This window comes from Tachysurus vachellii, chromosome 14 (assembly GCF_030014155.1).
Source record: "Tachysurus vachellii isolate PV-2020 chromosome 14, HZAU_Pvac_v1, whole genome shotgun sequence".
NCBI lineage: Eukaryota > Metazoa > Chordata > Actinopteri > Siluriformes > Bagridae > Tachysurus > Tachysurus vachellii.
This window is the reverse complement of record NC_083473.1, coordinates 9458702-9530790: the sequence shown is the minus strand read 5'-3', so window position 1 is coordinate 9530790 and position 72089 is coordinate 9458702. Positions and strand designations below refer to the sequence as shown.

The 72089-nt window shown below is 37.8% G+C and overlaps 4 protein-coding genes across 4 annotated transcripts; all 4 read right to left on the bottom strand.

The window, feature by feature from the left end:
* Window positions 1-16935: 16935 nt before the first annotated feature.
* On the bottom strand, window positions 16936-35115 carry pcdh2ac (protocadherin 2 alpha c). Its single transcript, XM_060887532.1, has 4 exons — window positions 32031-35115; window positions 29752-29810; window positions 27546-27631; window positions 16936-19920 (listed from the first exon to the last, which is right to left on the bottom strand). Exons 1-4 carry the CDS (start codon window positions 34617-34619, stop codon window positions 19616-19618), a joined length of 3039 nt encoding a protein of 1012 aa, XP_060743515.1. The 5' UTR covers window positions 34620-35115; the 3' UTR covers window positions 16936-19615.
* A 7094-nt stretch (window positions 35116-42209) lies between these two features.
* LOC132857400 (protocadherin Fat 3-like) lies at window positions 42210-65484 on the bottom strand. Its single transcript, XM_060887357.1, has 3 exons — window positions 63039-65484; window positions 60013-62333; window positions 42210-42280 (listed from the first exon to the last, which is right to left on the bottom strand). Exons 1-3 carry the CDS (start codon window positions 65482-65484, stop codon window positions 42269-42271), a joined length of 4779 nt encoding a protein of 1592 aa, XP_060743340.1. The 3' UTR covers window positions 42210-42268.
* Window positions 53264-55687, bottom strand: LOC132857302 (protocadherin alpha-3-like). The gene has a single exon (XM_060887276.1). It carries the CDS (start codon window positions 55685-55687, stop codon window positions 53264-53266), a length of 2424 nt encoding a protein of 807 aa, XP_060743259.1.
* Window positions 55873-58975, bottom strand: LOC132857301 (protocadherin alpha-2-like). Its single transcript, XM_060887275.1, has 2 exons — window positions 56452-58975; window positions 55873-55888 (listed from the first exon to the last, which is right to left on the bottom strand). Exons 1-2 carry the CDS (start codon window positions 58869-58871, stop codon window positions 55873-55875), a joined length of 2436 nt encoding a protein of 811 aa, XP_060743258.1. The 5' UTR covers window positions 58872-58975.
* Window positions 65485-72089: the final 6605 nt, after the last annotated feature.

Genomic DNA, 72089 nt, shown 5'->3' with positions numbered 1-72089 from the left:
AAACAATATGATAAAGCTCAAACAGATCACTTGGTTCATTTTGTATACAAAAGTAATTTATTTGAATTAGCATTGAACTGATGCTCCAATTTCAGAAAAATCATAATCTCAAAATTAGCTAATCATAGTTGATTAGCTAATGCATTTGTTAAAGCAATGAAAACACTAAAATGTACAAGACAGTAGGTAGTCTACTGAACTATGTTGTCAAAGTATTGCTCAGGGACTAATTAAATTAGCTAGTGGTTTGCCTTTCCCTTCTCGATTTAAGTAGTTACACAGCTGACATAAGTGGCAAACATATAATTTCCTATACTTATTTACATATCATGATATGCTAGGCAACTTGAATTCTGCTTTCTGACGAGTTCTCTACCAAAATCACAATTACGCTTTGGCTTACAACAACACTCTGGCTTTCTTTCTATCATTGTCTAGTATACAAAATAAAACTAAAAGATAGGAAAGTATTAGTAGTTGATTTTGTTTAAATTTATGCAAGCCTATGAAGTTCAATCATCACCTGACTTACCACATTACACAACTTGATGATGAAGGAAAAACAAGGGGACTGCAAGGAACAGGACGTTACAAAAACATATGAGATGATTCCGGTAAATAAGATGACATAATGAAAAGGTGATATGAAAACCGGTCTGTGAGGGGGGGGACCGATAAGGAGGCGCGTGGAAACGTATATATAGAGGAGAATTTTTGGGGCCAAATGTGTATGCGTAAAAAATCCTGTAACTCTGCAGGTCCGTCCGGAGGGTTTTTGTTTTTTGCATGCCGATGCTCTTCATGAAGATGCTTTTTCTTTTTGGGTTTTTTGGGATTTCTTTTGTTACTTTCAAATTGGCAATTTCTCTTAGAGAATTGTTGGCTGAGTGACCACAATAAAAGAAGTTTGCTCATTCTCATCCAGGTCTGAGGAGTTTTCCCATTGTTTTAATTCGTATTAATGTTAGTGTTATTAGTAAATTAAGTTTTAGTAACAATTATATAGTATAAAAGCATTATAAAGTATATCAGTATAATTCACCCTGATATGTGCCGACTTGGAGACGGGCTCTAAGTTCCGACACCACGATAATCTCAGTTGAACATGACACCAAAGCTGCTCTCTCCAACAACAGCACAAGTTTTCTTGACAACAAAGCTTAGTCTAGATTGGATGGACTCTCCTTATGCATTCATGTTTTTTTTTCCTATGACACCCCTTGTAAATGATGAAAAAAGTTCATTATTTAACTTAATGTTTTCTTTCTCCATTTTGATTTTTATGAGCCATAGCAGACAGTGATCTCACATTCTGGAAAAAAACCGATTTGACTGTGGCAACTATCATTGTCAGGAAATTGTTACTGGCAGCTAAAAAAGTGTTTAAAGTTGTGGCCTGCATCACTGGTTAGTTTTTGTCTGTGTGTGTGCAGGTGAGAAAGAAAAGACAGGAAAAAAAAGTACTGCAGACTGTTTTTTTGGTTGTAGCTACAATGACCTACATAGGCCATAACACATACATAAAAGCACACACAAATTCTGAAAGCACGTGCAAAAACAAGAGATGGAATGCCAGAATCAGACAAAAATAATCACTTTTTTCAAATGTAATTAATTTGTACAGTTGCATCTCAATAAACTAGAATGTTGTGGAAAAGATCATTTATTTCAATAATTCAACTCAAATAGTGAAACTCACGTATTATATAAATTCACTACACACAGACTGAAGTAATCTTTGGTACTTTTAATTTTGATAATTTTGACTCACATTTAACAAAAACCAAAAACCATTGGTGACATGGCAATCAGCTAATCAACTCAAAACACCTGCAAAGGTTTCCTGAGCCAACAAAATGGTCTCTCAATTTGGTTGACTAGGCTACACAATCATGGGGAAGTGTCAGGACTCTGCCCGGATTTTGACCATGTGCCTTTTTGTTTATGTTCTGTGTTCACGTGTCTGCCCCTCCCTTGTCTTTTCCTCCCCGCCTCTGCACACCTGTCCCTCATGTCTGATTAATTATTTGTACTATTTAGTTGAACCGCCTTGCCGTGAGCAGTGCGGAATCCTCTGTTGTCTTTATGGCTGGTTTTGTCCTGAGTCTGTGTTTCTGTTTTGTTTTATTTAATAAATCCCGGTTTTTGTTAAGCTGTCCTGCATTTGGGTCCGTTTTTACCCCTGCGCTCGTGACAGGAAGACTGCTAATCTGACAGTTGTCCAGTTGTCATTGACACCCTTCACAAGGAGGGTAAGCCACAGACATTCATTGCCAAAGAAGCTGGCTGTTCACAGAGTGCTGTATCCAAGCAAGTTAACAAAGTTGACTGGAAGGAAAAAGTGTGGAAGAAAAAGATGCACAACAAACCTTGAAAGGCTTGTCAAACAAAATCAAAAATAATTTGGGTGAACTTCACAAGGAATGGACTGAGGCTGGGGTCAAGGCATCAAGAGCCACCATACACAAACGTGTCAAGGAATTTGGCTACAGTTGCCGTATTCCTCTTTTTAAGCCACTCCTGAACCACAGACGATGTCAGTGGTGTCTTAGCTGGGCTAAGGAGAAGAAGGACTAGACTGGTCCAAAGAAATCTTTTCAGATGAAAGCTTTGTATTTCATTTGGAATTCAAGGTCCTAGAGTCTAGAGGAAGGGTGGAGAAGCTTAAAGCCCAAGTTGCTTGAAGTACAGTGTTAAGTTTCTACAGTTTGTGATGATTTGGGGTGCAATGTCATCTGCTAGTGCTGGTCCACTGTGTTTTTTGAAAACCAAAGTCACTGCAACCGTTTAGTAAGAAATTTTAGAGCACTTTATGCTTTCTTCTGCTGACCAGCTATTTAAAGATGCTGATTTAATTTTCCAGCAGGATTTGGCACCTGCCCACACTGCCAAAAGCAAAAGTTGGTTTAAATGACCACAGTGTTGGTGTGCTTGACTGGCCAGCAAACTCACCAGTCCTGAACCTCATAGAGAATCTATGGGGTATTGTCAAGAGGAAAATGAGAAACAAGAGACCAAAAAATTCAGATGAGCTGAAGGCCACTGTCAAAGAAACCTGGGCTTCCATACCACGTCAGCAGTGCCACAGACTGATCACCTTCACGCCACGCTGAATTGAGGCAGTAATTAAAGCAAAAGGAGACCCTACCAAGTATTGATTACATATACAGTAAATTAACATACTTTCCAGAAGGCCAACAATTCACTAAAAATGTATTTTTTATTGGTCTTATGAAGTATTCTAATTTTTTGAGATAGTGGTTAATTGGTGAGTTTTTGTTAAATGTGAGCCAAAATCACAATGAAAAGAACCAAAGACTTAAACTACTTCAGTCTGTGTCCTGAATTTATATAATCCAGAAATTTCACTATTTGAGCTGAATTACTGAAATAAATGTACTTTTCCAAGTCATTTTATTTTATTGAGATACACCTGTATATAGTATATTGTTTAAGTATAGAAACATCAAAAACCTTAATTAAAGGTACCAGAGTTCATAATCAACTTTATCCTTTATCAGGATGTGTCACGGGCCTCCGGTTTTTTAAGGGTGTTGAAACACCATACTGTTGCAGCAAAGTTAGGTAAAAGTTTTTTAAGATGCATTCTTAAAAAATTTCAAAGTGATCACTTCCAGTGTCAGTCCACAAGGTCTTTTAGAACCTAGAAGAAAGATTCCTGTTTTACCTGGAGATGGTTCCACAGCACCTGACAATGAGTCACCTCATCAACAATAAGTCTCATTTCTGCGCTGTGGTTAAAACAGGTTCAATTCTGCACCGATTTTCCGAGTTCTCAGCAGCATATAGGGTGGAGTAAAAATCCAGTCAGTCTGCGCATCTCCACTAGCTCAGAAGCAATATGTCTGTTTCTGTCTCTTGGACTGTCTATCTGATTTCTTGTGCAGTTTTAGGCTCCATCCAGGTCTCTTTTTCAAGAGCACATTCACTTATGATGAGTTTATGAACAGGAAGTGGCAAAGGGACAATACTTCTGTTAAGAAACCTGTTTCTTGTGTTGTAAGATATGTAAAAACAGTGCCAACATACAGCAGAATTCAAAACAGCATTAAATTTTATCCAAGTGTATATTGCCATGAGAAGGAAAGAGAGCAAAGAAAGGAAATACAGATGTAAGGAACCATATTTAGTTTGTTTTCCCTCTCATTAGCCTTTCATTATGAGACAAGCTGCTTTGTCTAATTGCTGTTATATGTTTCTTTAATATTGTTTCTGTTGAGAGAGCTCTTTATAATTATACACATTTCATGCTCTTATCACCTTAACAAACTTATCAGGGTCTGGGAAAAAAATCCATTTACTTCTATACTGTACCTGCTTTTCTTTTTGGTTTATCAAATAAATTAGTTAAATTCCTCAGCAATATAGATGTCTTTTTGATCTACTCCTATTTCACTAATGTCTGACCCTTGATACTCATCTCATGCTGTCATCAGTAAGCTGGGACGACCCATCACGGTCATCAGCCAGGCCTTCCTCTGAATCTCCGGCCTGCACTGCATCAGTGGACACATATGCAACCTCAGCATTACTCTGAGTCTCAATCTTTTCAATAGAATCAGTCAGTCACTACGTCTAAGCTGCTCATCATTCACACTTCTTGCACCATTCTCACTCACCACATTCTGCTCATTCTGCCATTCTGCTATTCAAAATGCATGAGATTCTCAGTACTCGTGTACACCATGCAAGAGTTATCTTGGTGAAAGACACGGAAAGATACTTCTTAATGTGTGTTCTGGTGAGTTTAAAAACATGTAGACTTGGCATGTGAAAGAATCACATTAACTCTTTAGTAATGGCGTCTGGGTTTTAATTACAAATTTTAATTTAATGACTTAAATTTAATTTAAGACTGTAATGGCGGCTGAGGCGGACAGCAAGGTAACAGTAACATGGGCTCCTCTTACCCATATTCTGTCCACAATCAACTCAATAACCAGTGATTCATTATTTAGGAAAACAACAACCATTTTATTCATGCATGGCAGTTTGTTCTCAAACCCCACTTGCTCTCCTACAGCCACGAGCAGTTCATGCACATGTAACAGGTATACAAAGTATACGGCTAAATAATGTTATAATTCACACAAAATTGTTCTCTTGTACATTTTATGATACCTGATCTGATCTAAAGGTGCACTTCTCCTTTAAGTGTTGTGTGGTCACAGTATGACCTAATTTCCTGTCCTAACTCCTCCTCTTCCCTTTTGAAATGTGATTTAATGGAAGAGGTAGGTTTATTTTGTCATCCTGTTAATTTTATGTAATCCTTATTTTAATTATATCTTTTATATTGGTATTTTCACCCAAATTTATGTGTAAAGTACTATTTTATCTATCCTTGGCATTATTTTCACCATTTTACATTCTTTGAGGTATATTTCTGTCTTTTATGTGAGACCAGCACATGGTAATGGAGGTGCATCATTTGTTTTATAGAGTGTTATAAGGGCCACTCAATCTGAGGCTGCTTATTTGTCTCTGTTAAACAGGTATGTTTTCTGTATTTTATTTTATGTTCATTTTCTTATGCTTCTTCCCTTTTGAAATGTGATTTAATGGAAGAGAGTGTTATAAGGGCCACTCAATCTGAGGCTGCTTATTTGTCTCTGTTAAACAGACAGTAAAAAAGGATCCAGTGAATCGGTTGCCTGCTGTCCCGTGTCTGTCTTTGCATCACACAACGTAACACAACGCAGACCAAGTTTTAATACCCGGTGTCGCTGGCCGCACATCACGCCGGGCATAAGCGAGCCACACGGGTTACACGTGGTGCCGTGAACCTTTGGGTTTCGCATGATCGGCTGTTCACCGATCGCCCGAGTTGCTGCTTCAACAGACGACGGGTGTGCTGTTCTGAATCGCTGGAGTGTTTCACTGGATGCGGAGGCCACAGCTCGTTTCATCTCGTCACCTGTGTTCAACCAGTTCACTGTATCTGCTGCTCACATCAAGTAGGACGGCTTTAATCGAACGGTTGCTTTTTGTGAGTGGGTTTTGTGATTGTCACAAGTTTTTTTTCTCTTCGTGAGATGTCACACTGAACCGCTTGAAAGGGCCTTGTTATATGCATTTCTGTAAAGTGTGTATACAGTATATATATATATTTTTTTTCTGCATACAGTGTTGTGTTTTTAGTGCATTTAATTCCGTTTTTTTGCATATCTCTTGGTGTTTACTATTCAGGTTGTCATGTTTGAGGACACTGTTAGTCAGGATAACTTTAGCCCTGTGCGACACCCTAACACAATGTTTCCAGTGGCAAGGGGTAGTGGGGCTGTGTTTAGTCGCCCTGAAAAATTGTCTGAAACTCCACCTCGCTGTTTTGGGAGGGGAAGGGCATTCTTTAATGCAGGTATTGACCAGGTACATGCATCTGATTCAGCCATTGGTGCCTCAGTGGGTCCCACTGCCTGTTCCACACCTTTTGCACGCTCAAACGCTGATCATGTTTTTACTCCAGAGTCCTTAAGTGGTTTTATTTCTGATTTAGCTCAGAAAATTGGTGAGAGCATTTCGGCCAGTCTCACTTTAACACAACAACCCAGCCAAATGCAGTCTAAGTCAAATGTACAGCATTCAGATGACTCCGTTGATACATCAAAATTGAAAGTGATTGTCCAACATGATGTGACACCACCACCATTCTTTAGAGGTGATCGTAGTGATTCATTTACTGTGCACGAATGGGAGGACATGATGTACAGTTATTTGAACAGTAAGAAATGCACTGATGAAACTGCTTCTGATCTCATTTTGAGCAGATTGGCCGGAAATGCAAGGGACGTGGTCAAAGTGTCCTTACGTAGCTTCCCAGGGCAGACTGCTGCAGTGCTCCCCGCCACAGTGTTTGATATACTGAAGCGTAATTTCAGCGAGTTGACTTACTCGAACATGCCTATGGCTGACTTTTACAACACGCTCCCTAAGGTGGACGAGAGTCCAATGGACTACTGGATACGGCTGAATAAGGCGATCGATGTGGCTGATGAGTGTTTGCGTAGACGCAACAAGTGTGTTGAGGATCCTGCAGCTGAAGCTGTTATGATGTTTGTCTCTCACTGTCCAGATCCTGGCCTTGCTTTGTCTTTTCAGTTCAAACCTGCTGAACAGTGGAGTGCTGCCGAGGTTCAAGAGCGGCTAGATTGTCACCGCAGGAACCTGAAAAGAAATTCTGCTAGAACCCAACGTTATTCACCTGTGGTCGCCTGCCATCAGGACACTGTGACTCTCCGTGACGATCCTGAATCGGGTTCTCCCAAACAGCTTGAACCCTCCTCTGGTCAGTCACCATGTCTGAATGGTCAGCTCAACCCTAATGCTGTCCCTTTTACACCTAACCATAGTATGCAACAGTTAGTCGGCATGATGGATAAAGTTCTGTCTCTCTGCACTGCCTCACTGTCCTCGTCCAATCCTGGATGTCACGTCACAACATCAGACCCCAGGCCTAGTGTGAGCCCGACATGTAAAGTATGTCGATCTAAAGAGCACACTACACATACTCATTGCATGCGGCAGAGGCTTTGCCGTAACTGCTTCAAGCCTGGACACTTTAAGAGTGATTGTCCAAAGACGACTAGCTTCGAGCCGCGTTCTTCTGCTGCTCAGTTAAACTAAATAGCCCATGTGTGGGAGGGGGTAGCATGGGTGGTGATGTTCTTCCCCTAAAAGATGAGTCAGACCCACATGAGATTTTTGTAAATAGTTGCAAGTTGCAGCCGCCTGATAAAACGGTGCTGTATGTGGGATCTCAGAGGATCGATGGAGCTAGTGAACTGTTTTATGCTCCTGTGACTGTCAGCGACCAGTCTGTACTGAATGGTTTGCTAGATTCCGGCAGTATGGCCTGCACCCTGAGTACAGAGAGTGAATCCAAGTTGCGTGCCGAAGGAGTTCTTTCGCAACCTTCAGTAGTTCCTGGTAACGTGGTCCTGGTGGGCTGTGGTGGTCTTACTATTCAGCCTAAGTGCACTTATGACCTGGAAATCGAAGTCTATGGATTCAAGTTTATCGTTCCTACTTTAGTGGTGCCTGGACAGAAAGATGAGTTCATTATCGGCAGTAACGTTATCAAATGCGTGCTTAAGAAGATGAAAGCCGAAAAGAAGTACTGGGAAGTAATTTCATGTGAAAACAGCAATCCTGAGTCTGAAGAGTTCCTTGAGCTTTTGAGCTGTATTTCTCGTTGGTCTGGTCCTCGCCAGCCTGTTAAGCTCGGCACGGTGAAGCTCTGTCAAGCTGTTACTTTACTTCCCAGATGTGAACACCTGGTCTGGGGAAAACTTCCTGCTAACGTTAATGTTTCCCCAGGGAGCACAGTTATCGTTGAACCCACTACTTCACGTTCAGCGCCCCGTCATGTTCTTGTGGGACGCATGGTGAGCCCTATGTGGGGTGATCGATGGGTGCCGATGAAGATTTTGAACCCCACACAGTCTCCAATAACTCTCCGTCGCAATGCTAAGCTGGCTGATGTGTCTCCTTGTTTGGCGGTAGAGGATGTTGCTGTCACACAAAATCTGTGCAGATCTCATGATGTTCCTGAGACAGCTTTCCCCAAGCCCATGCCGTCTGTCGATCCTATTGGGTTATTGCATGAGTACGGCTTGGATGACATTAATATCAATGCGTGTGAAGTCTCCGACTTATGGAAGGAGAAGTTGGCAAGTGTTATCGTGTCTTATCGTGACGTTTTCTCCAGAGACAGACTTGATTGTGGAGAGGCGAAGGACTTTGTACACAGGATACATTTATGTGATGAACGTCCGTTCCGTCTGCCCTACCGCCGAATCCCTCCTGCCCACTACCATAAGTTGCGAGTAGTTCTTTCTGAAATGGAAGAAAAAGGCATTATCAGCAAGTCAGTTAGCGAGTACGCTTCTCCTTTGGTAATGGTTTAAAGAAGGATGGATCGTTAAGAGTATGCACTGATTTTCGCTGGCTTAATGCAAAGACTATAAAGGACGCTCATCCTTTGCCCCATCAGGCGGATTGCCTGGCTGCTCTTGGTGGCAATCTTCTGTTCAGCTCCGTGGATTTAACATCGGGATTCTATAACGTCCCACTCCATGTATCTGATCGGCATTACACAGCATTCACAACGCCCATGGGCTTATATGAATATAACCGTCTCCCACAGGGCCTGTGTAACAGTCCAGCATCCTTTATGCGCATGATGCTCAGCGTATTTGGAGATCTTAACTTTTCCAGCCTCCTTTGCTATCTTGACGATTTGCTGGTTTTCGCCCGTTCTGAGGAGGAGGCATTGAAACGCTTAGAAGTGGTGTTTGCACGGTTGAGAGCTAGTAATTTGAAGTTGGCTCCAAAAAAGTGTCACTTCCTCAGGCGTTCCATCAGGTTTTTGGGCCATGTGATCAGCAGTTCAGGAGTTTCAGTGGATGAAGACAAGGTTGCAGTCATTGCTGCCTTTCAGAAGAAAGACTTAATGAAAGAGGATGGCAGCACACCTTCGCCAAAGAGAATTAGATCCTTTCTGGGCATGGTTCTTTACTACCAAAGCTTCATCCCTGGCTGCTCACAAATTGCAAAGCCATTGTTCAAGTTGACCGCTGGTCAAAGAGGTTTGGTGAGAGGCACGAGTCGTCGTAATAATAATGGCACTTTCCGGGAATTGACCCCTCAAGACTGGACTCCTGACTGTAATGTTGCCTTCGAGGAGTTAAAGAGAGCCCTTGTCGAGAGTGTGGTGTTGGCCCACCCTGACTTTGAGCGTCCCTTCATCCTCTGCACTGACGCATCGTTGAATGGCCTTGGCGCAGTGCTCTCTCAAGTTACTGCTGGCGAGGATAAAGCACGTCCGATAGCGTTCGCCAGCAAGTCTTTGAACCACAGCCAAGCCAATTACCCTGCACACAGGCTGGAGTTTTTGGCCTTGAAATGGTCCGTATGTGACAAGTTCAGCCATTGGCTTAAAGGCCATGAGTTCACCGTGTGGACCGATAATAACCCGCTCACGTACATCATGACAAAACCTAAACTGGATGCGTGTGAGCAGCGCTGGGTTTCAAAACTTGCCCCGTACAACTTTAAGATCAAGTACATCCCTGGAAGGTTAAATATTGTGGCGGATGCGCTCAGTCGTGACCCGTTTGTCAAGCCAGTGAGTCAGCGAATTCTGACCGAGCCTTACTCCGAGCTGCTGAAACATGTACACAGTGTGGAAGATGATTCTGTACAGAGAGCATTCCATCTCACGTGCCAGCCACAAACACTTGGCACTGAACGTGATCACACTGCTGAAATGGATGTTTCTATGACTGCTGAGGATGTGTCGTCCGTCTTGTCGTCTTGTGGTGATTGGGATTTAGGTGCAGTGTCCAGAGCAACATCCCTAGCTGATCACATGAGCTCTTTAATTCCTGACTGTCAAGATATCACCCATGCTTTTTCATTGTCTGAATTGCAGAGTCAGCAGCACAATGACGCAGTTATTTCACGGGTGTCCTCCTATGTCAGCAGGAAGCGCAGACCTTCCAGGCGCGAGCGTGTGAATGAGGATCTGCGTGTATTGAGGGTTTTAAAGCAGTGGGACAAACTCTTTTTGCTCAATGGCATTCTGTACAGAGCCATCAAAGATCCACTCACTAAGCACAAGAGAATTCAGTTTGTCCTGCCTGAATCCCTGAAACAGGAAGCTCTTTCTGGTGTTCATGATTTGGCCGGTCACCAGGGCCAGCCACGTACACTGTCTTTAGCCCGCCAGAGGTTTTATTGGCCTGGGATGGAAAGTGATGTGCGTGATTACGTCAAGACTTGTACCCGTTGTGTCCTGAGTAAAACTCCAGAACCAGCTGCAAGAGCACCCTTGGAGAGCATCAAGACTACTGCCCCATTGGAGCTAGTTTGTATTGATTTCTGGGCCGCCGAGGATAGGCACAATAAATCTGTGGATGTCTTGGTAATCACGGATCATTTCACCAAGCTAGCTCACGCTTTTCCATGCCAGAACCAATCGGCTAAGAGTATCGCAAAGAAACTCTGGGATGGCTTCTTCTGTGTTTATGGCTTCCCCCAGCGTATTCATTCGGACCAGGGAGCAAATTTTGAGAGCGAGCTGATAGCAGAGCTCCTTGATCTTGCTGGTGTCGACAAGTCACGAACGTCCCCGTACCACCCAATGGGGAACGGTGGGACTGAGAGGTTCAATAGAACGTTAGGTAACATGTTAAGATCGCTTCCACCCAGATCTAAACAAAAGTGGCCACAGTTAGTGCAAACTATGACATTCGTGTATAACTGTACTGCGCATGAAACAACTGGATTTGCCCCTTTTTACCTGATGTTTGGAAGGGTGCCGAGATTACCTGTTGACCTCATGTTTCTAAGTGTGCTGCATGATGAGTCAATCTGTGATTACAATGACTATGTTAAATCTCTCGTCAGTGATCTACAGTCTGCTATGGTGCTGGCTCAAAAGAATTCTGCTGCTGAACAGAAACACCAGTCTGACCAATACAACAAGAGAGTCAAGGGATTACCTCTGTCAATTGGTGATCAAGTTCTTATCGCCAACAAAGGCTGTCGAGGTAAACGGAAGCTTGCCGATAAATGGGAACCCACCGTGTACTCCATTGTTGCTTCCAAACCTTCCCTGCACATTTATAAGATCCGTGACAGATCTGGTCATGAGAAAGTGGTTCATCGGAATCTCTTGTTGCCAGTTAACTTTCTTCCTTTGCCCACAACAGAGTTTGAGTTTTCTGTTGATGAATGTGATGGTGCTGGTCCTTGTTCCTCACCTTCTCAATCTATATGTGATGCAGCTGAGTCAACAATACCTGTCACTGGTGGTTTGTCACATGCAGAGTCTCTGCCATCTGTCATTTCTCACATTGCTGTGTGTGATGATTGTACAGCTTCTTGGGTCTCATCTCATTCTTTTCAAGATGTTTCTGAAGCAGAAGCTGATTTATCTGTTGTTGACCCTGACACTGTAGCTAGTGCTTTTTCGCCTACTGTACCTGTTTCTGCAGATTTGTCCGATCCTGTGGTTGACAATAACCCTGACAATCGTTACGTTACCAGGCTTGGTAGAGTAATTAAGCCTGTTCGTAGGCTGATTGAGTCAATGGTTCAACTCGAGACCTTACTTGGTGTGGAGTCCATATCTCCTGTTATTCATGTTTGAATCTGTGTATTGCATTACTTTCTGATACTACTGAGTGTAATGTATTGTTTTTTTTCCTCATGTGTGTTCTGTTTAAGCAAATGGTCTGAGTTTTTCGAAGTGTAAAAGGCACTTTGGTATGCCTACAACATGTGTAGTGGTTTGGCCGACTTCTTTCATATTTGTATCCCTTAGTTGGGTAACTTTTCATGTTGATAGTCTTCACTGTTTTTTTTCTGGAGTGTAGACCATGTCATTCTCAGGCCCTGTGCTCTTGTTTTTGTTGTCCTCTGTGGAATTTTGTGTAAATTCTGGGGGGTGAGTGTAACAGGTATACAAAGTATACGGCTAAATAATGTTATAATTCACACAAAATTGTTCTCTTGTACATTTTATGATACCTGATCTGATCTAAAGGTGCACTTCTCCTTTAAGTGTTGTGTGGTCACAGTATGACCTAATTTCCTGTCCTAACTCCTCCTCTTCCCTTTTGAAATGTGATTTAATGGAAGAGGTAGGTTTATTTTGTCATCCTGTTAATTTTATGTAATCCTTATTTTAATTATATCTTTTATATTGGTATTTTCACCCAAATTTATGTACTAAGTACTATTTTATCTATCCTTGGCATTATTTTCACCATTTTACATTCTTTGAGGTATATTTCTGTCTTTTATGTGAGACCAGCACATGGTAATGGAGGTGCATCATTTGTTTTATAGAGTGTTATAAGGGCCACTCAATCTGAGGCTGCTTATTTGTCTCTGTTAAACAGGTATGTTTTCTGTATTTTATTTTATGTTCATTTTCTTATGCTTCTTCCCTTTTGAAATGTGATTTAATGGAATAGAGTGTTATAAGGGCCACTCAATCTGAGGCTGCTTATTTGTCTCTGTTAAACAGACAGTAAAAAAGGATCCAGTGAATCGGTTGCCTGCTGTCCCGTGTCTGTCTTTGCATCACACAACGTAACACAACGCAGACCAAGTTTTAATACCCGGTGTCGCTGGCCGCACATCACGCCGGGCATAAGCGAGCCACACGGGTTACACACAATAACAGCAGGCTCCGGCACACACCTGACCTGCACACATTAAGGAGGGAGAGGGTTGGCCTTCCCTGCATACAGTAGGAGCAGTCACCATGCTCCCAGCATCTACACCAAGCTACACTACACTCTATTTGGTATATATGCAGTCCGACACGTATACAAGTTTAGAAATTAGTTTTTAAATACGTTAGAGTGACTGTGGGTTTTATTACAAATGCTAAGTCACGTTTTGCTATTATTGGAAGATTTGGGCACATACAGTAAATGCACTTCCACAATTAAATTTCACTAGTCCAAATGGTTAGGAGGAGTCAAGTAGAACCACAATTTCAGTATTTGGTTAGTCTTATATATGTATCACATTTCAGTTGTTTGCTGTTGTGCACGATAATTTATAATACCTCATGTAACTGCTGCTCTGCACTGTTCATTCTAGTATTTCTGCACACGTAATAATGATTGAACATACAGTATTTACACTGTTCTGCACTGTTTTTGTGTATTATCTTTTGTGCATTGTCTTGTAATTTTTTGTTTGCACAGTCTTTTTTCTTGTCTGTCTTGTTGTCTTGTCTTGCACTGCTTGCACCAGGTTGCACAGATGCACTTTATGTGGCTAGGACTACTTACTAAGTCCTTAGCTCTGTCTTTGTTTTATGTAGCACCTGGTCCTAGAGAAATGTTGTCTCATTTCACTGTGTACCGCAACAGCTATATATGATTGAAATGACAATAAAAGATTCTTGACTTGACTAATTGAGTCTGTCTGGATAAAATCTCTAACCTGGGGTTTCATACTCAAGTTGTGGCACCTGGTATATTGTGGTATGGCTATTGATCCTGATTTATGGCAGCCATTAATTTAGCTGTCAGTGTGTCTCGGCTAGCTCAGTGGGAATCATGTGCTGAGTCACTGGAGCTGAAAAGCAGGATAGCTCTGTTTGCCCTTCAGCAAGAATTACCAAATATGCTGCACTCATGGAGATTCTTCAGGACCATTTCATATAAGCAAAGCTTCAAATGTCATGTCCTGTTCTGTATATTTTATATTATAAATGTTTAGTGGGAACAAGAATATTTACATTTAATATAAAATTAACATTTTTAGAAATTAATGAATTATTTAACTTCAAAGTTTTAGTTTGAAGTACAGTACAACTTAAATGAATACAAATGTGCAAGATGTTTTCAATTTACTTGGATATAGTTATTTTATGCCAATTGTAAGGAGGGCAGAGGTGTGGTTTCTAAGATTCATATTTTTTTCTTTTAATGTGGACCACTCACTCACCCACTCATTTTCTACCGCTTATCCGAACTACCTCGGATACCTCGCTATCTCAGGCGTCATCGGGCATCAAGGCAGGATACACCCTGGATGGAGTGCCAACCCATCGCAGGGCACACACACACTCATTCACTCACGCAATCACACACTACGGACAATTTTCCAGAGATGCCAATGAAACTACCATGCATATCTTCGGACCTGGGGAGGAAACCAGAGTACCCGGAGGAAACCCCCGAGGCAGTGGGAGAACAAACTCCACACACACAAGGCGGAGGCGGGAATCGAACCCCCAACCCTGGAGGTGTGAGGCGAACGTGCTAACCACTAAGCCTTCATGTGGACCAAATGTACATAATTTCCTTTGGATTATAGAGCTAGGGTTTGCTTCATTTTATTATTTTAGTGTGTATAAGATTAAAAAGAGAAAGAGAGAAAGAACTTTAGTAAGCTTGATGTATTTGTCAGATATTATAGAATAGCTTGCCTCCCATTCCTCCCACTTTCACTTCCACTCCTGTTGAGCAGATCAAGGAGACTGTTGCTATAGAGATCTGCTCTAGCCCTGTAGTAACCATAGAAACTGTCTCCTAGACTGTCTCCTAGATTCTCTCTCTCTCTCTCTCTCACTCTCTCTCTCTCTCTCTCTCTCTCTCTCTCTCTCACACACACACAAACAATCAAGGTGTTTTTTTTAGATTTTTTTTTAACAAGAATTAGCATATGAATCCTTTAATCATCTTCTCTTTCTTACACATGATCATAAACCCATGGATGTTGAAACAAATAACCCAGAAACAAAGACAGTTGCACAAGGACACAGTGGCACATATACCTTTATTAAGATAAAAAGGGTGGGAGCAACATCAGAGATACATTCACCATGCTGCTGCAATAATCTGCTCCAACTGTATGTATCTAATTATAAAATAGATATTGTTTGGAGCTTACAGATCCATTAAGTTTATGCCATATTCAATCATCAGAGGCAGCAGTCTGTCAGTTTGGCACTGAGTGTCAGCTTCTGTGTTTGTGTTAGAACAAACTAGAAAATGAAAAATGTTTCTTTAATATACTGAAAAGAATATTTATTTAACCCTTGCAAACTATTTAGATAATTGCCACTAAAACACAAAACACGGGAGCATAAAAACACCATACTTATCCTATACAGGTTTACAGGGAGGGCACAATCACATCGCAATCACCCATTCACACACTACAGACAATTTAGATATGCCAATCAACTTACAATGCATGTCTTTGGACAGGGGTAGGAAACCGGAGTACCTGAAGGAAAGCCCAGAAACATACATGCAGGGTGGAGGCAGGAGTCAAAACCCCACCCCAGAGGTGTGAGGAAATCTTGCTACCCACTAAGCCACATTTATATTATATAAATATAAAATATTATATTGCATTGTATTGTATGTTTTTTATCATCAGAGTGGATCCTGACTCTATCTCAGGAACACTGAGCATGAGGATAGGAATACACGTTATATTTGCAGGGTGCCATTCATACAAAAAAATTGAATGATTTATCTTTTGGCATGTTTTTGGGAGGAAACCGGAAAAGCCAGAAAAACTTGCACAGACACAGGGCATATTATAAGTTTTATTTAAAATACAGTATTTTCACTAAGAATTTTTTACACTTTAATACTAGTGGTTATTGCTATCAATGGTTTATGAACATTATTGCAAGTAATTTATAGTAATAGTTAGCTATCAGTCTTTGCTGCATTAAAGTTCAACCACTGATAAATCTGCAAAACTGCATATTGAGAATTGAAATTATTCAAGGAAAATTTAACGGAAAATCGTTTATTGTGTTTTTAAGTGATTTTGGTTACTTGATAAATAAAGAAATCTGTTCAGGCATCAGCATGACAATTATGACAAGTGTGATGAGCAAAAGCCTTTTTAGTTTAAGTTTCAGGTAATGGTGTTCAGGGGGAAAAGGTTAAATTAACATATATTTTTTTTTTTTACTTGTAATGTCTTTAAATGTAATTTTTAAATGAGGGATGTAATGTGTGATATCTGGTGGAAATTATTATTTTCACTTTGAGTTTTGCAGTGAGTTAAAGGTATCATATTTACCATATTTGCCAAATGCCAAAATTGTAAAATATATTTTAATTTTGATTTAAATTTGAAAATGTTATTTAAATAAAATTGTAAATTTGTATTTGTTTATTAAATTCCTCACTTGGGGAGTACCAGTTTTAGGATTATATGGTGACCACTGATAGTTTATTCAGCAAAAAGGATACACAATATACAAACAATAAACCCCTATATGAAAATCTATGGTTATTAAAGTAAAGTAGAAGATAAATACATCTTGAATACAATAATTTTGCACAATGATCTGTAAGAATTCTAATAAAACCGTATATCTGTTTTGTCACAGAAAGAAATAAGGTGTTGATCATGTTTCACATTATTAAGAAAGCAAACTTTATTTGTTTTTGGTGATTCATTAAACAAAACACTGTACCACCTTGTTCATCAAAATGAAATAGAAAAGAGAAAGAGAGAAATGGATTTTACTACTTCACTGTCACAGTTTGATGAGCAGGTGTACAAAAGATACAACAGATGAGCCCTGCCCATTTGGACAGTGCTTTACCACCTACTGACCACTACCAGACACTGAGAAATAATGATCGTATGATGGCTCACTAGGTACAAGCATACACTACATATACTGTATTTTACATCATTTTTTTTCAAGCTTTTTATCCTTCAAAGGGAAAGGTGAAGGAAAAGAGATAGTGTTGTCATACATAGTAATTTAGTTACAATAATAAAGTGTTAGATCAGTATGTCAAAGCCATACACAAATGTGTTTTTTTTTTCGCATTTAGTTTCCAAAAGCAAACTCAAAAAACAGCAAATTGAGCAGGAGCTTTAGGGCATCACACTATAAAGCAGTTACAAATAAGTAGAAGGCTTAGTAACATGGTAGATGTACACTCTGAGTGGGTGAGGAAAATATCATTATGCAAAGGCTTGGCAGAGACAGTACAATATGCAAATCTCTTGTGAATGTAATGGAATACAAATAAGAAACAAAAATAGCAAAATTATAGCAATCTATATGTATATTCATATATATCTATCTAGTAAGAGATTCCTTTCTTGTTAGGTCATGCAGCAGTCACAGCTGAGCCACTGTGACATTGGTTTAAGTCATGAGGTTGTACAGTGTAAACAGACAGGGGGAGAGATCCAATGAAGCAAAAGCATGAAGCTTTCAGTGCAAAGATTAGAATATGGGGTGGAGTCAGTTGATTTTTAGACTTTGTACTGCAGTAATTCAGTAACCTTCTCAGTTCAATTTCCTATGTAGAGCAACAGGAAAAAATGAATTTCAAATAGGTAAAACTGCCACTTCACATCATGTCATGCTCTGCTGAAACTCCACCCCCTGACCATTCTTTGACTCTCCCTTCTGTTTCCTCCAGTCTACCCTCGACAAATACAAGCAGTGAAATACAAGGACCGGCATCCATTATACTGTTCACTGGTGACACACTTACACACTGAGAGGAGTGATGTTCAGTGTACTGGTTGAAGTACAATGACTGGAGCTGTCCTATTCAACATTCAAAACAGAACAGAGCATAAAGCAAGGTAGAAAGAGTCAGAGAGAGCAAAAGATGAGCTGTACAAATGCAATACAGATCAATTAAAGCTTATAAAATCAGATCTTAAAAAACAGTTTTGTTTGCTAAAACAACACTCAAGAGTAAGCCTAATTTGTTATCTAAGTCAGCTGAACATTTTTTAGCCTTCCAACCAGAAAGGCAAAGGTATTTTGTATAGGACAAATCCATACACCACATCCTCATGTTAGATGAGAAAGCAGGCACAAAAATAGATTAAAGATCAGAGTTTAAGGTTTAATAAAAAAACAGGCTCAAGGGCAGCGATACCAAACATTCAAAGCATACACTTCAGGTCGCTGAAAATTTTCAGGGTGATGGTTGCATGTTGTGTACATTAGCACTAACACTGTTTTTTTTGTTTTTTTTTACATGTATTGTACAACTATATCAGCTACCCATCTTAGCAACACCACACACATTATTATTTTAGTCTTTAATCATTCTTTGTTGTTTATGTAGCTTAGTTACCACTACATGCACCAAATCTCTTCTGCTTTTTTGCCAGACATTAGTTCCTCCATTTTTGCCCTGTGCTTAAATACATACTAAAATTTACTGAGGCAAAGCTGCATCTTTGAAAAAACAAACATAGGCACAACAAAAGTGAAGCTATCATTAGTGGAGTGTTAACTTTTGACCCTGTACAAGCATGTGCATGAGTGTTACATTTTTAGATTCTCAGATAATGCGCTTATAATGACTGGGAGAGAGTGCTGGTAATCATAATGTGCTTGCTTTATACCATTCACCGCTGTTTTATCTTTCTTATTTATTTTGCTGCTGGGTGTCAGGTGGTATATCCACATATTCCTTATTGATTTGAGATACTTCTCCATAGTGTATACACAAACATAAAGCAGAGCAAGCAGAAGCATTAGTTTAGCACTGTTTCTTCATAGTAAACCAGTTTTTCTTTACAACATGGCACACAACTTCTCTGTTGGCACCATATTTACACCAGCATGCAATCCACTTCCAGTATCAAAGCTTATCCTTTTCTGTTCCTAACTTGTTCATCTTTTTTTCCTTTTTTTATATTTTTGATACGTATCTTGATAATCAGAAGTGGTGCACTGCTTGTAACCTTTTTAAGTCTGATTTTGTCTTCCTTTCTGAGAACAGAAAACTGAAACCACAATCATAAATAAGACAGAGGTGTCAACAGTAATCTTGTTATATCTCACGGTTGTCTTTTGAGAAAATTGGGTGGTCAGGCACTGTGAGCATGGAGGAAAACTAATCAATAATTTGATCAAAGTGAATTGAGTTATGTACAGCCAATTTTGACAGCAATTTTGAAAGTTGACTCAGCAAAGAATATTTGTTTTAGTACATAAATTAAGAAAATAAACATAGTCGTCACCTATCACCTTATTAATCAGTTCCATCATGAGCCCTGTTGAGATCTCTGTCTTATATATATATGTGTATAATATCTATTTCTAGTCATCATCATCTTTCCCTTTTTCCTTCTTGTCTTTCTTCTCTTTTTCCTTCTTCTTCTTTTTCTTCTTCTTGGCCTCCTCTTTCTTGCCAAAAGTGATGAAGTCACTCTTATCATCACCATCCTGCCCCTGTCTGATGGAGATGATGGCAGGAGAGCCAGGAATGATGAAAGCTTCAGGTGGAACTTCACCTGGCTTCAGATGCTGAGGGGGCATGCCAGGGCCTGGACCATACCGAAAATGCCAGCTGTTACTGTCCACACCAGCGCCTACAGGAGGAGACACCTCACCACCCTCATTATCTACCACAGACAGACAGAAAAATATTATGTTAATTTAATAGACATTTCAGTTTAGAAAAGGATTTAAATAAATGTAAAACAAAGGTTCACTGTCATGTCATAAATACCACTGCATTGTGTACACATTTCAAAGAATGTCTTGTATAACAACAAGCACTGATAAGTACACAGTATTCAACAGCCAAGGCACAGAATGGACCAGGATCCAGCCGCACAGGATTACATGTCAGGTCCAACCCATTACAGCATTGAAATAGAAAGGTCAGAGAAGAAAGGCTGATATTTTAACAGAGGTAAACACACACTGACAGGAAGGCAAAGAGTAACACACACGTGGATACATACACAACATCAATCAGAACTAAGTTTACCGAGTAACCTCTTATAATGTGGCTATAGAAAGGGAAGGACCCACGTGTTTAAGTGTCACTGTGTAGCTTAGAACATTGGCATAAGAGGAAGAAGCAGTAGTCTGTTTGCGCACAGACAAAAGGGAAGGAGGCAAATTCTGATCCAGCACAGGCTGTCTGTGGGTTAACATGAGTCACCATGGTGGTCTGCAATTTGTGTGTATGTGTGTGTGCATGTGCACTATAAATTACTGCTATCTCAGTAGACTGCTAGAGGAAAATGTCACCTTAGAGAAGCCACTAGAACAGAATGCTATTAGTGCAATGTAACTAATGCACTAATTGCAATAGACTAGTTAATAGTATGGTTATTAAACAAAATGTTATCTACAAATAGCTAATAATAACCAACTTACCTGTTGGTTAATTTTAGTAATCTAACTTTTCACAAGTTAGCTAGCATGAACAAGTGTATGTGAACTAGCCAACATTAACATTATGCTAAATGCTGGTTAGTAAAAAATAACCTGTCAAATTTTTTGTATATATTTTTTTTATGTTTATGTAAATGTAAGCTTATATGTCACTGTTTAGCTACATATTACCAACTAGTCCACACCAACAAAAATAATGTAAAATGCTTCTTAGCCTTGATATTTTCCACCCACTCTAAAACTGTCTTTCTGACCAAAACACATCTTTTCCCCATTGCTCTTCAAAATACTAAAAGCATGAATTATGGTATATGGCACAAAAACATAGCTTTTTAAAAACACTGACATATCTGCAATGTGGTCACCAATGTCATGGGTGAGAATACAGCTAGATATGACTATGGACATAGTATTATATCATAGTATATTCCTAGGGTGGAGTACAAAAATTACTCATTTGTCACATCCTTGTGTCTATATTGTCATTGTCTGAGCCTGATTTCATTTTGTTGTACAGTATAATCCTTCAGTCGCATACATGCTTTCAAAGAACTGCCCTATTCTACCACTAGCGACACATACCAGTCAAGATTAATCAACACAACTGTGGCCTACTTTTTAAAACTTCCTTTTTCATACACCCAACGGAGCTCAATCTCTTCCTTTCTCTATTCCTATTTTAGGCTTATCATGTATTACTAGTAGTGTTAAAGACTGCGTGCAGTGGTGTGTGAATGACCATGTCTGCAAGCAGGAGTTGTTCTTTTTTATGTTTCCTTATAGCGTTTCTTTCCAGAATGTGCTTACTACAGCAGAATGAACAGCACTGATGGAGAATACCTCTCAAGTTCTACTGCAGCATATTAATCTTTCTTTTCCCATCAAGAAAAAAAGGCAAATTAATATATGTTGATTGATAAATGTTGACAAATTGATTGGCATATATTTGCACTTTACTGAAAGGAAAATTCACCCCAAATGGAACAGGGGCTTTTCTCTTTTTTTCCCCTTTCTTGATTATTGTAATAGAGTATGGTTGTTGTAATTTATTTAAATAACACTCTGCTCTGTATCATTTAATCCCAGAAAGAATGTGTGTATACTCTTGTTTAAACCACAAAGAGAGCGAGAGAGAGAGAGAGAGAGTGAGAGAGAAAGAGAGAGAGAGAGAGAGAGAGAGAGAGAGAGAGAGAGAGAGAGAGAGAGAGAGAGAGAGAGAATTCATTTCTAATTATTTTTTATTTTATATGACTGTCTGACAATGTATCTCTCCTCTTTACTTGCATTGAGGTTAAGGGACATGTGGTCCACTCTGCCAGAATAGCAACCATCATCATTGCTTGCCTTTGCTATGAATATGAGAGAAGAAAAACAATTTATGCCCCGAATATTTGACCTTGTATTTAATGTAGCATGTGGAGACACTGAGTATGTCCTCAGATTATTGACATAGGTTTAATAAGCAATATAACTGCTATAAAAATTATTACAGCGTGGCTGGTCTGCCTAATAAAAAACATAATGCGGATCAAACCAAATAATCTCTCACACACTTGCACATACACAAACTGGGTCTCTGTAGTCATTTATCTTTAGGTATTATGTATTCATTTCTGTTTATTTCTCTGTGCACAGATAAAAATCAATTGCTAGAGAGATCTAGTATCTGCTCTAAAATCCTTGGTCTAACAATCTGTCTCTGATATCACTCTCAGGTATCATACATTGGTATATTTATGGATTGGTTTTATTTCATGCTTTCTTGTTTTCTTTGTAGTTGAAGGGCAGAAGGATGAGAAGGACATAAAGGGTGAAATGTATTCCTTCTATGCTCACTCTACATTTCTGAAGATGTGAAATTTTGCACAAACTAGCCATAAGCTTTTAGGCCACATTCATAAGAAAAACAAAACAAAACAAACAAACAAGCAAACACTATATTTTGAAAATATTGTGTACTTTTGGTGGAGTTTTTCATCATCAATAATTTGACATGAAAGCTAGTAGGTTAATGATCTGTATTGTGCAAAAAGTGCACAATACAGTTTAAACAAAATATAAACACATACACATATGTGTATATGTGTGTTATGTTTTGCTATGTATAATGCCCTATTAATTACAGCTATTGTAGATAATGCTCTGTGTGTGTGAATGTCTTTTGAGAAGATATGCCACACCTAGGTCTGGCTTCAGCAATCCTGATAAAGCACAGCAGATGGTACAGACAGGCTTTGTGTAAATGCAGCCAAGAAACCCACTGTGTGTGGCCTTACCATAGGTGAAATATTTGTGATTAAAAAGACTGATTATTTTTATTAAGAACATCAATTCTAAAATTAATAAATAATTATGAATAATTAACATCATACAGTGAAAGGACAAACCTATACAGTTAGAAGTGGAGAACAAATATGTTTTGCATAGTGTTCATAAACTGATGCTCATATAATTCTGATGGATTCTAGTGTAGACTCTTGCTCCAATGTTCTAAAGCACTAGAGATTTACCTTATGTGTTTGCCCATATGTCGGCATATGGCATAATGTGTGAGTTCTGAGTCATAGGGCAGTGCAGGTTGGCACACCTACAGAGCTTTAAATTGCCAGAATGGAAAAGGTCAGAATCATCCACCTCTCTAGCTCTTCCCTTTCTCTCTTTGCTTGCTCACATTCCATCAGCTTTTCTCCTTACCTGTTTTTGCAAGTACTACATTTTTGGTCTTGTTAACTAAGGAATATATCATTCATTAATCTTAAATTTGCTAATCATTTTATTCATGGCAAAAATGTTTGTGGACAGTTGACTATCACAACCATATGAGGGCCTTTCCCAGAGTGTTGGAATGTTTTGTATGCTGTACTTTAATATTTTCCTTGATTGCATTTAATGAGACTAGCCCAAACCTGTTCCAGTATGACAATGTCCCTGTGAAAAAAGTGAGGTCAGTAAAGATATGGCTTGCAAAGGCTGGAGTGAAAAAGGCTGAGTGGCCCACATTGAATCCTCAATCTCACTGAACATCTTTGGGATAAATTGTAATGCTGACAGCCTGCCAAGCCTCCTTGCCCAACATTAGTTCCTAGCCTCACTAATGCACTTGTGGCTGAATGGGCAAAAGCCCAGAACCACACTCCAGAATCTAGTGGAAAGCCTTCCCAATAGAGAGGATGCTGTTACAAGAGCAAAGGGAGGACATATGGGTGTGACTGGTCAAGTGTCCTTACTTTTGGTCATATAGTGTAAATATCCATACACGCATAATATATTGCATTGCTTCTATTTCCTCTTTTGTAAGCAACCTCAGACAAGAGTGAAGTGAATAAATGTTAAATTAAATGTTGTACTTTAAAAGGAACACCTGTACACCTGCTCATTTTTGCAGTTATCCAATCAGTCAATCATGTGGCTGCAGCATAATGCACACAATCCGTGTAGATACAAGTCAAGAGATCACATGAAATGTAAGTTTGTGATTTTAGCCATGGTGTGGTATTGGTTCCAGATTACAGAAACTCTAATCTACTGGGATTTTTACACACAATAGTCACTAGCATTTAAATAGAATTGTCAGAAAGAAAAAAAAACATCCTGCATGGAAAGGGTCTGCAGGCTGAAACACCTTGTTGATGAGAAAGATAAAAAAAAGAAGAATTACAGGAAGTCTATTGTAGCTCAAATAGCCACACTTTACATCGGACATTAAACAGCAAAATACTATAGCAAATTACACTCCTATTAGACAAGAAGAATAATTTGAGACTATCATAGGCACAGACTAACCCAATCTGGACAGTTCAAGACAGGAAAAAGATCAGGTAATGTTTTTTCCTAATCTTCAATTGTACAGCTTGCGTGAGGCTGTGCCCATGATAGCCTCAGATACTTGTTCTTGGTCAACAGGGGTGGAACCCAGTGAGCTCTTCTGCTGCTGTAGTCAATATAAATCAAGTGTCAAAGTTTTGACTTACTATATCCTTCCTGGTAACTGCAACCAAACTAGCCAGTTCCCTCCAATACTCACCCCCAGAACTGTCACTCACTCATTGTTTCTGTCACACTATTCTATATAAACTCAAGAGAAAGTTAAAATCCCAGTAGATCAGCACTTAAGAAACACTTGAATAAGCCCATCTGATACCAACAAAAAGCCATGATCAAAGTCACAAGATCAAACTTTTTCTTCATTCTAATGCTTGATGTAAACATAAATGAGGCTCTTGACCTGTATCTGAATGTTTTTTTTTTTTGATTATATACATAATTGGCTGATTAGGTAACTGCATGAATGAGAGGATGAATAGGTGTTCCAAATAAAATCGATAATGAGTGAATACCGTAAGTCTTTCTTTTATTTACTATAATTTAAGTTTTATTTAAATCATAATTTTGAACATGATGATCCTTTGTCATGCCAACTTTAACATATTCATCTGTCCTGTATTTCACATAACACCTACCTGGCCTTTGTTTAGGTGACAACAACAACACCACACTTCTCCCTCCCTCCCTCCCTCCCTCCCTCCCTCTACCACTTCTCTCTCTCTCTCTCTCTCTCTCTCTCTCTCTCTCTCTCTCTCTCTCTGTGCTCTAACTGAGGGAATGAATGGTTGCTGTGGAAACTGCCACTTCTAGTGGCTAAGGCAAAGACACTGATAGAGAATAATGCTTTAAGCCCTCGATATGTCTTACTCCACCCTCTCTCTCTCATTCTCCCTAGTAACAGCAGCCATTGCAGACCCCTTCTTGGTACCTCTCTCAGTGCCCCTATATTTTTCTCAAAACATGCTACACATGAAGTCCCAGGGAAAAAGCAGTGCAATTCTCTTATTGTAATTATATCAATCTGGATGAAGGAAGCTCTCTTCTTATATTTCAACAATAAATACACACATATAACAAGAAGTGTTTTTTCCACATCCATCTATTCATTTCTGTACTGTTTATCCAACATAGGGTCACTGGGAGTCTGGGGCTTATCCTAGGGGACTCGAGGCACAAGAAGTGGTACAAGCTGGTAACAAAATTAAAGTAAACAAGTAAAGAATCATAATTACACCACTCTTATACCATAGTCAATTTAAGGATGCCAATCAGCCTACAATGCAAGGCTTTGGACTGTGTGAGAAAAACTGGAGAGCCCAGAGTAAACCTTCAAAACAGTAAGGTGGTAGGGATCAAGGCAAATATTCTCAACACTAAGCCACTCTGCACCTGTTTTTTTTTTTACTTTAAACATAACCCTTGCTGACTTACTTCTTCTCTGTGGCAAATAACTCAGCTGACACTGTTATTTGTCTGATGAATTGCTCAACCTACAGTATCTAAATCCCTTTAACATTTTCTCTTCTATAAGAACTGTACTGTAGCTTAAATTGGGCTGTAACTTATAAACTTGAAAGTTAATTAATGGTCATGCCAGAGAGAGAGAGAGAGAGAGAGAGAGAGAGAGAGAGAGAGAGAGAGAGAGAGAGAGAGAGAGATCACAGCTACTTCTTTCAAACACTCTTTGCTCTATGTCATCAGCACTGACTTAATTAGAACAAACTGATCTTTCATAAACCAAGTAATTACACTGTCCTCCTCTCCCTTTCCCACTTGGTCTGCCTATCTTTTAGGCCCCTCATCTCATTTTCTCCTCCATCTCCATCCTTTCAAACTATATTATATTTCATATTTTAGTGTCATTTTGTTTTCTGTTTCTCTCTCTTGTTCTCTATCTCTGTTAACCAATCTAGACGTCTCTTCTCTTCTCTCTCTGATAAATCACATAATTTCATCTTGCACATTCCAAACTGACCCTATGACAATTATAACCTTCGGAGCTTTTAAGAATTAGAGAAGATGACTTTGAAGGAAAGAAGATGCATGTATTAAGAAGATGCATTTGTGTTAAAGGTCCTGTAGCTTTAGCACCGATTTCATTCTCTCATGATAGGAGTTGGTGTGTTTAATTTGTTCAGCAATGTCTTTGTGACTGACTGTGATTAATAATCAAAGTGTGTGTGTTAAACAGGCCTGTGTTGAGCACTGTAAACATGTCTGTCTTAATTACATTTCCACACTAAGCCCTTGTCAGTCTTTTGTTGTGTTAATTCTTCAATTTGTTTTTCCTTTCACAGAGATAACCATCACCACTTGCATCAAGTCCTGTCATAACATGTCTTAAACATGCATTATTTTATATTTGATCAGAGCTAGAGTAATTAGAGTAACTAGTACCTTTATGTATTTAGATATTTCTTTCTAGTTGTCTCTTTCTCTGTCTTTAATGAACATTAGGGAGGATAGAATCTAATACCTTAATTGTGTCATACTAGTCTGTCATACTGTGCTTTAATTAAGGTGTTTGCCATAAACATTTTACTTTATGATGCCATTAATCGCTTCAGATTCTAATGTAATTTAATAAAAGCACAATAAACCAATTTCTGTAATTATTTTTTCAGTAAATAGCTGTTTTTCTGTGTTCTATATTCTAAGTACAGTTACATTACACTCTAGGGTATTCATTTCAGTTTTCTAAATAACTGTCATTTAGGATGCATCATCATCATGCTAGCTCCTGGCCTTAGAGTTATTTTCAGCTTCAAATTAGAGCCATTTCAGTAATTCAGAAACAACTGCAGGGAAATATGAGAGAAACTTATTTGGGGGTATTTTATGGGAAAGGAAGATGTGGGAGCAATAAAAGTCAGTGCAGAATAGACAATAAAAGATATACTGAAAGTAACAATATCTAAAAATATAATATTATTATTAAATATAAGTATGACAGCACACACTATTCACCTTCTGGTGAACTGGTATAAAGCAGAATTTTGACAGGATGGTGTCTTACCAGGAGCACTGGAGACAGTAGGCCAGTTCTGGACCAGAACGCCCTGAGCCCCCTGCATCACAGATGACTCCTCCATATGGACTGAGCTGAAAATGTAAACAGACACAGACACACAAAGACACACACAAAAAATATGAAATGCTGCATCAATCTCTCTGAGTTTGCATTCACAGTGATGTAAAAGCGCCAAACAGAGCTTTATTTCAGTCAGAGGAATGATGACAACCCAGATGGCAACCCAATGAAATTCTAGCTGAAACGCCTGTTTATCCTGTATTGCAAACCTGTCTTCCTCTGCCAAGCTAAATTTCAGGAAAAACCCTTTTGATAAGTTTGTCAAGCAGGTGTGATTATCTTAGTTGAGATTTGTTTCCCTAAAATCAAGGGCTCAAGGAAAAATCTAAATGCGTCCCAATAATGTGCATTTTGCTAATTTAAATATAGACAAACATAAATCACCTGGACCTTGCTCATATTCCAGACATTTCCAAACAAACATGAGCTATTTAACTGGATAAGAATGAAATTCTAAGAAAAGATAAATCTGCAAACCCACCTCCTTGCTTTGTTAACAATTTGGAGCTTGTCAGGATTTTTTTTTTATTGTGGCATCATGTTGGATCAACCATATTATATACAGTAATATAAGAAAAAATGTCAAGAAACAACAAAAGGTGCAAATGAGGAGATATACTGTACATAAAAAAGAGTGAGAAATGAGTAACTGATTGCAGAATGCAAACTAGATGGCCTCCATTTTAGTGTGCTGTCTCTTTTTCTATATTTCTGAAAAATATGTGTTACGCAGCTATGGATGCAAAATAACACCCCCTCATCTCACACTTTCTCCCTATCTCCCTTTCAAACATCTGTATCATAATCAACATTGTTTTTAAACTAATTTTACCATATGCTTGTGCATTCAGACTGTATGGCTTCATTTTAAAATCTTCTGTTTTTTAGTTTGTCTAAGTAGAAGCCATTTTAATCTCTAAACAAGAGTCACTGAGGTGGACTTCATTCATTATTAATGAGGAGGAATGGAAAACATGGTTCTTCTTTTTAAGGCTTACTACTCTTTCTCACTTTATACTCTCCTTTGCACCTTCTATTTTTCTGTCATTCCCTTGGATGATATACTTGAATCTGTGTATAAAAATATCTTTCAATTTCATTTTTGTAAGGACACAGACAAATCCTCTCACACTGACCAAATGCTAACATAATAAATCCTCCCAAATCCGACTAAATGCTCTATAAGTGATAAGGATGAATATGGGAAATATATAATTAACCCAGAGTGCATTGTAGAAATAAGCATGATATATTAAGATTTTTGTTCAGTCTATGAAATGTGGACAGTAATAATCAAGCTGACTTGGTCATGACAAACTTCTCTTGTTCGTCTTCCAATAAACATGACGTCGTTATGTTGGAGTCTGTTCTTCATATACTAATGCCAAATAATATACCAGACATGGGACATACACATATATATTCACCCAATATGCATCACAGCCAAAAATGTATTCATACCATCATATTAAACACCAGTTGAGAACCATGCTCTTATAGAATTGCACACACAATAGACCCAGTTCATATAGAGTACTAGTAGCTGTGTGAGTGCCTTCCGGTGTTTTGTCTCCAGTGACCTTTACAGTCATTGCAATGGCGACAGTACTGATGGCTTCTATCACTTAAAAGAAACAGACCTGCAGTATAGACTAGGTTTTCTAGCTGTACTTGGCTCATCATATTACTGTTCAGTTCTGTTCAGTGAACATGCAATCCCAGAATGCTTTGTGGTCATTAAGATAAATGCATCTTAACAACCCTGTGCTTATTGGAGTGACCTTCATTCAGATTGAGAGATCCACTATATCATACTGAACAGTGACTTGTAGATAATCTGATAGACTGCTTTTTCATTGGTACATTAGAATGGACTATTTTGAGGAGAACTGCCTTCCATCATTTATTTACCCACCGTTTCATCTTCATTTAGTAGAATACAATGAATACAATGAATTCCCCTTATCAGGGCTCTACAGATTAGAAACATATAGCTACACGTATGTAATTTGACACTAGAGTTATCCAGAGTTACTATGGCTAGTGCAACTGAGATCCAAAGGTGTCTAAAAGTGTCTAAATGTTTGTTAATCAGCTTTGTGTAAAAGAAAAAATGTTGTAATAGTTCTACCTTTGCATTCCTGCTCTGAGAGAAGCTGAATATCTCCAGTCTGCATTGGGACCCTTGGGCTGCGAAGAAGAAAAAGAAGAAGAAGAAGAAGAAGAAGAAGAACTATGGTTAGATACTGGGCAACAAATGCTAAATTAAACAACAGAGATTATAAATTGTATTTTGCTGTGTTATCTTCATTCTTCTTTCTTGTCCTGCAGAGGATATGGTTAGCAAATACACACCTATACACACATAAACATGTTGAGGTTAAATTTTTGTGAAAGAAAAATAAGAGGCAGTTCATTTCATAAAGGCTGAGTTTGCATAGAAAGAAAAAACATGCCAACAATAAAAACCTAGAATGAGGTATGTTTTGAAACACCTCAAAATCAGCAGGAGGTAAGAATCAGGAAATGAGAATTGAATCTATGATTCCATAGTAGTCCAGACTGTGTCTCTAACACACATGAATAGAGAAATCCAATCAATGTCACAGAAAAGGTCTGATGCATGTCCATCATAACAAAGATCTTTCAGCCTGTTACATCAGTGCAGCTCAAATTCTCTGTATATGTGATGTTTGCTTTTGTGTTTTTGTGTTTCATAAAACACATTTTGCAATACCAACCATTATTAAACAATTTTCTTTCAAAACCAACACTGCAAAACAATGCCTGAAGCAGCAGAATAATGTGCTCATTTAAGTCTGTTGAAAGTGTACCCTTAGAAAATGGATGATGATATAACACTCATCCACAGTAAACATGCTCTGTCTCAGAAAAGAAATGCTGCCTTTATATTTTTTTATAGGAAATTTGCTATTAGAGCTCAGAAGTTCAGTTTGAGATTTAAGATTTCACAACAGCTTGTCACATGTACATAATCAGAGGGTATATGTTATACAATGAAATCAATAATCATCTCTTTATTCTTTATTCTTTATCTTGTGTATGTATATCTTAGTATGAGTAATATGAAGAGAAAGAGGTAAAAACAGAATCTTATAGTCAGTCTGATCTTTCTTGCCCTCAGTCTCTTGTTCACATTCTCTACACTGCTAATGCTCTCTCTCTCTGCCAAGTGGACACACCTCGCCTGGAAACAGTGCTCATACCCCTGCACTAACCAATCACATCATTTCCCCCCTGCTATTTCCAAAGCAAAAGATCCAATCAGCTGGTAGCACCATGGAACCACACATCATCAGCACTTAATTACACAGAGAGAACAAACATGACTGGCATTTAATGAAAGAGACAGGCATCAACCAACAATTACTTCTTCCTACCAACTACCACTTTCTTGTTATGGCTTCCTATACAGGCAGATACCAATTCAATAAATATAACAGATGCAACAGGACACTTAAAATTATATTTACCCTTCAATTATTGACTGTGTTAATGTGAACTCAACACTACCTTTATGCCAGAACATCCTGATAGGGAAAGTTCTATGAAGCATCTGTAGGAGTGTTTGAGGTAAGAAGTAAGAAGGACCAAATCACTAACAGTGACCATGAACTCTAATGCAGCATTGTGCAGACATAAATATTGGTGTTACAGAGAATGGAGGAATAAAATACCTCAGTATACCAAGTATTTTATCATAGATTTGATCATCATGTATTTAATAATGATAAGCTAATGCTAATCATCAACAATCAATCAACCCATTTGTAACTTAATAAAGATGACAGCCAATAAAGTTTAAGGACTAATCATAGTCACAGCCATTCAGTCACACATTTTCTTTAAGAAGGACCGGAACAGTGGCTGCAACATTGCTACTTGAAGTGTTGAGAGTGAGAACAGCGAATCTGGGGTGTTGCTTGCATTTCTCACCTCTAAATATAACACACCCTGCTGTACTGCTACTGAAGACTGCACTGCAGTGCAAACAGAGAGAGCAAGAGAGAACGAGAGCGAGTAAGGGAGGGTGGAAATGAAAGCAAGCACAAGCATGAGAAGGTTAAGAGGGCTTTTTTTTCTGGAATACTGAGTACAAATGATGTTTAAGGATTGTTGAAAACCTTTAAAGAATAATTAAACATACAAGCTCATTCAGACAAATGCACAAATAGTTTCAGAACATTCATCAACAACCACATCACATATGTATGAATATGTAATACACATGATATGTTATAATTTCATTTGAAATTTTTAATACTTGTATTAATTTTGCTGTAATTTCAGCCCACATGGCATGAGGGACAATGACATCATCAGCTCAATTCCACACACCACTGACAGTGAAATCAATGCCTCTCAGAAAAATGTGGATGTAGCACACACCTGTATGGCGGTGGCATCTGGCATACTAAGCCTGCGTACAAACTGCCCGCTCTGACTGGTAAAGAATCTCTCTGCCCCGGAGCCCCAGGTTCCACTCACAGGTCGTCCCATGTTATAAAACATGAATGTGTCACTTCCTGAAGTGGCAGTTAGGCAGGTCTTGTAGCAGTAGGTTTTGGTCAGAGATCCATTTCCACGAACCTCTATATAGTGTGGCTCTACTTTAAGGTCCCTTCGTAGAGCCACAGCTTGTTGCTGCTGGTTTCCTCCTCCACCGCCACCTGGTGCTCCACCACTGCCACCACCACTCCCGCCACCATTGCTTCCACCCTCTTTAGGTGTCTTCTTTTTGGATCCACCACAGCAAGGTGAGCAGGAGCATGCATCAGGTTGGCTGCAGTAGGCATGGCAACGCACAATGGCAAGGACAAAAACAGTGACCAAAAAGACAAAAGTGGTGGCAGTGAGGGCAACAATGAGGTATAACGTAACACTGGAGAAAATAAGAGTTCCATGGGGTCTAATGATGCGTTTAGGATCAGAAGCCACTTTTGGAGGAAGCTCCATGATAGCAACATTAATGGTTGCAGAGGCAGAGCGTGGTGGCTGTCCATGATCTTTCACATGCACTGTGAGGCTGAAGACTGTAGAATTGTCCTCTATAACACGACGAGTTGTTCGGATCTCACCTGTGTGCTCATGCACCTTGAACAGGTCAAGTTCAGGGGGATGTTCAAGTGTGTAGAGTAGCCAAGCATTCTGCCCTGCATCCCCATCCCATGCCAACACGCGAGTCACCAGCATACCTGCCTCAGCATTACGAAGGATAGTTTCAGCCATGTGAGAAACATTTGCTGCTGGGTGGACAAACCATGGTGTGTGGTCATTGGAGTCCATAACATAAACATAAACTGTTGCTACTCGGCTCAGTGGTGGCACACCATTGTCCTGAGCTTTTACCTGGAAATGAAACTCCCGCAGCTTCTCAAAGTCAAAAGAGCGCAAGGCATAGACCTCACCTGTGGCAGGTTTGACTGACACATATGACCCCACAGAGATCCCATGGTTGTTGTCATTGAGGACTGTGTATGTGATACGTGCATTCTCATTGGCATCAGGATCTGTGGCCTTTACCTCACACAAAGGAGCACTTGGAGCATTATTCTCTGTAACATAAACAGTGTATGATGTCTGCTCAAAACGAGGTGGGTTGTCATTAACGTCTGCCACATCTACACGAACAGTCATTGAAGAGGAGAGTGGTGGGGTTCCACCATCAACTGCTGTTATTGTAACATTGTATGATGGTATTGTCTCTCTATCCAGGAAGGCAGCTGTGACTATGGTGTAGTGGTTCCGAAATGATTTTATTTTAAATGGGAGGTCAGGAGGTATAATGTCTAGGGTGACATGTTTGTTTTGTCCAGAATCACGGTCATTAACACTAATCAGCGCCACCCCAGTGTCTGCTCGAGCATCCTCCCTTACTGGACTGGATAGAGTAGAGAGTACAATCTCAGGTGGGTTATCATTTACATCCAGCACCTCCACAACTACTTTGCAGTGCACAGCGACTGCCCCATGCCCTCTATCCATAGCCTGAATGTACATTTCATAACTGTTGGTCTCCTCATAGTCCACGTTACTCCTGACGCGAATCTCTCCAGTGTCTGAATCCATGCTAAACATCTGCCGAACCCTTTCAGGTGTGTATGAACTAAAGGAATAAAAAACTTCTCCATTTGTGCCTTCATCCCGGTCTGTAGCATTCAGTTTAATCACCAGAGCACCATGGGGTGAATTCTCCCGCAATTTTACTTTGTACACCGAGCTATCAAACTTTGGCACGTTGTCATTGGTGTCCAAAACGCGCACGTTGATTTTCGCTGTGCCAGAGCGTGGGGGAGAGCCTCCGTCAGAAGCAGTTAGAAGTAATTGATGAGATGGCACCATCTCCCTGTCAAACGGTTTTTTCAAAATGAGTTCTATGTGCTTTCCACTGGCAGGTGGTTTGTTTGATTCCAGTGCAAGGTGTTCGTTTGGAGAGAGGCGGTAATGGCGTACAGAATTTGAAGCGTCGTCAGCGTCCTGGGCGCCTTCGATAGGAAACTTTGCGCCTGGCTGTGCCGCCTCCGAGATCTCCAATTGATACTCGTCTCTGGGGAAAAGCGGCGCATTGTCATTTGCATCCAAAATTTCGACCTCCACGTTGTGCGTCTCGGATGGATTTTCTAATACCACTTCGAGGCTAAGAAGGCAGCTGCCGCTATACTCACACAGAGTCTCGCGGTCGATCCTGTCACTGACGGAAAGCTTACCGGTTTTGTGGTTAATGTTGAAGTAGCGCCGCGCGTTGTCCGAGTTTATTTTGATCCGGCGAGCCGCGAGCTTTCCAAGGTCCAATCCCAAATCTCGAACGAGATCTCCAACGACAGACCCGGACTCCAGCTCCTCGGGAATGCTATAGCGAATTTGTGCATTTGTAAGGCCACTCAGTACAAAAACGACGACGAAATAAAAACAAAGACGTATGCTATCATTTATGCTTCTGCATTGCCCCGCAACAGCCATCTCCAGCTGGCACAGCATCTGCAGACGGATTAAAAACTGTTTTCCGCCTTTCGAGCTCGGCGTGTGCTTGCTTCTGCAACGGCATCAAAAATCAGGGAGAGCCGTCGTTCTACCTTGACTATGTGCAGGAGGACCAGAATCTCCTCTCCGCTTCCACTTTAAACGGATATTTTCTTTCTCCGTCCATGGTCCCTTCTTTGTCCTCACCCTGTATTTTTCCCCAATATTCAGCGAAGCTGGTTATTGTTTCTTCTCAGTTGGCCGCAGCCTCTCCCCTCTCTTTCTTTCTCTCTCCTCCCTTGCGCTCGCTGCACTCTACAGGCGGGGGAGGGGGAGCTGCGCCCTCTCCATCAAACACACAGACAAAAAATAAAAAATAATAAAAAAAATAACAGCGACAAATCGCTTAAAGCCAAAGTGCGCCCCATAAATTCCTATTTGCGAAACAAATGAGAAAATAATCTATTTGTATCGACGTTTGTTAAAATATTTGCATTTTATATTGCCTTCATAAAAACCCATCGCCACCATCGATGAATTCAATCACACAGAGAGTGCCGCCGCCCTTTTTCCATTGTGTGTCCTCTGTGCATGTAGCTGAGACGCTTGGCTGTATCTCGCCTACACTGATTTTTCTTTCTTTTTTTTTTAAAAAAAAAAAAACAGTAAACCAGTTCAATAAGACAGCTTTTTAGAAATTCTGCAACAATATTAATATCTTTTTTACACCATTGCACAGTGTATCTCTCATTTCCCTTTTAATTTAAATTTCTGATTGCTTTTTCAATACTGTCAATTACAGACTGACAGCTCAAATAACAAAACATTATGATCACAGCATCTCTGAAAGCATGCAGTATTCCATTCACTCTCCTTCCTTATTCCAGCAGTAAAAAGAGACAGTGTCCTCATTAACCCTTTTATGTTCATAACTGCTCTGTCTATGTTGCGCTGCAAACCAGGTCACCAGCAAGATGCTCCATTTGCCTTCATTGCTTTGAATGTCAGAACAGACTACTAAGAATCACCTAGCCATCCTGCAACTCTTCAAAATAATTTGTTTGGGAATTCATATATATATATATATATATATATATATATATATATGTATATATTTTTATATTACAGATCAAAAACATTTCAAAATGTTATTTGGATTCATTTTATCCTCGTCATGGTTTTATCTGTAACACTGGGTGCAAATTCCGGGATGGGACATCAGTAGTTTATTATGTTTTAAAATAAATATGGAAAAGTGTAATAAGACTATGAAACAGGGCACAGTTCTATTTGTTATCAAATAGAAAATGTAAACATAGTTTATTCCATTTTGATGGAGATTTTTAAGTTATTGAATAATATGAAGTACAAAATGAGATTTTCACATTATATGGTACATTTATATCTATCTGCACAATGAAACAGCCAAATGTGTCATGGAATGTCATAGCACCAGGCAGTATTCATGTACTCTGTCTAGTAATAAACCTATGAAAGTTTATTAAACTTTAATAATATATGGCCAGGGTGAATCAACCTATATCTATCTACCGGTATCTATCTATCTATCTATCTATCTATCTATCTATCTATCTATCTATCTATCTATCTATCTATCTGTCTATCTGTCTATCTGTCTGCCTGTCTGTCTGTCTGTCCCTGTTTGGTTGGTCCTTTTTTGTAGGATGGTCAAAATTAAGCCTCTTTTTAAGTACTTTTCTCCCTCAGTTCTCAGAGTATCATTGTAACCATGACAATCCCAAACTCAATTTGCTGCACTAATTCAGACAGAAAACTATATTATTTATACTGGAGCTGCATTTCAGTGCTGTAGCCCAGGTGAGGAGTAGTTTGTTTGGTTAGTCTCTACATAATAACATCACACATACTCGCTTTGTCACAACAGTACAGGATTATGGGTAAATCAGATTTTATGTCTATAATGAAAATAATGATAATGATATGCCTGCTTATTATACTAAACAGTAGATTTGTAACTGATTTGTATTTTAGTAAAACAGCAAAGAAATGGAAGAAATGGCATCCATTCAAAGCCACATCGCAGCTGACATTTAGCAGATTGTCCCAGCAGGACCTGTCATTTGTTTACACCAATTTGAGATGGAAAATGAAAAAGACACACCTGTAATCTCATCAATTACACACATCACAGGATTTTTGAGCACCTAGCCTTTAAGTGTTGTTTCTGGATCTATCCCCTCAAGAGTACACATGCATACACATACACACAGACAAACACTGTATTGTGGTACTAAGGATTTTATATTGAAGATAAACATTGCTTTCTTTCAGTACCTTTTAGAATAAACCTTTTTCACTAAGTAGACAGAAAGAATCTGTTTTTAGAAAAAAATTAAATATATTCAAACTTTCCATTCTTTGAAAATATTATTTGATTCCTTTTTGCAGATAGGTTATATATACAAAGCTAATGATTTAATTACAGACTACTATCTAATGTACATACTTACACATCTCTTTTGAGTATAATAGTTATTTTTGGTAAATTCAAGTTAGTTTATAAAAGGTACCTTGGCACACACATCCACCTAGCCTGAGCTAGACAGAAGCTGCAATGTGGACCAGTGAGAAGTGACATTTGTTATGCTTTGTGAATCTCCAGGATTCAGGGCATCACAATTCCCATTATTCCATGAGGGAGAAACTCCCATTTTGTGGAGAAAATGAGAACACTGAAACAGCCAGCAAACCATTGCCTAAAGTGGAAGACATTAAATGATGTGCGCTTGCACACACCACATACTTCTCTACATTGAAAGCAAGCCAAATGAGGAATGATTAGAGTGAGGACTTTGCAGCAAATCCTTATTCTGCAAAGTCAAACAAATGGTGTCATAGTTGTACAATATGAGGTCAAATATTTAATATTATCAAAAATACCTGATGAATACTAATGAGCAGATCCAACATTGGCCTGTCACCTTTCTTAACCTCATGCACTTTTTAGAAGTCCTGGATCTTAACAGAAACTTTTTTTCTAACCAAACACCATCCTTACACAGGAACAGCTGAAAACACCAATAGCTCAAAACGGTTGCCCTTGAAGGATAGATAGATGGATGGAGGTTAGTGCCTAGATTTAAGTGCAGCAGCTTGTTATGAATTACTGATCTCGTCATTTATAATGCATACCTTTGAAATATTAACAGTCCTCATTACTGCACTTTAATTGGCTCTCTTTAAAAAGTCATTCATTACGGTGAAGGTCTGTAAGTTAGCCCACATTGTGTCTATGTGAGTTTTTTGTGTGTCTGTTCACTAGACTGTAAAAGACTGAACTTCCCATTATCATATTGCTGCTGGCTATAAGAGATGACCTCAACACATTTAGCACACCATTCACATCCATAGACTGAGGGCAGTGACATCACCACAAATCTACTACACAACCAGTGTAAAAATTGTTAAATGAAATGGAGACAATAAACTGAAAAATTTACTTGTATTTGTTTATAAAATAATTGTTCTACATTGTTTTTGTTCTATTCATCTGTCCATCTGTCTGTCCATCTGTTCATTCATTCCTCTCCATTACTCCATGAGCCTTTTGCATTATCCTCTATACCTTTTTTTTATTATTTAATATTCTCCTGATTTTGCAATCCTGGTACTTGCTAAGTCCTTGCTCATGTAGTACAAAACAGTACCCACAGAGGGCTGAGTACAAACATCTTACTATCAGCAAAGCAACTGAAGCCACCAGGACAAATTAACTGGTTTTACTACCTGAAAACTCAGTAGCATTTGTGCTCAGTCAGCTGATGGAGAACTAAATGCAAGGTGGTCATAGTCAGCCCTCTGTGGGTACAGAATGGAACTACAGCAAAAAGTATAGTGCAAGAGAATACACACAACCCCAAGCACAAAACAAAGAGAAGGGTAAGAAGGTGTAAAATATAAGAAGGATCCAGGTGTAGGAAACACTCCTTATCCATGTTTTAACTGATACTGTCCAGTTGTCTGCTCATTTCAGATTTCCATCCTGTCTGAATGTTTTGCTCATTTACAATACCTTATGTAACTGCTGATATTATATTAAGTGTTCATTCCAGTATTTCTGCACATGTACTATAGAATATACAATTTTTACACTGGTCTTGAATGGTTAGTGAAAAGATCAGCCTTGAGAAACCAAACTAAAAAAAGTTGTTTTTTTTTTTAAATTCCCCTTAATAATCCCAATGTTTTGTATAATGCCTAAAAAGAGTGTCTGAAATACAAACAGGGTGTTTATAAGATGAAAAGACACCCTCATGTTGTTATATTTACACTGCAAAATTAAAAATAATGTGGACAAAAATCTGTCCATTCGTACAACTTCACAAACTTTATACTGTCTGGGGTCAAAGAAGTGCAAGAAAAACAGTGAAAGATTCACAGTACCCTGAATGGGATAGTAGTCCTTTGCCGGACAGCACACATGAACACACACCTGTACACAACCTAGAGATAATTTACAGTGGCCAATCTACCGTCTGGCATGCTTAGGGAGGTTAAAGGAAACATGAGTACCTGAAGAAATCCCCCACATACATGCAAAGAACATGCAAAACTCCACACTGACAGTAACAGCTCAAGAAATGTTGGGCACCAACAATCACCACACAGTGACAAGCATCCAACCATAATACACTAGGATTTTTTCTTAATTTAAAAGTTATATTTTTTGTTTACCTCACTGTCCTAGGACTTAATAACAATTAATTGAAATATTGCATTAATAAATGTACTTACATTTACTTAATAATTTACATTTGTTATTTAATAATATGTATTAAAATTAATATGGAAATAATTGTAAAATAAAAGCTTTAATATTTTAAATGGTTAAGTGCTTGTTTGACTAAAAGTTATTACACAATGACAATGCACAGTAATAAACTGAGATCAGGTGTATAAATCACATAAAGGTGTAGAAGAGAAAGTAAAAAGGAGTGAAAATATGTTTTTTAATACTGGACTTTAAATGAGGTCTATAGGAACAAAGTTATCAGAAAGATCGGGGATCCTTCAGCCCTGTTACACATGCAATGCAAGACCCCTACATTGTTTGTTGTTTCTGTGTCACAGTCACAAAACCAAAGAAACAATGCAGTAACTTCTAGCAGCTGCCAGGCCCTTAGTAAACCTCTCTCTTTTTCCATCCTGCTCTTCTTTAAGAATTAAGATTAAGAACTTGTCATTTTAATCAGAATCCAATTTGCCACAATACTCATTCTTTCAAATTTCAACAGTGCATTCATTTTGTGACTTTATTTCCTTGTCTGCCTTACCATAACATTTGTATTTCATTATTTTCCTTCTATCTATTCTCTGTTAAACTTTTCCCATGTGTGAACAAGCAGACTCATGCCTGAATATGTTCTGTTTGCTCTGTCTTCTCATATTTTCCTCAAAACTTAGTGTCTATATTTTGTTATCATTATTCTGTCTCCTTGCCCATCCCTCTCCACCCCACTTATTTCTCTCTCTCTCTCTCTCTCTCTCTCTCTCTCTCTCTCTCTCTCTCTCTCTCTCTCTCTCTCTCGCTCTCTCAGAGGGCGTAGGCAAAATGCGGCACTCTAGCTTGCTGGTAGGAAACAGAGCCAAGTTGCCATGACAACCTCAAGGTGACAGAATCTTAAGTGATATAAATATACAGTAAGAACATTGTGTTTCTTTGTTTCAACTTAATTAAAAATTTTAACAATTTGTTTTCACTTTATTCTCACTGAACATGCTAATTTCTCATATATATTTCTCTCACATATATGATTTGGTCACTAGTACATCTAGTACTTCTTTCCATACCTTTTTGTGTTTGTCCATGGAACAGGCCATCCGACTGTAGGTTTCATGCATACTTTTTCTGCATAACTAAAATACTTACTGTACACACTGTAGTTTTTGTGAAATTACTATTTTAACATTACCAGTATAGACAAGCTGGAAAGAAACAGGATGGGGACTAACAAAAAAATTTCATTGTACGTAGTACCATAGTAACAGAAGTAAACAATGCATGGATTATAATACATTAAATGTGTCCTCTAACTGTTAGGAATAGAAGGCAGTGTTTAGGTGTGGTTGAAAAATGATGATGTCAGAGCTATGAGCTCAGCTTGCTTGCCAAGAACCCCTGCTGTTGCAGAGCTGTAAGGAAAATGACTGGCCCTTCCCCCAGCCTCGCTTTCTCCCTTTATCTACCTTACTCCATCTTTCACCCCATCTCATTTTCTTATTTATGTGTCTCTCCCTGTATTGTGTCTCTTTCAACATCTTTTGCTTCATATCCTCCCTTCTACCACCTCCCATATATATATATATATATATATATTATGTACATATATATATGTAACAAATAAAGCCATGTGTTTACTGACACAACAACAATAATCAACAATGCAAGATGGCCATTGACAATTAAAGAAATTTGCTGCTGCACAATAAATCCTATAAGCTCTGTTGACACATGAAACTCTCCAGCTGTGCCTTTACTGAAAGGGACAGTAACCTGTGAAAAGATATGCATGATTTAAGCTGTGCAACATAGATGTGAGCTACATAAATAAACCCTGCAGTGTGCACAATGAACACAGGGCAAAATACGGTCATGAAAGGTGGTCAGGCTGGCAGTTTAAATGTTTGCAAAATATAAAATATTTTGCTTAGTATTTAATTAACTAAATCAATTATATTAAACATCATCAAGACATATTCTGCATATATATCTCCACCAGTTTAAGATTTATGGTAGGCTTTCTATATTCATTGTTATATCCATAAAACATGTACTCAAACAAAGACTCAGAAAGCTCTCTCTCTTTCTATTTGTGTGAAGCCTCAGTCTCACAGCAAACTGATTGACACAGCAAATGTAAGTCTGACTTAAAAGGTTTTTTTGATTTTTCAGTGCAAACAACAATTTTGAAATACACGCAGTATAAGACATCATAATTTTATCAAGGGGAAGAATGGCTAATAAAGACAGAAAATGCATAAGGGGGATGGGGCTAACAATAAGGGCTAGAGAGAGATACAGAGAAAGAGAGAGAGCGCGAGAGAGAGAGAGAGGGGGGAAGACAGTGGGAGGTGGAGATAAAAGGACAAAAAAGGCAATGTCAGAAAATGGAAGTGAAAGGTTCAAGGAAAATAATAAATACAAACAATATAAATTCTGCTATATCATTGTATATTATTTCTACAAAACATCCCACAGATTATCCAAGAAAAAGTGCAAGAATAAAAGGCTGGAATCAAGTTAGATAAATGTTCAGAGCACCAAAACTGGAGAGCAATGGATACCACAATTTTCAGAACCATGGACAGCAAAAACAACTAACAGTAACGCTGTTAGTAGCCACAGAAACTTAAACTGAGAAAAAGGACATTTGTATTATGAAGTATTTAGTGATTGTAAATAAACACACTACAAAGAATGTACATTCACTATACAAAGAAAAATATGTGAAAAGTTGTTTAGAATGTTTCTCTGTCAGCGAGGGTCCCATGAATAAGCCTGATTGAAAGGTAAAAACATAAAACAATCCAAAATACTCAAATAACCATTTTGGACAAGAATCTTACCTTTTCATTATGAGGAAGTGTTTGTGTTCTGTTAAATGTATCCCCATCATTTATACTTATCAGTTCAGCATCTGCAGGTGGAAATGTAGCAGGGAATACCACTACATCACTTTTCAGTGTATCAGAACTAAAACACACATCATACTGCTGAGTAGATTTGGAGTAAGACCAGCTTCCATCAGGATGTGTGGTGATCACTGGTGCACTGTATCTGCTGAAACTGACATCTGTCCTACAACATTTTACAGCTATTAAACTGAATAAACTCAGTAAAAATATCGCTGAAACTGACACAATGCCAATCAGCAAATACATGTTTAAATCTGAGAAACTGTCCTCCTTTATCACTGCATGTTTGAACTGAGTCTTTATGTCACCTGTGCTCTCAATAACCACAACATCAACAGACACGGTGGCAGACAGTGAGGGCTCTCCGTTATCAGAAACCAAAATGACCAGTGGGTGAGTTTTCAGGTCATTGTCACTCATTCTCCTCTTAGTCCTGATCTCTCCGCTACTGGTTCCAATCCAGAAGAGGTTGTTTCCTTTGGGTTCAGAGATGTGATAAGAAAGCAGTGCATTATATCCAGAATCCAAGTCTACAGCTCTGATCTTGGCCACAAAGTAGCCTGCTTCAGCAGAATAGGGAACATTCTCTGTGTGAACAGAGCCATGCTCAGAAAAGGGAGCGAGAATACTTGGACTGTTGTCATTCTCATCCAGAATAAAAATGTTCACAGTCACGTTACTGCTCAGTGGAGGAACACCAGAGTCTATTGCCTGAACTTTAAACTGAAATGTTTTTGTCTCCTCATAGTTAAAAGACTTCAAAATGTGTATCTCCCCATTATCTCCATTTATAGTGACAGCAGAAAATATATGTGATAAATTTTGTGAGTCTAATATTGCATAAGTTATTTTAGAATTCTCATTTAAATCTGGATCATTAGCTGAGAGAGTGTGAATTATCTGCCCTTTTGGGCCATTTTCTGTTACATAAACATTGACTACTTGATCCGTAAAGTGTGGCGCATTGTCATTTACATCTGACACTTGAATTGTAAAAACTCGAGTACTAGAGAGAGATGGGCTTCCGTCGTCTATCGCTATAATAGCGACATTATACTCAGCTTTAAATTCTCTGTCTATAGGCCCGTCTACCACAAGAGAATAATAATTCTTGTAAGAAGACTGCAGTTTAAACGGAACTTCGCCAACTAAACTTCCATGCGCATTACCATTCTTCCCGGAATCTTTATCAGATATTGCTATTAAAGCAACGGCTGTGCCTCTTTTGGCATTTTCCGTGACAACATTTATCTGGGATGTCAGCGAGATTTCCGGAGCATTATCGTTTATATCTACAACCTGAATTAATACTTTACAATGTGCTGATCGAGGAGTCAGTCCCTTGTCCTTAGCCTGTGCGTGGATTTCATACGCATTTTGTGTCTCAAAATCGACCGTGCCCCGTACTGTAATCTCTCCCGAAACGGAGTCAATGCTGAAAATGCCACCGTTATTTTCGTCACTATCCTGGTTAACCAAAGAATAAACTATTTGGCCATTTACTCCCTCGTCTGCATCTGTCGCGTTCAGATTAATCACAGCTATTCCAATTGGAGTATTTTCTACAACGCGAATCTTATAAAGAGTTTTGTTGAATACCGGGGCGTTGTCGTTAACATCTTGCACATTCACCACTATCTGCAATGTTCCCGTTTTGGGAGGTTTTCCTCCATCAACCGCAGTCAGAATGAGAAGAATTATATGCTGTTTCTCACGATCTAAAGCTTTCTGTAATACTAATTCAGCAGACACACTCTGTTCTCCACTAGTTTGTACATCCAGAGAAAAATGCTCACTTTGGCTCAGCTTGTAGTTCTTTATCGAGTTACTACCCACATCAGGGTCTAAAGCTCTCGGCAGCTGAAATCTGTCTCCAACAACAGCAAGCTCGGATATATTAAAATGCTTTGATTTAACACGAAACAATGGTGCATTGTCATTCACGTCCAATACGTTCACCTCGATGCGAAACAAATTCAACGGATTGTTAACAACAGCTTCCAAAAGCACGGAACATTGTAGGGAAGCAGAGCAAAGCGCCTCTCTGTCCAGTCTCTCGTTGACGAACAATGCCCCAGTTTTCAGATTAATCTCAAAATACTTCTTCCCAGACGTGGAAACGATGTGAAACATGCGAGATTCCAATTCTTCAATGTTTAGGCCTAGATCCTTTGCTAAATTTCCAACAAACGTCCCCGTATTCACCTCCTCGGATACCGAATAAGCAATCTGAGCAACAGCGAGGTCCGCGATTGTTATTAAAATCACAACAATAAGAATGAAGGAGAGGTCCGTCCTGTTATCCATATTGTGAGATCCAGTGACTAAAAACATATGATTGAAATGTTACTCAGACAAAATCCTTTAGCATTGCCCATGTGAAAGATCTCCTGGTACGTGGTACGATCCATTTTCATGTCTGAGGAACAAAGCGGATGAGCAGTGCATCACTTAAAGCCGAGGAGGCGCCAAAACCGATAGTGCGGCGATTCAAAGCGACAACAAGAGGTGTTATCAAAATGTTTTAGTAAAAACAAAAACAACAACCCTACATTAGTATCCCTTTCCCTTTTTAATGTTTTTTTCCTCAGTAAAAAAATACTATATATATTTCTTCTGTTTTATATAAAACAGAAGAAATAATTACGCGCAAAAAGCTAACGTATTCCGATAGCAACAAAGACGCAACAAAGACGATTTTAGAAGCCAACATGAAAAAAAAACTTATAATCTTAACTGCCTTTGAAAACAAACAAAAAAAAAATACAAATATTAAGAATAATATTATTGATGTTGACTGTTAAGAAACATTGTTGTTCAGTTGTAAATATACATTAAATATATTGATACAAAGCCAAAACCCATATACTATTAGATATTATCTTAGCAAATTGCACGAGTATCTATGAATAGAGGTCAAACAAAGCAATGCAGCAGTAAAAATGAGATAAACATAAGACAATAGTTCATAGTGATATTCAGCTTTCTTAATAAACTTGAAATTATGAGAAGACCTGAGATCCACAGGATCTTACCTTCTCTTTATTAGGGAGTGTTTGTGTTTGGTCAAACGTGTCTCCTCCATTTATACTGATCAGTTCAGCATCTGCAGGTGGATATTGGGCAGGGAATACCACTACATCACTTTTCAGTGTATCAGAACTAAAACACACATCATACTGCTGAGTCGATTTGGAGTAAGACCAGCTTCCATCAGGATGTGTAGTGATCACAGGTGCACTGTATCTGCCATTTGTCATGCAGCATTTTACAGCTATTAAACTGAAAAGACTCAGTAAAAATATCACTGAAACTGACACAATGGCAATCAGCAAATGCATGTTTAAATCCGAGAAAGTGTCCTCCTTTATTGGAGCATGTTTGAACTGAGTATTTAAGTCAACTATGCTTTCACCAACCACAACATCAACAGACACAGTGGCTGATAGTGAGGGCTCTCCATTATCAGAAACTAAAATGACCAGTGGGTGAGTTTTCAGGTCATTGTCACTCATTCTCCTCTTAGTCCTGATCTCTCCGCTGTTTGTTCCAATCCGAAAGAGGTTGTTTCCTTTAGGTTCAGAGATGTGATAAGAAAGCAGTGCATTATATCCAGAATCTGAGTCTACAGCTCTGATCTTGGCCACAAAGTAGCCTGCTTCAGCAGAATAGGGAACATTCTCAGTGTGAACAGAGCCATGCTCAGAAAAGGGAGCAAGAATCTCTGGAATGTTGTCATTTTCATCCAGTATAAAAACATTCACAGTCACGTTACTGCTCAGTGGAGGAACCCCAGAGTCAGTGGCCTGAGCTATAAATTGAAATGTTTTTATTTCCTCATAGTTAAATGATTGCAAACTGTAAATATCTCCACTATCAGGGTTTATGTTTACCATGGATGGCACCGGAACATTTCTAGAGCCTTCCAGTAATGAATATGATATTCTAGCATTGTCTGCAACATCACTGTCAAAAGCAGATACTGTATAAATAACAGATCCAACCTGACTGTTCTCTTTTACATAGACATTAATAGTGGGCTTATTAAAGCATGGCGCATTATCATTCACATCAGAGACATGTACAGTAATGACTTTCATGCTGGATAGAGGTGGAGTCCCTTCATCAGTCGCTGTGATAGTCACATTATACTGAGAAGCACGTTCTCTGTCAAGAGGTCCATTTACAACTAATGTATAATAATTCTTATATGACTTTTGAATCTTAAATGGGACAGATCCAATAATTTTGAGAGTTACCTGACCGTTTTTGCCTGCATCGTTATCAATAACAGTTATCATTCCCACCATTGTGTCAGCTGGTGTATCCTCCTTGATAATGTCAACTAATGAGGTCACGAATATTTCAGGAACGTTATCGTTAATATCAATGATTTCTACTAGAATCTTGCACATTGCCGCTCTTGGATTATTACCTTTGTCCTTTGCCTGCACCCGAAGTTCAACCGCATTTTTCTTTTCATAATCTACATCACCAGTCACTACAATTTCGCCGGTTTCTGTATTAATTGAAAATGCGTTAAGATATTTATCGCTGTCGTGGTTAACAAACGTATATGTAATTTCTCCGTTAAATCCTTCATCCAAATCACTGGCATGCACAGTAATTACGGGCGTACCTGGTGAGGCATTTTCGTTAACCTGGGCTTTATACAGTGATCTACTGAAAACAGGAACATTATCATTAACATCTACCACATTTATAATAACCAGAATCGTTCCAGATCTGTGAGGTTTTCCTCCATCGACAGCAGTCAGTGTGATGTGGATCGCAGGCTGTTTCTCTCTGTCTAAAGCTTTTTGCAGTACTAATTCAACCGATACACTCTGCTCTCCGCTATGTACATCTAGGGAAAAGTGTTCATTTTGGCTCAGCTTGTAGCTCTTTACCGAATTGCTTCCTACATCTGCATCATACGCGCTCGGTAACGCAAATCTCTCCCCGGGAGCAGCAAGCTCTGAAATATTTAACATCCATTCTGTCTGCCGAAATACTGGTGAGTTGTCGTTAATATCTAAAACGTTCACCTCAAACCTATATATATTCAGCGGCGACTGAGCGACAGCTTCTAGCGCTATAGAACAGTGTATGTTGCGTTCACAAAGCTCTTCTCTGTTAAGTATTTCTTTAACACTAATAATACCAGTCTTCCGATTAAGATCAAAATACCTGCTATAAGCTTCGGTAACAATGTGGAATCCTCGGATTTCAAGGTCTTGAACGTTTATATTTAAATCCTTTGCCAAATTTCCGACTGGTGTACCTGGGGATGTTTCTTCCGCTATGTTATAGGCAATCTGTCCATTCACAAATCTCCAGAAATTAAGCAGGAGAGAATAACATATCCATGACTGAAATATTTGACCCGCTGATGCAGCCATTTTACGGAAATGCAATAGCTCTGTCAAGAAAAATACAAAAATCCATCCCAGTAGTTGCGAAACTGTATCTTGTCCGCATTTAAATAGCAGTTACGCACAATGGCGTATTCTAAACAAAGCCGTCTGGGCAGCAGAGAGATTGCCCTGCCTCGAGAAAGGCGGAGCACACAGAACAACACGAAATAACGTATGGTAGAAGGCCAGTGACATCAAGTGGCCAACTACTACCCTTATCGTTATATCGTTGTTTTATGTATAATTTAAAAAAAAACATTTAGTGTACAAATTAGTACACCTTTCTCCGTTTTAGCTGAATAAACACTTGCAAACAAGGCTAATCATATCCATAGTTATTTTGAATGTATTTTTATGCTTTTTTCCCCTAATGAAAAAAATACTACACACACCCACACACACACACCCACACACACACGCACACACACATGAAGACGCACATGAAGAGTTCCTCAACAAATAAAGAGTGGCTGGGAGAACAAGTGCACTGGCCTATAATCAATTAACTATAACAGAGCTAATTATTTTGTTGCTCACATAACACCAATAATATAATAGTGGCTTTAATAATATTAAACATTGTACTTCGGGATGAACCTGAGAGGACTTTTCATCTCTGTACTCTGACAGAAAAGAGAAATGGAGAACAGAAATTGATTTTCAGCCTAATAATAAACACAAGACCTATAAATGTCACAATTTTACATGCTCCAAATGTCCTACAATTATTCAGCAAAATCACAAGCCTTGAAGTAATTCTTATCACCTACTAGACCTCATGCAATGCTGCAGAATTTTGTCTTTTCTGTAATCTGATTTATTTAGGCAAAACCTAGAGAATACCAACTGCCCATACTGTAGAGCACATTGATATTATCATAAAAGATTTCTCCTTTCCAGGAGCAAGACACAGCAGTGAACACAACATCAATGGTGCCACATTTTGGATTTTTAGTTGTAGCTATGGGAACAATTAATCAAGGACTTACTCTTCATGAAGCCTCACCTAATGCAAGTCAGTGGACATACACAGTTAAGTAAGGTTTAGCTGTGATGAAATATATGTGGTGCTTATTTGTGAAAAACAATGCTACTTAAATTCATTCTTCCCTTTCTCTTAGTATATGCTTTTTTTATGCTTAAAAAAACAACGTATACAATTTGCCCGTCCAATATACTTCAACTCCAACACAATGGAACCGTGAAAATCCACAGAATGACACAATTTTCCTTCATTGCAGCCATAACCCAAAATACCACAGCTATTACATATTACATAGCTATATACATACTACAGTCTGCAATGCAATGAAATATAAATTACTATAACTAGAACCTAAGGCTCGACACATCTTCAGAACAAGGCACACACTTCCAACTGTATATTGCTATTATTAATAATATGTTATTAATAATAAAGTTACTAAAAATAAAGAATACCAAAATATTTCAATACACAAGAAGAGTCACAAATATATTGGATACCTGGCAGCTGGGAAAAATCTTCAGATCTTGAAAATGTAACATTTCAAATATATAGTTCTGGAAGTCACATATTACACCAATAGAGGAAAAGGGAGAAAAGTGCATTTAAAAATTCAAGTCTAATTCCAGTGACAGGCAACAACATTTCGATTTCTGAAAAAAAAAAAAAAAAAAAAAAAAAAAAAAAAAGTATATTAAGGTGATATAATAACAGTGAATATATGATAAGACATACAGACTCCATTGCAAAGCATTGTCATTGCAAACTGAATTGATTACACATGGTGTTTTCCCAAGGCACTTTGGGAGAGCATACACTTTTTGTATGGAGTTTTAAGTTATCAGTATTGTTTATAAATATTACATAATGATCTATAGTCACAGATCTTACCTTCTCTTTATTAGGGAGTGTTTGTGTCCTATTACAAGTATCTTCTCCATTTATACTGATCAATTCAGCATCTGCAGGAGGAAATGGCGCAGGGAAAACCACTATGTCACTCTTCAGTGTGTCCGAGCTAAAACATACGTCATGCTGCTGAATAGATTTGGAGTAAGACCAGCTTCCATCAGGATGTGTAGTGATCACTGGGGCACCATATCTGCTAAAACTGCCATCTGTCCGGCAGCATTTGACAGCTATTAAACTGATCAAGCTCAACAAAAATATCACTGAAACTGATACAGTGGCAATCAGCAAATATATGTTTATATCTGAGAAGCTGTCCTCCTTTAATGGTACATGATTGAATTGAGTCTTTTTTTCATCTGTGCTCTCAACAACCACAACATCAACAGACACAGTGGTTGAGAGTGAAGGCTCTCCGTTATCAGAAACCAAAATGACCAGTGGGTGAGTTTTCAGGTCATTGTCACTCATTCTCCTCTTAGTCCTGATCTCTCCGCTGCTGGTTCCAATTAGAAAAAGGTTGTTTCCTTTAGGTTCAGTGATGTGATAAGAAAGCAGTGCATTATATCCAGAATCTGAGTCTACAGCTCTGATCTTGGCCACAAAGTAGCCAACTTCAGCAGAATAGGGAATGTTCTCAGTGTTAACAGAGCCATGTTCAAAATAGGGAGCAAGAATCCCAGGACTGTTGTCATTCTCATCCAAGATAAAAACATTGAGAGTGACATTACTCCTCAATGCTGGAACACCATAGTCTGTGGCCTGGACTCTAAACTGAAATGTCTTTAATTCTTCATAATTGAAAGATTGCATACTATAAATATCACCACTGTCAGAGTTTATGTTTACCATGGAGCTTACATAAATATTTTTAGAGGTTTCTTGCAATGAATACGATATTCTAGCATTATCACCAACATCAGGATCAAAAGCAGATACTGTATAAATAACAGCCCCTACTGGACTGTTCTCTCTCAAGTACACATTAATAACTGTCTCTTGAAAACGTGGTGCGTTATCATTCACATCAGAAATCTGTACAGTTATGACAGTAGTGCTGGATAGAGGTGGAGTCCCTTCATCAGTAGCTTTGAGAGTGATGTTATATTTAGACACACTCTCTCTATCTAGTGGGCCATCTACTACTAAAGAATATTTATTTTTGTAAGTGTGCTGTATTTTAAACGGTACGGAATTGTGAATTTTAATATTTACAGCACCGTTTTTTCCAGCATCGCTATCTTTAAGTGATATCAAGCCAACCATTGTATCAGCGGTAGCGTCCTCTCTAATCATGTTAACCAAAGAATTAACGGAGATCTCTGGAACATTATCGTTAATGTCAACGATTTCCACTAACACTTTACATAATGCTGCTCGTGATCTCTCCCCTTTATCTTTAGCCTGAACACGAATTTCATATGCATTTTGCGTCTCAAAATCGACAACACCGTGTACTGTAATCAGCCCAGTTTCAGAGTCAATCGAAAATGTGTCTAAATGTTTTTCGATGTTTTGCCTAACGAACGAATACACGATCTCGCCGTTTTTGCCCTCGTCTGCATCAGTAGCATGAACCGAAATAACGGATGTACCGTGTGGTGAGTTTTCGACGACACTGGCTTTGTAAAGTGCCTTACTAAAGACTGGGACATTATCGTTGATATCCTCAACACTTACAACTATCTGCAAAGTGCCGGATCTGGGAGGTTGTCCTCCATCTAATGCAGTCAGTATGAGTTGAAGCACAGACTGTTTCTCTCGGTCAAAAGCTTTTTCTAAAACTAATTCAGCAGACACACTTAGCTCTCCATTGCTCTGGACATCTAGAGAAAAGTGTTCATTTTTACTTAGCTTGTAACTCTTTACTGCGTGACTGCCCACATCTGCATCAAACGCACTTGGCAAGGGAAACCTCTCCCCAGGAAATGCTGATTCTGAAATATTCAGTCCTGTTTTAGACAACGGAAACGTTGGCGTATTGTCGTTAATATCAACGACGGTAACTTCAAACCGATACATATTCAATGGAGAGTTAACTATTGCCTCTAGTTCCAGTGAACATATTGCGTCTCGTTTGCAGAGCTCCTCTCGGTCTATTCTTTCGTTAACATGTAATATCCCCGTTTTTAAATTAACGGCAAAATACCTTTTATTTGGTCCAGGAATTATTTCAAATCCTCGATGTCCAAGGTCTTGCACGTTTAGGGTTAAATCTTTTGCGAGATTTCCGATTTCTGTTCCTGGGCTCGCTTCCTCCAAAACAACGTATGTAATCTGCCCGTCTACTATACTCCGTCTCCAGCACAATGAAACCCCAAACATCAGAATTACACAAAATCCTTTTAGTGTGGCCATAATCCAAAACATCACAGCTGATTGTGGAAAACATAAGCAACAACGGTCTGCAATGCTACGGAATGTAAATTACGAAGAGTTTAACTATAATCCAAGCTCGTCGCATATCCAGAACAAAGCGCTCTCTGTGGAGGATGGACCTAGACTGAAAGGAGGAGCCTCCGTCACAAAAATTATCCGTCCAACTGCAGGTGGCTAGAGACACCGCGTGGAGAAATAGTTCAAATACAGAACACAGAAAAAATGTATCGCAAAAATTAACTAATAATGATAAAGACTATGCAAATATTCTAATCTACAGGACGAGTCACACATATGGTGAATATGTGGCAGCCAGGGGAAACCCTTCACATGGTGAAAGTTTGACCTTTATAAAATATAGTTCTGCCAGCCACATGTAACCCCAAGATGGAAAAAGAGACAAAAATGGCTATAATTATAACAATTTCAGTTTCCAAACATATGACAATTCAATTCCAGTTCAACTAAAAGTTAACAACACGTCGATTTTGGCACTTAAGCATTGAATCCGCATTTATTTTTGATGCAATAAATAAGATACAAAAAAATAAAAATAAATAAAAATAAAAATATGACTTTGATAACTATGTCCATTATTAAAGTAGATTTTTTTATTTGCTTAATAACTGGCAGGATATTCACTCCCAGCCAGCAAGTAGTATGTCTACAAAAGCAAACCTTTATAGATTCTAAGAAATCATTAGTTTTCTTAATGAACTATTTAAGAGTCTTCAATAACACAGTAGTTTTCTCCAGATTACCTTTCTTAAAAATGATAATACTGGTAGTATGTTACTGAGCTAAGAGGCAAGCAAACAACCCATCAAATTGTACATTTTTATCTTACTTAATAAAAACATTAGAATTACAAAAAAAAATAAAATAAAATATTGCTGAATTTTACAGCCTGAATTAATTAGGCGTAAACAACTGAATCAAACCATAAAATTCTTTGCATACTTAGCAAAAAAGACATACACTACTACACTGTGTTTATTACACTGGCCATGTCACTGACCCAACATCTTTGCAGTCATAAAAGGAATTTTTTTTATTTTTTATTTATTTATTTTAATCTTTTTCATCTGTCTATTAAACTTATACAATTACATTATTCCAAAGACAATCTCTTCCAGATGCTTGTAATTGGGGAAAAAGAATTATAGGTAGCTTGCACTAACGAAGGTAGGGAATAAATGATTCAGAAAAATAAGTGGGTAGAAAAGACAGCAAGAATATTACAAGTCCAGGAAAATGAATACAAGACAAGTAAAGGGAAATTGCTATGTAAAGTCTTATCTGTAATTTAAGTATAAAAAAAATACCACCATTAAAGATCTTACCTTCTCTTTATTAGGGAGTGTCTGTGTTTTGTTTAAAGTGTCTCCTTCATTAATACTGATCAATTCGACATCTGCAGGTGGAAATGGTGCAGGAAAAACCACAACATCACTCTTTAGTGTGTCAGAACTAAAACACATGTCATACTGCTGAGTAGCTTTGGAGTAAGACCAGCTTCCATCAGGGTGTGTAGTGATCACTGGGGCGCTGTATCTGCTGAAATTACTGTCTGTCCTGCAGCATTTTACAGCTATTAAACTGATTAGACTCAGTAAAAATATCACTGAAACTGACACAATGGCAATCAGCAAATACATGTTTAAATCTGAGAAACTGTCCTCCCTTACTGGTGCATGATTGAACTGAGTCTTTATGTCAATTATGCTTTCAACAACCACAACATCAACAGACACAGTGGCTGAGAGTGAGGGCTCTCCATTATCAGAAACCAAAATGACCAGTGGGTGAGTTTTCAGATCATTGTCACTCATTCTCCTCTTAGTCCTGATCTCTCCGCTGCTGGTTCCAATTCGAAAAAGGTTGTTTCCTTTAGGTTCAGAGATGTGATAAGAAAGCAGTGCATTATATCCAGAATCCAAATCTACAGCTCTGATCTTGGCCACAAAGTAGCCTGCTTCAGCAGAGTAGGGAATGTTTTCAGTGTGAACAGAGCCATGGTCAGAATAGGGAGCAAGAATCCCGGGACTGTTGTCATTCTCATCCAATATAAAAACATTTACAGTGACATTACTGCTCAGTGGAGGAACACCAGAGTCTGTGGCTTGAACTTTAAACTGAAATGTTTTTAATTCTTCATGATTAAATGACTGCAAACTATGAATATCTCCACTATCAGAGTTTATGTTAATCATTGATGTTAAATAACTATTTTTATTGTTTTCTAGCAATAAATACGATATTTTAGCATTATCACCAACATCAGGATCAAAAGCAGATGCTGTATAAATTACATAACCAACCTTACTGTTCTCGTTGACATACACATTAATGACTGTGTCTGAAAATCGTGGCGCGTTGTCATTCACATCTGAAATGTGTACGGTAATGACAATGGTGCTAGAGAGAGGTGGAGTTCCTTCATCAGTTGCTGTGAGCGTTATATTATATTGAGAAACACTCTCTCTGTCTAGATGTCCCTTTACATTCAAGGAATATCTATTTTTATACGTGTTCTGCAGAGCAAATGGTATAAAACCTTTTAAATTTAGAGATGTGACACCATTTTTACCGGAATCTTTATCTTTTACCGCTATTAAGCCGACCATTGTCCCATCTGGCACATCTTCTTTAAGAACGTTAACTAGTGATGTTACCATTATTTCTGGAGCATTGTCATTAACATCTATAATTTCAACTAGGATTTTACAAAACGCTGACCTCGGAGTTATTCCTCTATCTTTTGCCTGGACTCGAATTTCCACTGCATTGTTTTGTTCGTGATCCAGCTTTCCTTTCACTGTTATTTCACCGCTTTCAGAATTGATATCGAATAAATCAATTATTCCGTCATTATCATTATTTTCGAATGAATAAACGATTTCCTTGTTAAGTCCTTCATCTGCATCATTGGCGGTAACTGTAACAACAACTGTACCAGACAGCGAATCTTCTGGAATTTGAGCTTTGTACAGCGATTTTCCACAAATGGGAGTGTTGTCATTCACATCAATGACATTTACTTTTAGATTTAATGTACCCGATCTGGGAGGTTTTCCTCCGTCCACAGCACTCACTATGAGGTGTATCACAGGCAGTTTTTCTCTATCTAGTGCTTTTTGTAATACCAGTTCAGAAGATATACTTTGCTCTCCGCTATGTACATCAATAGAGAAGTGTTCATTCTGGCTAAGCTTATAGCTTTTTATCGAGTTACTGCCCACATCCGCATCAAATGCACGCGGCAAATTAAACCTGTCTCCTAGAGAAGCCGATTCAGAAATATTAAGCTCTGTTTTTGACGAGCGAAACATGGGTGCGTGATCATTTGCATCTAATACAGTAACCTCAAATCGATACATGTTTAAAGGCGAATTAATAACAGCCTCCAGTTCAAAAGTACATTTCGTACTGCGTCCACAAAGCTCCTCGCGGTCTATTCTTTCTTTAACATGGAGGACTCCAGCTTTCGCATTTAAATAAAAGTACCTTGCATTCGGTCCGGAAATAATCTGAAAACCACGGTGTTCCAATTCTTGTAAATTGAGATTCAAGTCTTTTGCTAAATTTCCAACTGTAGTCCCCGAATTACTCTCCTCCATCACGGAATATGAAATCTGCCCATTCGCAATACTGAAAGGACAACAAAGGCAAGTAAAAAAGATCCACAATATATATCCGTGATCGACAATTTCAGCCATGTCCTACTGTCAGTATCTTTTACAGACAACATTAAAATCCGAGCGTATAACTTTGTGATTTAATCCACCATACAACAGCGCAACAGCCCAACTGATATAATGTCTCCAGAACAATAGCCGTGCGCGAGCCGGTACGCCCTATCTCCTGACGAAAAAGGAGCCTCGTCAAACAGAGAAAACAAAAGCTAAGCTAAAACCATTCTGAGAGTGACACCATGTGGATATCACGGAACACGTAAGAAATAGATAAGTAATATTTGCAAAATCGAAGTTTAAAAATATATATAATTAACTATTAAAATAAAATAAGGAAATACAGGACCGGGAAAAACAATTAGCCAATAGTATAGACTGCATAAAATTACTATGTGCTATTCTTATTTAACCATCAAAAATGGCTGTAAAAATAACTTAGCAGAGCACAATTAATATTCACAACTAGCACACTTTTCTAGTGTTTAAAAAACTTTCTGCTTATTTATTTATTTATTGTAAGCATACATCCTGTCAAGGCACATAACCAACATAATCGCTAATTAATAATTATGTATGTCTTTATTGAATGTATTATATATTCTTAATTGATAAGTTCATATAGGAAACAAATATGAAATTTTAAGAAAATGATTACATTTTCATCAGGGAGCAATCAAAACAAATCTGATTAATTAGACTATTACAAACCCGTTTTTTTATAGAAACTTTCAAAATTCATGATATTAATTCCAAATATTACATCATAATTAAACAACATATAAACCAACAGTTGATTTAAAAAAAATAATAATACAAAAAACAATATTAGTCTTACCTTATGTTTATTAGGAAGTGTCTGTGTTCTGTTTAAGATGTCACCTTCATTGATACTTATCAGATCCGTATCTGCAGCCGGAAATGGTGCAGGGAAAACCATTACGTCACTCTTTAGTGTATCAGAACTAAAACACAGGTCATACTGCTGTGTGGATTTGGAGTAAGCCCAGCTTCCATCAGGATGTGTAGTGATCACTGGGGCACTGTATCTGCTAAAAGTACTGTCTGTCCTGCAGCATTTTACAGCTATTAAACTGATCAGACTGATCAAAAATATCACTGAAACTGATACAACAGCAATCAGCAAATACATGTTTAAATCCAAAAAAGTATCTTCTCTTACTGGTGCATGTTTAAACTGAGTATTTAAGTCAACTATGCTTTCAACAACCACAACATCAACAGACACAGTGGCTGACAGTGAAGGCTCTCCGTTATCAGAAACCAAAATAACCAGTGGGTGAGTTTTCAGGTCATTGTCACTCATTCTCCTCTTAGTCCTGATCTCTCCGTTGCTGGTTCCAATCCGGAAGAGGTTGTTTCCTTTAGGTTCAGAGATGTGATAAGAAAGCAGTGCATTATATCCAGAATCCGAGTCTACAGCTCTGATCTTGGCCACAAAATAGCCCGCTTCAGCAGAATAAGGAATGTTTTCAGTGTGAACAGATTCATGCTCAGAAAAGGGAGCGAGAATCACAGGACTGTTATCATTCTCATCAAGGATAAAAACATTCACAGTCACGTTACTGCTCAGTGAAGGAACACCAGAGTCTGTGGCTTTAACTCTAAACTGAAATGTCTTTAATTCTTCATAATTAAAAGACTGCAGACTGTAAATATCACCATTGTCCGAATGTATGTTTACCATTGATGCAATAGTAGCTTTTTGAGAGTTTTCTACTAATGAATATGATATTCTAGAATTATCACCAATATCAGGATCAAAAGCAGATACTGTAAAAATAACATTTCCAACCTGACTGTTTTCTTTTATATACACATTAATGACGGAGTCTTGAAAACGTGGTGCGTTGTCATTTACATCAGCGACGTGTACAGTAATGACAGTGGTGCTGGAGAGAGGTGGAGTCCCTTCATCAGTAGCTGTTACAGTGATATTATATTGTGAGATATTTTCTCTGTCTAGTGAACCATCGACAACTAATGAATAATAATTTTTATATGGTGATTTAAGCGTAAATTTTTCATAATCCGAAATATATACTTTAACAACTCCGTTATTCCCGTTATCTACGTCCGTGACAGTCAATATTGCGATTACGGATCCTGCAGGGGAATCCTCTCTTATGTTATTCATAAGAGAAGTTAGTGAAATTACTGGTATATTATCATTAACGTCAATTACTTCCACTAAGACTTTACAGTGCGTACTACGTGGCGAATGACCGCGATCACGGGCTTGAACACGGATTTCAAACGCAGGATTATCTTCATAATCTAATTTGCCATTGACTGTAATTTCACCAGTGTCCTGGTCTATTTTGAATAAACCAGATGATGTTGAACTATCGCGCTCAATCAGAGAATACACAATCTCACCATTTACACCGTCATCTAAATCTGTAGCCTCAAGTTTTATTATTGTCATCGCAGTTGGAGCATTTTCTGAAACACGAACTTTATAAAGCTGTTTGCTAAATGTGGGAGTATTATCATTCACATCAACGACATTTATGACAACGGTCGCCGTTCCAGATTTGGGAGGTTTTCCCCCGTCTACAGCAGTTAGAGTCAACCGGATCAAAGGCTGTTTCTCTCGATCTAAAGCTTTCTGTAACACTAACTCAGCAGACACTGTTTGCTCTCCGCTCTGTACATCCAAAGAGAAATGATCATTTTGGCTCAGCTTGTAACTTTTCACCGAGTTGGTCCCTATATCTACATCTTTAGCTACTGGTAATGGGAATCTTTCCCCATTATATGCTGACTCAGTGATATTTATATTGAATGACGTTTTATAGAAAAACGGTGCATTGTCATTTATGTCTAATATGATCACCTCTATTCTATGGAGATTTAGGGGATTATATAAAATGGCTTCTATGTTTACTAAACACTTTAGTACATTACTACAGAGCTCCTCTCTATCTATTCTCTCACTGACAAATAGCACTCCGGTCTTCAGATTTACATCAAAATACCTCTTATTGTGTGTCGATACAATCCGCAGTCCTCTCGATTCCAGTTCAAGCAAATTTACGTTTAAATCCTTTGCGATATTTCCAACAACTGTTCCTTTTTCAGTCTCCTCTGTCACAGAGTAAGATATCTGCCCCGTGCAGAAACCCGATAAACACAATACCGCAATGAACTGAACCCACACCGTCTCTTTTTGGACAGGGACGCCCATTGCAGAAAATTCAATCTCAGAATGTAAAGCATCCAAACAAACTTGTAGAATTTCTAGAACAATATGCTATATAATTAGGGTCTCACATGGAGCCAACGCGTCAAAGTAAGTCCACCATTTCGTGTTTCGAGGAACAAAGCACGTTGTTCCTTTATGCTGCTCGATTAACCATTCAATAGGAGGAGCCTTATAAAAAAAAGCGAATTGTTGTTTGCACGGTCTATAGCGACGCCAAGGGCCCGTTTTACTATATACACATATCAAAACATATATAACCAGTGTTATGTATTACTTTCTATTGTTATCATTAATTTTTAAATACGATTACACGTTATGTATTTTTGCATGCGAAGAAAATTGTTCCACGTTCAGTGTTTGGGTTGTACTGCTCTATAATGAGAACGTGCAGTTTATTGTAAATAGAGTCACTGAAGTGATATTTCTCTCTCTCTCTCTCTCTCTCTCTCTCTCTCTCTCTCTCTCTCTCTCTCTCTCTCTCTCTCTCTCGCTCTCTCTCTCTCTCTCTCCCTCGCTGGCTTTAATATTGATTTAGCTGGATGAACCTGTACTTTATTGATAATGCAGCAAACAAGTGTTAAATTTATTGATAGAAACTTTAAAGTATTATAAGCACACAGCTGATAACTATATAAAACTATTAACCAGAGGGTTTTTCCTTTCAAATATACCCATTGAACTAGTTATTAATTTATTTATAAATTAATTTATTATTTTATATTTTATTATTTTAAATTTATAAATTAATTTATTAATTGATTAAATTGCTTGCTTGTTATATCGTATTATTTCATGTTGAAATGAATTTTATAATGAAATGAACGACAATAATTTAATGAATAATGATTGTTTCTAATACTGATTCTTCTTGCTCTTGATTAGCCAAAATGGCATATTTGAAAATTTAAGCAGTCAAAGAGAGATTTAAACTTAAAGAAAAACAATATGTAACAATTACAGTCTATAAAACGTACTCAACATGCTGAACAGAGTTTTACAAATGCATTGGTATATTGATGGTGTAAGCATTGTGGTGGTTTCCTGACACATAGTTATTTCAGCACCAAGGACAGCATAAAATTAACCCCGCACTTTAACAACTGGTAAAATAAATTAATCTTACCTTATCTTTATTAGGAAGTGTCTGTGTTTGGATAAACTTGTCCCCTTCATTTATACTAATTAGATCAGCATCTACAGGTGGATATGGCGTAGGAAAAACTACCACATCACTCTTCAGCGTGTCGGAGCTAAAACATATGTCATATTGCTGAGTAGATTTGGAGTAAGACCAGCTTCCATCAGGGTGTGTAGTGATCACTGGGGCACTGTATCTGCTAAAACTGCCATCTGTCCTGCAGCATTTTACAGCTATTAAACTGATCAGACTCAGTAAAAATATAACTGAAACTGATCCAACAGCAATCAGCAAGTACATGTTTAAATCTGAGAAACTGTCTTCCTTTTTGCTGTGTCCTACATGTTTGAACTGGGTTTTTATGTCATCTCTGCTCTCAACAACCACAACATCAACAGACACAGTGGCTGACAGTGAAGGCTCTCCGTTATCAGAAACCAAAATGACCAGTGGGTGAGTTTTCAGGTCATTGTCACTCATTCTCCTCTTAGTCCTGATCTCTCCATTGCTGGTTCCGATTCGAAAGAGGTTGTTTCCTTTGGGTTCAGTGATGTGATAAGAAAGCAGTGCATTATATCCAGAATCCGAGTCTACAGCTCTGATCTTGGCAACAAAATAGCCCGCTTCAGCAGAATATGGAATGTTCTCAGTGTGAACAGAGCCATGCTCAGAATAAGGAGCAAGAATCCCAGGACTGTTGTCATTCTCATCCAGGATAAAAACATTTACAGTGATGTTACTGCTCAGTGGAGGATAACCAGAGTCTGTAGCTTGAACTTTAAATTGAAAGATATTTATTTCCTCATAATCAAATGATTTTAAGGTGTGAATCTCTCCTGTAACTGAATCTATATTGACCAGCATAGATACGGGAATTTGGTTGCTTGTTTTCATTTCTAGAAGAGAGTAAGTAATCTGTGAATTTTCATAAATATCATTATCAAATGCAGACAAAGTTTTAATAACAGCCCCAACTTTACTGTTCTCCTTCAGGTAAACATTAATGGTGTTCTCTCGAAAATTTGGTGCATTATCATTCACATCAGAAACTTGTACATTAATTACAGTTGTGCTGGTGAGAGGCGGAATCCCTTCATCACTAGCAGTAAGAGTTATGTTATACTGAGACTGACTTTCTCTGTCTAATGGACCATTTATTGATAGAGAATAATAATTTTTGTAATTAGTCTCAAGTTTAAATGGCATTTTGTTAGAGACAATACAATTTACTAAACCATTTTTACCACCATCTCTGTCAGTCACTGACACAAGTGCAATGGCAGTACCAATTTTGGAGTCTTCCTTAACAGTCTGCATCAGCGGCGTTACTCTGATTTCAGGGGCATTGTCATTTTCATCCAACACCTCAATTAGAACTTTGCAGTGTGAGGCCATTGGAGGGTGTCCTTTGTCACTGGCTTGAACATGGATTTCAAAAGCAATGTCTTCCTCGAAATCTACTTTGTCCTTCACTGTTAAGGCTCCAGACTGTGTATCAATGGCAAAAATGGATAATATTTTGTCCTGGTCTCTTTTATTAATAGAGTAGAAAATTTCACTATTTAATCCTAAATCGCTGTCTGTTGCATTTAATACGACAACTGTAGTGCCAACAGGGACATTTTCAGGTATAGATGTTTTGTAAAGTGGCTTACTAAATACTGGGGCATTATCATTTACATCTAACACATTCACTATGATTTGAGATGTTGCAGATTTTGGTGGGGTGCCTCCATCAACAGCGGTTAGTGAAAGATGGATTACAGGCTGTTTCTCTCGGTCTAAAGCTTTCTGCAGTACTAACTCTGCAGACACGCTCTGCTCTGCTTCTTTGGATATCCCTATTGTAAAATATTCATTTGAAGTTAGTTTGTACACATTTACAGTATTTTTCCCAACATCTACATCGGTGGCCCGAGGCAGAGGCAGTCTGACTCCAGGAAGTGAGCTCTCTGCGATATCGAGCGTGTGTGAATTTTCACTAAAAGTAGGCGCATTATCATTAACATCCAGAATATTAATTTCAATTCGGTAAAGCTTTAAAGGGTTGTTAATAACGGCCTCAACACTTAATGTACATTTAATCGTTTTAGCACAAAGCGCTTCTCTGTCAATATTCTCATTAACGTAAAGAAATCCAGTCTTTGGATTTACCTCGAAATATTTTTTCTCTGATCCGGCGAGAATTTGAAAAAAACGCGACTCCAGTTCCTGTACATTAATATTTAAATCCTTTGCGATATTTCCGACTGATGTCCCGGTTTTCGACTCTTCTGACACGGTGTAGGAGAGCTGCTGCCCTGTAACTGATTCCCAGCAGTAGTCAAACAAAACAAGCAAAACATACGCCGTAATAGATCCACGTATAAATAAAGACATTGTTCTTTCAAATCGTAATGCATAGAACCAGGAAATAAGCTCGAAGTAATCCAAATGGGTTTAACTTAGATATTACAATACCGGTCGACATTGCTTTTCATTACACACTAGACGGCTTATTCCTTTCCAAGCGTAATGCATTTCCTTTAAACAAAGCCCAGATTAAGCCACTCCCCATGGGTGGGGGGTGTAGATATAGATATATCTTGATTCAGTGGTCAACAGTGACATCACGCGCGCACAATCATTCATTTCAACTATTTCTTACTAACATGCGCACACAATCATTTATTCCTTTACCGCCATTAGGAATAGATAAAATGCTACTGTATATGATTTCCATTACTTAACAAATATTCACAGTGGTTATAACGGACAATATATTCAACATGTTAAAAAAAAATGTGTATATATATATATATATATATATATATATATATATATATATATATATATATATATATATATATATATATATATATATAAATGTATATATATATATATATATATATATATATATATATATATATATATATATATATATATATATATATATATAATAATAATAATAATTTCATTTAGAGAACTGAGAGTAAATTCGGGCCACGACCAGCACCCGGTTAGTAAAGTACCAAAATACGTCCCGTATTTTAAAAAGGAATTCACTCTGAATAAAAATCCGAGTATAAAGCAAATTCTTACCTTCACCGTATTAGGGAGTGTTTGTGTTCTATTAAAACTGTCTTCTCCATTTACAGTGATCAATTCCGCATCTGCACGTGGAAATGGTCCAGGAAAAAACACAACGTCACTGTTCAGCGTGTCCGAGTTAAAACACACATCAAACTGCTGAGTAGATTTGGAGTAAGACCAGCTTCCGTCAGGATGTGCAGTGATCACTGGGGCGCTGTAACTGCTGAAACTGCCATCGGTCCTGCAGCATTTTACAGCAATTACACTGACCAGACTTAATAAAAATATCACTGAAACTGATATAACAGCGATAAGCAAATACTTGTTTATATCTGAAAAACTGTCCTCCTTTTTTGTTACATGTTTGAACCGAGTCTTTATTTCATCTGTGCTCTCAACAACCACAACATCAACAGACACAGTGGCTGAGAGTGAGGACTCTCCGTTATCAGAAACCAAAATGACCAGTGGGTGAGTTTTCAGATCATTGTCACTCATTCTCCTCTTAGTCCTGATCTCTCCGCTGCTGGTTCCAATTTGGAAGAGGTTGTTTCCTTTGGGTTCAGAGATGTGATAAGAAAGCAGTGCATTATATCCAGAATCTAAGTCTACAGCTCTGATCTTGGCCACAGAATAACCTGCTTCAGCAGAATAAGGAATATTCTCAGTGTGAACAGAGCCATGCTCAGAATAGGGAGCAAGAATCCCCGGACTGTTGTCATTCTCATCCAGGATAAAAACATTTACAGTGATGTTGCTGCTCAGTGGCGGAACACCAGAGTCTGTGGCTTGAACTTTAAACTGAAATGATTTTGTTTTCTCGTAGTCAAAAGCATGTAGGTTTTGTATCTCACCGGTGAAGCTATTAATTGAAAACATCGAGGAAACTGGTATGCCGTTGATTGTGGTTTGCGATAGAGAATACGTTATTAGTGCATTGTTATTAATATCTAGATCTATCGCTGTCAGTACGTATATAACTGAACCAATTTGACTGTTTTCCTTCAAGTAAGCATATACTATCTTATCTGAAAATCGTGGAGCGTTGTCATTAACATCTGCTACTCTGACGTTTATTACTTTTGTACTGTATAGAGGTTGGGTTCCTTCATCCACTGCTATAACTTTGATATTATACTCTGCATCTTTTTCCCGATCGAGTCCGTCATCTAAGAGCAGTGAATAGTAGTTCTGGAACGCTAAATGCAATTTAAATGGACTGGGACCTTCAAGTCGACATTTAACTGCACCGTTTTTTCCGGAGTCCATATCTGATACTGTAATTAAAGCAACAACCGTGCCCTTTGCCGCGTTCTCCTCTATTGGGTTAAGAAGTGACGTCACAGTCACGATCGGCTGGTTATCATTTACATCTAAAACTTCTACTAACAGCTTGGTATGTCCCGACATAGCCACATTACCCTTATCTATGGCTTGAACACGAATCTCAAAGGCATTATTTTCTTCATAATCAATTTCGCTTTTTATTTTCACATTGCCGCTTTCACTGTCTATCTCAAACCTGTTCATAATATTTTGGGACGTGTGACTCATAAAAGAATACATTATTTCGCCATTTAAGCCTTCGTCCAAATCTCTGGCCTGTACACTGATAATTGTGGTCCCAACAGTAGTATCTTCGGCTACAGAGACTTTGTATAAAGATTTTGTAAATACAGGTGCATTGTCATTAACATCTAGAATATTGACTTTAATAGTTAAAGTCCCTGTCAAAGCAGGAGATCCGCCATCAACGGCAGTAATTAAAAGGTCAAGATTAGGAATTTTTTCTCTGTCCAGTGCTTTAATAAGCACCAGTTCAGTGGAGATAGTTTTGTCGCTCTGTGTCTGCAAATCTAATATAAAATATTCGTTAGAATCGATCTTATACGTTTTCACAGAGTTGACACCAATATCTGCGTCATGCGCGCTCTGCACAGGGAAGCGCGCCCCAGTACCAGTGATTTCAGTAATATTTAGATAAGTTGAACTAACAGGAAAAACAGGAGAATTATCGTTAACATCGACAATATTTATTCTTACCTGGTAAAGCTGTAGGGGACTATTGGCCAAAGCTTCTAAATTAAATGAGCAAGAGACAGCGGACTCACAGAGCTCCTCTCTGTCAATCCGTTCGTTTACCCGCAGCACGCCTGTATCTGTATCCACTCTCATGTATTGCTTTTTAGCACCGGAAACGAGGCGGAATTCACGAGATTTTAGTTCTTTTAAAGAGAGGTTAATATCTTTGGTTATATTTCCCACTGTAGTGCCCACGTTCACCTCCTCTAATATACTGTACACGATCTGCCCCGATGCAATTTCCAAGACATAGCTCGATAAAACGGTTAAAAATCCTATCACTACAATTCTTTTCGCAATCATGGTTGACGTATATGCTGCTGTAATAATATTTCTGAAAAATCGATGTGCAAATGCATGAGGGTAAGACAAATTCCACGTGTTGAAGGTTTTAAGCAATGTTCAGAGACAAAAGAACACAGTGCAGCTTGTCTTTTTTTTAATTGACAAGAATTAAGATCCATACAATTACACCATCCAAAATAATCCAATAATCCACCATCCAACAATCCATCCAGCTTCTTACAAAACCACCAACAAAAACATATCAGATATGATGCTCAAAAGAATCATCCACTAACAGATAAAACGGAAAGTAAATCCATCGTACTGTACCTCTGTCGAGTCATAAGAAAACTAAGAGGATGTGAATACAAAAAGGACGGGCAAATACCCCTTGCGTTCAAATTAAGAGCTTATGGAACAAGAGCGACACACCGTGTATCAAAAGACTTATGACAAATGTGTCTACTTATTACTCCCTTGTATTTACACTCTTCATTGACACTACATACTTTGAAACTTTGTGGTTCATTGTATTCATTTTAGAAAGTCTTAATTCTGCAATAAAAAAGGTAAAACAAAAAAATTGTAACTTTATTAATAGCAATAATAACAATAAAAATGGAAACTCTAATAGTAACCATAATAATATCAATATCTATCTATCTATCTATCTATCTATCTATCTATCTATCTATCTATCTATCTATCTATCTATCTATCTATCTATCTTAAATAATCAACCAAAAAGGAACCATGGTATATCTGATTGCAACTAAGACCACATCTACTTATTCACAGTTTTTTATCACTCATTTATTACTGTGGTGAAAGTGATGTAATCAACCCTTTTGATATTCACATGTACAGATGTTAGACCATATCTCTTAAAAATAATTATTGCATGGTTAAATAGGAGATACCCCCTCCATCTCCTTTCTCTCTCTCTCTCTCTCTCTCTCTCTCTCTCTCTCTCTCTCTCTCTCTCTCTCTCTCTCTGTTAGTTACATATATCCATCCTTTCTTCAGGTGAGTCCTAAGTGAGTGTTAGAGAAGAGGGAAAGCTATCTGAAAATATTTTTTTCTTTGCGAAATCTGCAAACACATCGATGCATCTCCAATGCAACCATCTATTCATTATCTTATCTTTCTTATTAATTATCTATACTCTCTTAGAGAGATATGTTCTATGGTGTTATTACAAAGAATAAAAAAGTAAGATAAAAACAAAGAGTGTTATATTTAAAGCAACTAAACTATATAAACTCCAGGGTCTCTTAAAGGTGGCTGAGTCACTTTTTTCTGCATTAGTGGATAGTCACAGCCTGCAGTGCAGGATGTAGTATTAAAGGATGTGAACATGTTGACCTCAACATTCTAAAATTATGCCTTATGCATTATGACTAATACAGTTACTACTAGGATAAGTTTAAATTTATATGTAGTATATCTGATCATCAAGAGTCCTTCTTCTAAAGGACACATCATCAATTTATCCATACATTATACAATAAATCTTACTTTAATGTAAGCACAATGACAGCATCTGGCCAACATCAAATTATTATTTTTTCACAGAACAAGAGAGACTCTAGAAATGTAATATATGTAATATAGTTAATCTTATAGAGCCCTTTCTGATGTAATTCTCCCTTTCTTTCACTACAGCAGGAAGGTTTTTTAAAAACAGAAAAAAAAAAAAAAAAAAAAAAAAAAATCCAAAAACAAACAAACAAACAAACAAAAAAAAAACAGGTGTGAGTTTTTCACCTCAGTCAACAGAGATTTGCTGATGAGACCACACTATTTCCGCAGTGCAGAAAGAAGAGACTGTACTACTTAACTGAGAGCAGTTATTGATCTGTAAACACTCTGTAGGTGGAATATGAAACCATGCATGTAAGACTTTCTCCTGTATGAGTCTCACAAGTATTACACATACACACATGGCTCTTACACTAGTTTATATCTAATACACACTGCTCATTCACAAATAATGTTTATCTCTCTGTCTCCATATGAAATTATTTTACCATGGAAAAAAATATAGAATTGGCTCGGAAATATGTGATTCTTAAATGTTTGTGAAAATGCATTTTTTCCCCCTTTCTTATTATTATTTGGTTTTATTTGCACTGAAGTGTGTATGAAGTCTGTAGACACCAGAGGGGGTACTTGTGTAGTGTGTGTATGTGGTGTCTTTGATTTCATGTCCTTACCAAGGGTGTGTCCATTCGGTGGGGTGTTGGGATGTGCTGTGTGTGTGTGTGTGTGTGTGTGTGTGTGTGTGTGTGTGCCTGAGAATATCTATCTATCATATTCAAGCTGAGAAATTTAATAGAAATACAAAGGACAAGAGTGTATTTTTTTTACAAAAATTAAATACATAGTGTTTATGTATTTAGAGCATGGTGATACAATAAAAAAAACTTCTTTATAGAAATCGTATGGTGTACCAATACTGTGTGAATGTGAGTATTATTAATACAATTTTGTATTAGCTTATATGCATGAAATCGGTATGTCTGAGTGAATATTTGTATAACACTGTTGATGTGTATAGAACATGTGGAGTAAAACATACAACATGATGCATTTTAAGATAAATATGGTCATATATATATATATATATATATATATATATATATATATATATATATATATATATATATATATATATATATATGTGTGTGTGTGTGTGTGTGTGTGTGTGTGTGTGTGTGTGTGTGTGTGTGTGTGTGTGTAAGGGGGGAAGGGGACTGCTAGCAGGCATCAGAATCCCTCTCTCCTCCCTGGAAGAGACTTCCTGTTGCCATGGATACTTACTGGTAGCAGTTGTAGGGGGTGGTGAAGACCCTGTTCATTCTCCACGAATGAGACAGATATGAATGTATAAAACACTGAGTGCTCTTTGTAAAACTGATATTTATGTCTTACTGTAGATAAAATCTATATTTTAATTTCTTAGATTTTGTTGTTGCTTCCAAATAAAGACATATAATAACAGATGGAGGGAAAATGAAGCACCATTTATGTAATGAAATTTTTTAAATCTTTTTAAAAAACCTCTCTTAAGTATCGTTTAATTATAACCCACAACATCAACTTGCAAACACAATTAAACACAGACCCACACATATGCCAGAGAGTAGGTCAGCTCAAAGAGCAACATAAAAGAAGTGACAGAGTCATTATGACTCGCATCACATCCCCCACTGAGAGCTTGTGCTTTTAGCTCAGTCATACAACCAATAAGTGCCCCATCTGGGCTACAGCTCATTCAGATGTCCCCTGGCTTTCTCAGACAGCCAACAATCAAACATTAATTCTTGGGATCCAAATCATAATCAAAGATATATAAAAAAATAAAGCTTTGTAATATATACGTATTTGTTCCTCCACAGGCATGTCTGATTTATTTTGCCATTGACACAAATGATAACAAGATATACCAGATAACAGGTATTAAAATCATTTTGCTAAATGGAACATAAGAACTATGCCAAAAGCAGTAATTCTCTCTTCATAATCTCTTACTTTTATTTCAAATGAAATATCTATTCTCACTTTCATGGCAAAACAAACTGAAAAACAATTTATCTTTAGAGAGGAAATTTTGTAAACTGTAAAGCTTTTTGAGCATTTACATTTATTATTTACTGAAGTGTTTCTGGGCCAGGTTCACACCACCTATCCAGAATGATGTGTAAATAATAGAAACACTAAATATAATAGTTTGATTAGGTGCTAAAAGACAGGAGTGTTTCAAGCAGTAGTCAAACAGCAACCAAGCTACAAATAAGATGATTATGACACTAAATAATTAACACAAATAAAAATAATAGAGCAGGCTATGCAACTGCAACTAAAATGTAACTAAAAAAGATTCAGTGATTCAACATATGACAAAGTCAAAAACAAAAAAGTGTATTATTAGTTTTTCTTTACTCACTGTTCTAACTGAGAGTGGTGCTATAATAATATATGTAGTCAAAAAGTGCACAATAATTTGAGAACAATTTGAGTAACACATCTAATCTGCCTGACTTTTCACCTATCTTAGATCCATCATTACTGCAGATAGACTGTAGCAATAAAAACATTGCAATAAAAACATTGCATGCTCATTTCAGTTTGTATAAACCAAATCCTCAACAAAAGGAACATATGAACATGCAAACATTGGTAATATTTTAAGAAACAGCATATAATGCAAAAGTTTAAACACCTCTCAAAAATGAATATTTTAAAATATAAAACTACTAACCATTTTATTAATTATTTACTGATATATTTGTTTTCTATGTACTTTTAGTGTTAAGCAAGAAAAAATGAAACTGAACTGATCAAAGTCTGCTCGAAGTGATAGAGGGGACAAAGCTGTAATATGTTTCCTATTGGTTTAATGTGTTTTTAAGAGCCAAAAGCCTAATGATGCTATATAAGAGTTGTTAATAAGCACAGAAGACAACGGGATACATACAAACACATAATAACAACAAACAACGTATACTGATAACATTTCAAAAAAGAATTGGAATATAAAATGTTTAAACATTCTTGTTTTAATCATATAAGTGGAGTCCTATGTCAGCCTTAAAGCAAACACAATGAAGCTCATTTTCACTCAAATCCAATGTGCACTGATACAGCACAATAAGAAATACTAGTGAAAGCAAAAAACTCAAATTAGATATCAAAGCCTGAGCCTTAAAACGAGTTCATTTGTAATGGAAATATTTTCAGAAGGAATGCTGGCTGTGTGTTCGACTGAGATCTATTTTTAATTTTATTATTATTTCTTTAAATGTTTTTCATGTCTTTCTTGAAATTAAAACACCCTGAACCATATGATTCTTTGTGTACACTGAAATAGCCATATTACATATAATACATCTCTCTCTCTCTCTCTCTCTCTCTCTCTCTCTCTCTCTCTCTCTCTCTCTCTCTTGGTGTGTGTGTGTTAACACATAAGAAAAGCAAGGTTTTTATTAATGAATATAGCATGGCGATAAAACCAAACAAAGGAAAGGTACATGAATGTCTTTGAGGTAGAATGTAATGAGATTGGATTGGTAATAAATCATTCTCTGTTCAATCTCATAAAAGGCTTTCTAAGTAATAAGACTAAACCAACGCCTGTATCTGCAGTGTAGACAATGGCTGAACTAGCCAAGCAATCTGATTCGCTACTCTCAGTGAAACACTGGAACCTCCAGTAAAAACCTAATTGGTTAATGCTGGCATATGCTGCAGGCAATATGATTGGATAATGTGTTGCCAAGCGCAACTGAGGGCTCTACTGTTGTCTGTTGTCTGGTGATCTTAATCACACAGAAGCAGGGTTAAGAGAAATAGTGTGATATTGCACAGATTTATGTCAATCTAATTCCTATAAGGGAAATCTTAGATAAAGGCACTGTAAAGGCTTCCAGACTGCAGTAATTCATACTGCTGCATTTTATGTTGAATAATTTCTGGATAATGTAAAGCACAAGTGTAGAGTGTAGCACTAAATAAATAAATAAATGTATCTACAATCCAACCTTATTTCATGTCTACATACACACATTGTGTAAATAAATTGAGAAAATGCCTAGTAACCTCAGCCAATATATATAAAAAAGACATAAACTTTTTTTTACATAAATCCAGAGATATCCACATGAGTGGGTAGTGAAACCATGAAGCTTTAATTCTCTCTCTCTCTCTCTCTCTCTCTCTCTCTCTCTCTCTCTCTCTCTCTCTCTCTCACTCTCTCTCTCTCTCACTCTGTCTGTCTCTGTCTCTCTCGTGATCTGGAAACACTTGGCACTCTTAACGTCCAATACATCTATCTTGTGCCTTATATAAAGCATATGCATTTCCACAGCATTTTAAACATTTAAAATAAAATGTTAATAAAAGAAGAAGCTTAGAAATGAACAACAGTATATTAAAACAAACAAAACATAATCCAATAAACCATGTGAGAATTAGGTCTACTGTGGAGGAAAAGGACCTGCGTGGAATCACAGAAAGTAAACTAAACCACGTATGAATGTGAAATGCTCTTACCTGCAGTGTGCTCTGTGGATGCATAGAGGAAAAAAGTAAAAAAAAAGTTTATTATTAACACTGGAACGATAATATATATACAGGACAGAACAGGATAAACAGGGTAAATTCCAGTGAAATCACTCTTATTGGAATACCTACCTGTCTTTGTTTTAATAGTATAGAAATGACTTAAACAAATCTTATTCAGTCACTATTTCTTATCTCACAACCAGACAAAATAAAAGTAGTATGGGAAGTATGTGGAAGTATGACCCAGCTTAAGAGATGAAGCCACAATGGAAGGGGGAGTGCAGCAGAAAGAAAATATATATATATATATATATATATATATATATATATATATATATATAGAGAGAGAGAGAGAGAGAGAGAGAGAGAGAGAGAGAATTTAAACATGGATTAGGTGAAAGCTTTGAGAGGAAATATTAAACAACAAAAAACATTTGACACAAATATATAAAATAAAACAGTAGTTTATAAAAAGAGCTCCATATCTTAACATCTTATAATCTAATACATGTGCAGTGCATGAGTACATTGCATGTACCTACTCTGCATCCTTGTTG

Bases quoted from the DNA above. Each gene is read 5' to 3' on its own strand.
- pcdh2ac (XM_060887532.1), bottom strand. From the start codon at position 34,619: ATGCTGTGCCAGCTGGAGATGGCTGTTGCGGGGCAATGCAGAAGCATA. The intron at 29,811-32,030 runs GTGTGTGCTACA...TCTTCTTCGCAG, and splicing joins CAGATGCCACCGCCATACAG to CCCAAGGGTCCCAATGCAGA. The intron at 19,921-27,545 runs GTAAGACACCAT...TGTCTGTGGTAG, and splicing joins TACTGTCTCCAGTGCTCCTG to ATAATGAGGGTGGTGAGGTG.
- LOC132857302 (XM_060887276.1), bottom strand. From the start codon at position 55,687: ATGGCTGAAATTGTCGATCACGGATATATATTGTGGATCTTTTTTACT.
- LOC132857301 (XM_060887275.1), bottom strand. From the start codon at position 58,871: ATGGGCGTCCCTGTCCAAAAAGAGACGGTGTGGGTTCAGTTCATTGCG.
- LOC132857400 (XM_060887357.1), bottom strand. From the start codon at position 65,484: ATGATTGCGAAAAGAATTGTAGTGATAGGATTTTTAACCGTTTTATCG. The intron at 62,334-63,038 runs GTACTTTACTAA...GCTGGGAATCAG, and splicing joins AAAATACGGGACGTATTTTG to TTACAGGGCAGCAGCTCTCC.